The following is a 71,406-nucleotide window of genomic DNA, read 5'->3' as shown; positions in this document are numbered from 1 at the left end:
GGGAGATGAGAGGAAGAAGCAGACTCCCCGTTGAGCAGCGAGCCAGATGCGGGGCTCAGTTCTAGGACCCTGAGATCATGACCTGAGCCGAAGGCAGAAGCTTAACTGTCTGAGCCACCCAGGCACCTCTAAATAAAACTTTTTAAAAGTATTTTTTAAAACCCGATCATGATGGTAAATTTTGTTGTGTCTTTTTTATCATAATTTTTATTTATTTATTTACTTTTCTCAAAGATTTTAAGTAATCACTACACCCAATGTGGGGCTCAAACTCAACCCCTAGATCAAGAGTGGCATGCTCCACCAACTGAGCCAGCGAGATGCCGATGCCCCTGGTCATAATTTTAAAAAAAGGAGATTTCAAATATAAGATGCCTCAGGATAAGAAATCTCAGAAGAAAAAAAAAAAGAAATCTCAGAAGAGCTCCTTTATGACATTAGGAGATATTTATTTAGAAGATCAGCACAGGTTCTAGTGGCTACTGAGACTTGAAACTTCCTCATTACAGCTTTCACTGACATGATGCTACGTACAGGTAGAGCCATTAATTTTAAAAAAGAGAGGAGAGATTCTTGGAGGGGGTGGCTTGTGAAAATAAGGACTTCAGTAGGCAGGAGAGTGGTGGGAGGGAAGGAAGCCTGAAGCAAGGGAAAGTGCTTTGGCAAATGGGGTTGGGTGGAGAAAAAGGGTGTGTGTTTGCAAAAGGCAAGCCGAACTGGTGTGGCGGGGCAGGGGTGGAGGTGGGAAGGGTGGCCTGCAGGCGAACAGGTGGGAGAAAGGGGCTGATCTGTGGAGGGTTTATAAACCTCAGGAGAAACTGGGGGTGCGTGTGGTTGCACAAGGGCAGGTGGGGATCATGTTTTGCAGGGGAGAAATCAGTGAAGGCTCAGCTCTGGGGGGCACGTGTGTTGGAGGCGAAAGAGACAGGACAAAGCGAGTCTGAGGAAGGGAAAACGTGAGAGCACCAGCGAGCAGGGCTGAGCCCCAGCACGGGGGGCTTTCCCAGGGGGGCGATCGGATTCACCTACAGCCAGGCAGATCACGCGCGACCTTCCCTTGAACCCCACCAGGAAATCACCGCGAAATCTCTTATTCCCATAAATTAAAGACAACCACAGTAGCAAGACAGATCGACAGGTTAGGGGCAAACAGCAGTGGCCTCGCAGCTGTCCCAGCCAGCAGGGGTCTTTAACACCCATGGGCCCTGGGGCTGGGAGTGTTTGCGGTAAGATAACATCACACTGGTCTCCTAAATCAGCTCTGTGCCGTGGACCAACAGAAGGTCTCTGAGCGGGAGCCAGGGACCCCCACTTTCCTATTCATTTATTTGAGCAAATTAGCTCCACTTCTAGTGGGAATGACAGGGGAGCTGCTGGGGCTGGCAGAAGGAGAGGGGGGAAGAGAGAACTTTCCTCTCTGAAACAAACTTCTAGTAACTTTCTGTTACTGGAGCCTCCTCGGCCAACCACGATGGGACCCTTTTGCCAGGCACATCTCACCCTCCAACCTCTCCAGAAGATCTCTGGGCTCCAAGTTCCTACCTGATGACAAATAACTGGATTTTTGGGACCAATGATAACTGCAAGAAGTTATACTCCAGATTCAGGAATTCCTGAGTCAATGGATTTGAAATACTCAGTTCCACCGACCACTCCCCTTCCCCTGGTTGGTTCTGGAAATATCAGTCTAGTAACATTCACAGTTGCCATTTATTGAGCTCATATGCCAGGCACAGTGCTAATTTCATGGATCACTGCATTTAATCTTCACAGTGACTCTGTATGGAAGGTGCTTTTGTTATGATCCCATTTTGCAACTGGGAAAATGAAGGCTCCAGGAAATTGAGAAGTTTTCTTTTTTTTTTTTTTTTTAAGAAGTTTTCTAAAGTTACCCAGCCCACAGTCATGATGCCGACATGCCAACCTGTTGGCCTGCCCGTGAAGAACTATGAAAAACACCTTTCTGATCGATGGCTGGTTAACATTCAGAGACAGCTGAGCAAGGGCCCAGGTGAGAAATGGGACACACTCACGCTGGGTGCAAAATGCAAGTGGTGTCAAAACCCTCAGTCACCAAGAAAAGTAACATTTTAACACATTGCTTTAAAAAAATCAAAATTGATGCCAAAAATTCTGTGATGAACAAGATAGCAAAATGTTACATAGAGAATCTAAGCGTGACTCAACTGATGGAGTGGGTTGGGTTTTTTTTTTTTTCCCCCATGGGTTTGTTTCTTGTGAGCTGGACTCCAGATTCCTAGAGTTGGTTGTGGGCCTTCTCTATTTTTCTCTTTCTTCCAGCTCTTACCCAGCTCATCTTTCCTGCCTCCTCCCCCTCCAGTTAAATTACAAGGGAAGACTCAAGCATCTAGCTCGGACACAGAGATTCCCATGCTAGATGGGGAGTAGGTCTGGAATCCCAGAGAATGAATGAAACTCAGCTTGCCCTGCCCTGCCTGTCTGCTGCCATTACTGCTTCTTGAGGAGGCCCGGGACGGGGGTGGAGCCCAGGGCTGCTCCTGGATAAGAATCCCCCACACCCCCTACACCCCCACCCCCCCACCCCCACTGGTGGCTGACGCTATGAAGAGTTGCAGGACATTCAGTGCAGGGTGTTCCTGTGCTCTTGGGATGGCAGCTGCTTGGCACTGGGGCTCATTCCCTAATGCAGCACCACAGGCCATTGACCCAAAGGAAAGATGGCACATGTGGGTCTTGCTGGAACAGAATGATTTTGCCTAAGCCCAGCCCTTTGCCTGTGCCTTCTAGTGCCTTGGCTCCCAGTTCCCTGGGAAGTGGCTGGATGCTGCGGAAGGGGATTTGGGCAGAGGTGGAGGAGCAAGGGGGGCAGGCGCCACGGTGGGGAGAGATCTTCAATTAGGCGCAGAGCCAAGTCACTGAGAGCAAGGAGAAGCAGAAAGTGCCCCATCTCCCCACGTCTCCAGCCAAGGCTAGGAATACTTGAGGATTTCACCAGCTGGGGACTTAAAGGGTCCTCCTATCAGGCAGCCAAGAAGGCTGTGGCCATCCACTGTAAGCATCTTTAAGCATGGAGACCAAAAATTTCAAAATGAGGATTATGCTTGAAATCTGCTGAAAGGTGGGGGATTTGGGATCTGACGTCCAGGGTTTGAGCTCCATTCCAAGATTAACCAACTGTCCTGATTTGCTCCAGGGCTGAGGGGTTTCCTGGGACGCTGGACTTTCAGTGCTAAACTCAGAAAAGTCCTGGGCAAATCCCGATGAGCAGGACACTACCTCGACCTCAAAAGGTCCTCCTCAAAAGTCTCTGCCTCTCCTTTTCCATGCATATAGGACAGAGATACTGGTAAGACCTGCGGTATTTACTTTGCACACCGGTGGGACGTAAAAAAGCTAATGTGTGTTTCCTGCAGCACTGTGAACCTCCCAGATGGTAGTACATCCACTGCCACACAGGCATCCGCAGGCCTCACAGCCTGAGCCCCTTGGGAGAGAGGCCTCCATGTACATCTCACCGCCCTCCCCCCTCCACAGGGGGGGGGCCCTTGGCCAGTGCTTGACAAAAAGAAGATGCTCAGGAAATCTGTGCTACGTTGAAAAGCAAATCACAGAGTGTTCTCATTGGTTGCTTGGCACTCTCATTTCCTGCCTGCCTCTGGTTAGCCCTGTGAGAAAAGTCTTCTCTAGGTGCAGACAGACAGACAGGCTACTCTGGAGGTAGCTGTCAGGAGGACACATTGGGCCAAGGGGACAGCAGGAATGGACACTGCCTTGTTCTGGGCAAGGAGGGGACAAGGAATCAGACAGAAGGTGAATAGGTAGAGAGAAGAAGTCATGGGGAGATGAGGAAATGAGAAGTCACCACCACAGGGAGGAGATGGACATAGCTAGGATCTTTTCTTTTTTTTTTAAGATTTTATTTATTTATTTATTTATTTATTTATTTATTTATTTATTTATGAGAGACACATTGAGAGAGAGAGAGAGAGAATCAGAGACACAGGCAGAGAGAGAAGCAGGCTCCATGCAGGGAACCTGACATGGGACTCAATCCGGGGTCTCCAGGATCAGGCCCTAGGCTAAAGGCAGCGCTAAACCGCTGAGCCACCCGGGCTGCCCCATAGCTAGGATCTTAATGAGCAGGCCGGCTCCATCCTCTTGGGCTCCAACACGGAGTGGGGCTCCACCTGCTTTCTGAGGTGCAGTGCTAGTCCTTGGCTGCCAGCCTCCCTGACTTTGCCAAGGCTGGTGATCCCTCAGGAGGACCCCTTGGGGGATGCCTTCCCTGGGGGTCGCCCAGACTTTAGCACACTGAGCTGCCCTCTTGGCCCAGAAATGGGCACAGTGATACTCGTGGGCAATCTGCCCCAAATCTCCACACTCCATCTCTTCCTCACCCCTTGCCTCTCCCATCCCAGCCCTAGGCCTGCTTCTCAGCCTCTAGGCTCCTGGAGACAGAGGGTCCCAGCCTTGGTCCTAGTGCTCCAAGCTCCCATCTCAGCTCACTCTCCTGTGAGCAAACCCTTTGGCTCTGGGACCATTTGCAGCCTGCCAGGGCAGGGTGGGGAGAAGCATGACCCAGAGGCTGCCCAGATTCAGGAAAGCTCCTCTCTAGTCCGTGCCAGCCTGCACTGAGGCTCCATCACACATGTCCTCTCAATCTCTGTGGATCTTATTTCATTCACTTGCTGGCATAACCTGTCTGGGGTCCGGGAGTTCTGGGAGGCACAGATACAACCAGAGAATCCTAGAACTCTGAATAGAAGAAACCCCAAAGGTAGCTTCTGCCTTTGAGTAGATTAGATCATGTTTGCAATTCAGGGTTAGGGCAGCTAGGCTCAGAGAGTGCAAGCAACCTAACCAAGGAGCTCAGCTGCTCCTCAGCCACATACCTGAACTCTCCTTTTTCCGTCTGGATGACTTCTTCTCCATCTCACTGGCAGTGCTCCCGAGGACCTCGTAGTCCTCGCCCGGGCCTCCCGTGGTGTCCACCAGGCCTGGGCTGCTGGCCCCCATGCCCCTGGAGCCCCCAGCTGGGCCCGGGTTGAGCCTGCGCCGGGCCTCTGAGACAGGGAAGTTCCAGTCGGGGGGCTGTGGGAAAGCGGGGTGCTGCTCAGTGAAGATACGCTCCTCCCGGGGAAGGCTGTGTGGGGTGGCTGCCAGGCAGGAGGCCGAGAAGTCGGGGTATGCTGCTGTCGCTGTCGCCGGGAAGTCTGGTTTCTGGTGGAAGGAGAACGGTGTTGGCGGGTAATGGGGCAGCCCTGAGGCCCCACTGCCTTCAGAGTGGGGGTTTCGAAGGCAGCCCCAGCCTGGGGCTGGGGGGTGGGGGCTCCTCATGCAGCTGCTGGCCACAGGATCCATCTGCTGTCTGCCGCTGAGCCTCCGTCTTTTCAAAGTTTTGATTCTTACACTTTTTATATTCAAAATTTTAAAAATGAAAAAAAAAAGATAAATAAGAGGGGAAGATGTTCAGTAGAAAATTCACCCCAGGAACCAAAACAAAAACCAAAACTAAAGTCTCTCCTTGTAGTATGCACACATGTGGCCAGCTACACGTATGTGTGTGCGCACACCTATGTCAGACTTCACTCCTGGCTTCCTGCCCCCCCGACACACGAGCCTGCCTATTGGGGTCCCCTGTACATGTATTTGTCTCCGATGACACTAAACATTTTCACTGTCGTAGCCCAGATGCACCAGCTGATGAGTGCTTGCCCTGGAGCCCGCAGCAAATGCCTGCAGAGGGCTGGACTGGGGCTGTGAGACACACTTTTAAATCCTGTGGTGGGGAGAGAGTGACAAATTTCTGAAGTGAAACGTGAGAGAGGAGAGGGAGGGGTTAACCAGCACACACACGATCCCCTCCAACCAAAACCCGAGCAGGCAACTATTAATCATCAGAAACCTTATATGCACATCTAATGGGATTTGCAGATGGAGACTTTTAAAGAAACATTGTCTGTATTTCTTTTTTTAATTTTAAGGAGAGAGAGAGAGTGCAGCACACACACACGCACACCACTTCTTTAATGGGCCTCCTGTACACTATGAAGTTATTTTATTGCACTGTTAACAAAATTCCCCAAGTCTTGGATTTGGAAAAAGCCTTAAGTCAGATCCAGAATCCATCAAGTGCCAAATTCCAGGGAGTGAAGCGGGGAATAAGTGCAAGAGACAAGTTTGCTGATTGCATTTGATTTAAAGGCCCTTCTACTGCTGCTTGCAAAAAGGAAGGTGGATTAAAAGAAATCTTTTTTTGCAAGTCTCAGCGGCCCACTAGGGTCTGCAGCATAAAGAAAGATACACTCCAGAAAAAAATTATTTCTCTCTGCCCAAAGTGACATTCTCACTTTCTCAGTAACTTAAAAAAACAATCAGATTCTTCCTTCCGTTCTTTAACCCCGACTTACATGCCAATTAGCCACACTCTTCTCTAGGGGGCTTTCAGGTCATTTTTCTCCACGGCAAAGGGAAGGCTCTTAGAGAAAGCTCTTGAAGTTTCCCTAGGCCCTCTAACTTTTACCCACACCTGCTTCCCCTACCCCAGCCCCAGAGGCCACGGCTTCTGTGGAATCTGGGGCATGGAAACAGGAATCAGAGATTCTCATTCCTGGAGGAGTTCTCTTTGGCAAACTATTGTGTGGCCTTCCTGGCCGGTGCCTGTCACAAGAGGGCCAACTGCCATTTCAATCGGTCAATCCGTCCATCTACTTGATCCCCGTGCCCTGCTGGTCTCTCAGGAGGGTTAATATAATTTCTGGGAGGATGACATTCCAAGCACACAGGCCAGAGGTCCCCTCCCACTGAATATTTCCACGGCCCACAGCAGCAGGATCAGAGCCGACATGCGCATGGACATAACCGTGTGCTGGCTGGTTCCAAAGACGCCAGGAGGGCCCATGGGCCTCCGCCCGGCAGCCTGGAGGCCGCACACACTTCATGGAATTGGCAAAGAGTTTCTGGAATGGGCAGGGTATCGTAGGCCAGGAGAGGAGATGGGATCACTGCCACCAACCAGACTCATCTCTCTGCTTTGCCTGGGACTTAGCTATTGCACACACATTTCTCCTCCGAAATGACTTTCCTATTATGGGTAAATTAAGAATTACGTTCTATGTTTCACAAACGAAAAATGAGGCTTAGCTCAGAATGACACAGCTCCGAAAGGGCAGAACCAGGAGTTGCCCTCGGGCATCCCGTCTATGGCAGCTTGACACAGAGGAAGGAGCACGGATTGTGGGGTTCGACAGGTGCGAGTTCAGATCCTCGGCCTGCCACTTCCCAGCTGCGTGTCCTGAGACAAGTCACGGCATCTCTTTGAGCTTCTGTTGCCTCCTCTGGGACGATCGTCCTTGCTGACCTTCACCCAGTGACCTCAGCACCTCACACATATCCTCCCGAGGGATCCCCACAAAAGCACTGTGAGGCAGGTGCTTTTCTCATCAGCCCCACGTTTCAGAAGAGGACTCAGAAGCACAGACAGGCTGTGTGACCTACCCGGGGACACACAGCCGGGAGGTGGAGGTCCCAGGCTTCAAACCCCGGGCAGCCCAGCCCTGCTGCATCAGAACTCTCACCCCACAAACATCTGAGAATCTCAGTGAGTCATTTCTGGGAAGTGGAGCTCTGAGTAGGTAATAGATAAACACCTCCCCTCCTTGCCTATCTCAGTCTCCCTAACTGGAGGATTCCAAAAAGAAGCCTATGGAGGGAGGAGCGCTGAGGAAATTCTACAGCACAGCCTTCCTTGTGCGGTCCCTAGAGGGGCTCCAGGCTGTGGGGGCTCTCGAAGGACCCACAGGAGGCTGGGAGGAAGCCCTGGCCTGTCAGCTTCCCCAGGCAAACCTTCCCGGGGGCCTGGCCCCGGCGGCTGTAACCGGACTCCTGCTCCGGCCTCTGCAGCTGGCCCTGGGGAGGCCCAGCGCGGGGAGGCCCAGGGCGGTCCCTGGCCCCTGGAAGGGGCGGGCCGAGGGGTCAGGGGGGCAGCGGGAGGCGCGGCGGGGGTGCGGTGCGCTCCTCGGGCCGGCACCCCCTGCACCCCCTGCACCCCCCTGCACCCCGGCGCCCGCGCAGCTGCCCGCGTCTGTCAGCCGCCCTGCGGGGCGCGGCCGGGGGCCGCTGGCCTCTACATCTTCCTGACAGGCCCCTCTTCGGAGGCCAGGAAAAAACAACAGTCCCTCCCCTCGCGGCAGCCCATTTGTTAGATGAAGGCCGGGCACCGGCACCTTTAACCTCCTCAAAGTCAGCATTTCCCCCTCCCGGCCCCGCGGGCCCCCAGACAGAGATGGATGGAGGCGGCTGTTTGTGGAAGAAAGCCCCGTGGCTGCGCCGCCAAGGGGAGCAGGGCTTGCAGGAAGGGAGGGGACCCCGCTTCTGGTTGTTGTTGGGGTGGCAGGAGGAGGAAGAGGAAGAGCGTGCGTCAGGAGGATGGTCGGCGGGCCACACCTGAGCCATCCCAAGGAACTTTCGGAATTTCCCCCATTGTGCGCAGACAGGCAGGCGCGTCCTTGGCGCCACAGACCTGCTTCCGTGCGTGCTGCTTGGCCACCCCACCCACCTGGGCCTGGAGCTGCAGGGCCACCGAGGGGAGCTTGGGGCCTGGGGGCAGAAGACTGGGCACAAGGTGGGGGGTCTCAGGCAAGTCACATCCCTCTTCTGAGCCTCAGTTTCCTCACCGGCAAGAGGGAGATGACAGTTTCAGCCTCTTGTGGCTGTTGGGGGATAAATGAACTGATGCCTGTGACAAGACTTGGCTGACAGTCACGGGTGGTGCACGTGAGGATCATTATGCTTTGTCTTTCCTTACTTGGCTGGAACACTGGGCAGGTCACACCTCCTTGGAGGATGAAGATGGTCCAGCCTAGCCCCTCAATACCATTTTCTTTCTTCTTTCCTCCTCCTCCTCCTTCTCCCCTCCTCCTCCAACCCCCCCACTACTTCTTCGTCTTCGTCTTCTTCTTCTTCTCCTTTTAAAGATTTATTTTAGGGCAGCCCTAGTGGTGCAGTGGTTTAGCACCGCCTGCAGCCCGGGGGTGTGATCCTGGAGACCCTGGATGAGTCCCACATTGGGCTCCCTGCATGGAGCCTGCTTCTCCTTCTGCCTGTGTCTCTGCCTCTGTGTGTGTGTGTGTGTGTCTCTATGAATGAATAAATAAAATCTTTTAAAAAAATAAAAATAAATAAAGATTTATTTTATTTATTTTGAGAGAGAGAGAAAGAGAACAAGAGGAGGGGCAGAGGAAGAAGGAGAGAAAGCCTAGGCAGACTCCCCACTGAGTGTGGAGCCCAACAATGGGTTCAGTCCCAGGACCTTGAGAATATGACCTGAACCAGAACCAAGAGTCAGATGTTCAACTGACTGGGCCACCCAGGAGCCACTCAGTACCTTGTTCTATGACAACACAACAGAGGATCATGAACTTGGGCTTGGGATCCAGGAGAGTATGGGTTCAAATCCCAACTCAGCCATGAATAAACGGAATGGCTTTGAGCAACTCACTTTATCACTTGAGCCTCATCTGTAAAGTGGGAATAAACTTTTCCACTTCTTTCTCCATTAAGTTACTGAGAGAAATGTTTGAGGTGATCTAGGAAAGTTCTCGCCATATACTGGTTTACGGTGCTTAGTGTTAGTATCTGGATGATGATGATGATGATGGTGATGATGGTGATGATCCTGTGATTGATGTCTTAAAGACAACTGGAAAAGGCCTTGAGAAATATTTATTTGCCACCCTGGGGGACAAGATGAAGCCATTAGCATTTACTCACATAGTAGAATATGTGGATACCCAAGATGCCTATTCCTAAGCAAGACCTCAAGGGATGGGACAGGAAACTGACAAGTTTTGAATGTGGCAGAAATCATTCTGACTAAAGATGTTTGCTCCTGGGCCTGAGATATATCTGGAATGTATATGCCCTTTGCTTCTCAGAAGGTTTTTTGGTTTTTAAGATTTTATTTATTTTATTTGAGAGAGAGAGAGAACAGGAGTGGGGTGGAGGGGCAGAGGGAGGGAGAGAGAGAGAGAAAGAGAGAAAAAAAAAGTAATGCAGACTCCCCATTGAGTGCAGAGCCAACCTTGATATCATGACCTGAGCCAAAATCAAGAGTTGGATGCTTACTGACTGAGCCACCCAGGCACCCTCACTTCTCAGAAGATTTGAGGCAGCAGGGTTACTATCACCCTATGGGACTTTTGTGAGGTTCAAATAACAGGATGGTTGGGAGAGAAGTGAATAAACCAGAGTATAGTTCTCATGACTGTCACAGATGCCCCTGTGAAGCCTGCAAGGTGAGACCAAGACATTCCACCCTAGGGAACCAACAATGAGGTCTTTCCCTACATCCCAGAAAATGCTGAGTTTAATAGGCTAGGTACCTCAGATGACAGTTTTCTCTTGTGTGGATATCTTTTCAACTTTTGGTGCTGATCATCACTTGTCTGCTACCAAGATTATGGGCATATGACTGGAAAACACAATAGTACACACAGTGGCCTGCCTCTGGGCCCTCCTTTTGAAGGTGAGGTGACCTCAGTTTCCCTAGCTGAAAAGTGGAAGCTCACCGAATAGATGATGTACAGACGTACAGAAGGTACTCAGGAAACAGCATTTTCTGGGCTTCTGGGCTTCTGGGCCTGAAGGATTTAGGGGCCTGTTGACTCGCACAGGTGCAGGATGGTGCCCCTGGCAGAGAGGGGACGGCGGAACTTGTGTCACTTAGGAGTGGAGGCAGCTTTATCAAAATAACAAAAGATGAAATGCACAGAGTCTGTCATTCTCTCCAAGAACAGGAGTCAGAGGTGGCAGTCCAGGCTGGGATGGCCATTCTTCAGAGTTATCAGGGGCACACGCACTGTCACTCTTTCTACCTCATGCCCCAGAGGGCCTCCTCACCCACCTGGCAGTTCGTGCTCAACTGTCATGTTGGCATTTAAAGTGGTGGAAAGGAGGAAGGACAAATGAGAGTTCATCTCTCTGCCCCACTCAGGGAGGCTTTCTGGAAATCCTGGTCAACAGTTGCTCTTTAGCCTCATTGGCTGGCGCTTGTCACTTGGCTACCTATAGTTTCAAGGGAGGCTGGCTCCCCCAACCCTTGTCTCTCCTTCCCCGGCGGAGCCCCTCCTTCCTCAGAGAAAGGTGTGAAGGTGGAGCAGCTAAGATAAAATACAGGGTGCCCAGTGAAGTATGTTCCATGCAATGTTTGGGACATGCATACGCTAAAAATTATTTGTTGATTATCTAAAATTCAAATTTAACAGGGCGCCCCCTTTCCGCCCCACCCAAATCTGACAATCCCAATCTTTTTACATTTTATCTTTTTTTTTTTTTTTTTTTTAAGATTTTGTTTATTTATTCATGAGAGACACAGAGACAGAGGCAGAGGCACAGGCAGAGGGAGAAGCAGGCTCCATGCAGGGAGCCCGACGCGGGATCACACCCTGGGCCAAAGGCAGCGCCAAACCACTGCACCACCCGGGCTACCCTGGCAACCTCAATCTAAGGCAAAACTCATCTTTGGGCCGGAGAGGGCTCTGGCCTTACCTTCTAAGCCAAGATGTTTGCATTTTGACAGAAGGCTCTCTGGAAGGATTCCATCAGGGAGCGTGCCGGGGGAGGTGCTGCAGGCAGGCAGTAGGTCTCTGCCTTTGGCTGGGCCCCTCTGACTTCTGGAGGAGCCTAGGGTCCCCCAGGATGGTCTCCCTTGGAGGCCTTTCCGGTGAGACAAAGCAGAAAGGAGGAGGGAGGACATCCAGGTGGAGGGAGTGAGGACAAAGGTGAGTGCCCCTGGGCAGGAAGTGCTGAAAGAGAGAAGGAGGGAGGCCTCAGTGCTAGGCTGGGCGCCAGCCCTGGAGACTCCAGAGCCGCCCACTTCCCGGGGTGCACTTTTCCAGCCCTTGCCTATGAGGCAGCAGTGCCATTATTTTTTTGGTGGGGGGGACCAGCTAACCAGATAGGACAGCAAACTGGGGATTTATGTGGTGTGGGAAGAGCTCGGATTTCCCTCACTGTTTATCCAGCAGTATTTTTTAAAACAGAAATCAGCGCGCCGGTAACCACAGCTGTGAGTTACTGGCTCTGGCTGAGAGGGCTGAGGGGGGGGGGGCGGGGGGCTCCTTCATAGTGCTTTGCTCTGCATGGACCTGGAAGTTGCTGAAGGCATGTGCCTTTCCCCAGCCAGGGGCTAGGTGGGAAGGTGGCGTAGGGCAGGTCCCTGATGGCTCCCCCTGCCCTGGGATGAAGGCCAGCATCCCTGGGGCAGCTGGGATGGGTGAGGCCTAAAGCCTCACAGATCTGTACAGTTCTAGAGGTCACGAACCCACTTGGAGCCAGGCAGGCAGCCATAAGCTAGGGGGAAGGGGGAGGGGTGCAGTGAGAGATGGAGGGGTCTCAAGAGCTACTTGGTACTGTCCGTTTTGCCTTGCAAGAATGTAGGCCTATTTTTGCCATTTAAAAAAAAAAAAAAGCCGTGATTCTAGACTTTTACAAGTAATCTCTCAATTTTTAAATGTTGCTAATGAATTTAAAACCCTACTGGTCAATTAAGAAAGGCCTTTGGGCACAATTTAGTTCTCGAACTGCCAAATGTCTGGTCTTCTCCAAGTCTGCCTGCTTCCCATTTTACAGATGATAAAGCTGAGGTCCAGAGAGGCCTAGGGGCTCCCCCAAGGCTGTACTGCTTGCCCCGGGGGTAAACCACAGGGCCAGGAAACCTGCCCAGTGCTCTTCGCTCAAGCTAGCAGTCTTGCTGGCAGAGCCCACAGTCATCCCAGGCAGTTCTCAAGTGCTTCCTGACCATCTCTCATTTGTACAGACATGCCATTGACAAACACATCCATAACCGACTCGATTCTGGCAATGACCCCAAGGGAGTGAGTCCAGCATTAATTTTATTTTATTTTATTTTATTTTATTTTATTTTATTTTATTTTATTTTATTTTATTTTACAGGTGAGGAGGCCAAGGCCAGGGGGACTAGGGGGCCTGGCCGAGTGACAGTGTCAGGAAAGGCTGGAGCCAGAGCCTCCAATTCCAGATCTACAATTTTCCACCCCCACACTCTGTCATCCTTGTGGGATATGGCCCGAGATGGATAATAAACTCCTCCTACAAGGAACAGAAAATGGATGGGGTACTTGGGTAAACTGAATATTCTTCGTAACTTAAAGTTAATTGAAAATCCATAGGTTATCAATTTTCCAAGCAAGAGAATAGGAGGTATTTCAAAGAGCAATTATACGAGGCATGGTTTAATCTTTCTTTGATGATTCTGACGGAATGTAATGCCTCAGGGCATCGTTATGAACACCAATAATTACTGCGTAGGGCTGGGAGACAAGCTCTCATCCATCCCCCCTGGCTGTTTGGGGCGGAGAGCACTGTCTGCTCTGTGCTGCTCACTCTGTCTTTGTCTCTTTCAGGGCGGTGTGGTGGCAAGAGCCGTGTCCCAGCAGGGATCTTGCCAACCCTCCCCGTCTTCTCCTGTAAAATGGGGCTAATGCCAACTTCCTTCTGTACTTACCATACAAGCTTCTACCTAACAAAGGGCCTCCGATCTCCGGTATCAGAGCGGGAAGGAGCTTCCCATCCTAATGTGTACTAGCTTTATTTTACCTCCAAGGAGGCTGAGGCCCAGAGAGGTTATGGTCTCGCCCAAGGTCACTGCTTCAATCTGGGTTTTCAGCTTCCTAGACTTTCCTGAACACCATACCGAGGCCAAAGAGACCTATGAGAAGTGAAAGATTAGCATGGTGACAGATGCAAACAGGGACACCCAGGAGCTCTCTGGCCACAGAGAGCTGAAGGCCAGAGCGCCCCAGGCCTCAGGAGAGGGGCTGTTCAAGTCCAGAGAGGTGGTGAACCCACCATGAGGTTTATGGTTTCATGAATGTCGAAGCATTTTAAAATGTGGTAATTTCGAGTGTGCAGCCTCCCAGGGCCTCTCTCCTTTTAATTGAAGAAATAAACAATCCCCCCTAAGGCATGCTCGGCCACGGAGAAAGGCAGGTGCAGTGTTCAGGAGGGGAGCAGCGCAGCCTGGCAGGACTCTGTTGCGGAGAAGTAACATGTCCGAGGAGATGGAGAGCAAGTCGGCTTCGCCTGAGCCCCAGGACAGGCAGGTCGCAAGGGGTACGCGACACCTCGAAGCACGCGAACACATGCACACACCTCCTGCCTGGGCCCCGAGTCTCCCTATCTGAAGCCCAGATATTCGGACTGTATGTCACACAAAATCAAATGGCAGAAAGGCTCAGGGCACCAGTGCCCGCACGTGTGTCTGTGACAGAAGCTCTCAGGGATGCTGCTGCGAGTACTTACCCCTGTGGCAGCGCCCCTGTCATCTGGGGCAGGTGCACACACAGCACAGCCACAGATGCTCGATCAAGGTCCTCCCAACCACACACACACACACAGAGACATGCTAGGACGCACACCAGGACAGAAGTGTCCCCACATCCTTCTCCCTCTACACAAAGGGATGTTCACCATTACCAGGGGCCGTGGGGTACAGTTTTATGAGTCCAAATTCTGACAGTGGGACACAGAGATGAGCTCTGAAACTCTGAGGCATACAGGCTCTCTGGCCTCTCACACGTGCAAGCACACACACGCGTGCACACACTGATGCACGTCCTCAGCTTGGGTATTACATACTGCAACAGTATTTGTCCGCTTAACTCACTATCACAGCTCCCACATTTGGTGCCCAGTCAATGTCCCAGTTCTTGGACGTTCAAAGCTTCTCACTTCCCGGTCAAAGGGTCTTGCCTTATGGCCTCTGGAGGAGTTTTCCCCCACACTGAGAGGAAGAGGAAGAAAACCGGGTTCCAGAATTTAAGGCTGAAACATTTTAGCGCTAGAAACAAAATGATGGGCCCTGAGGCGCCATCTGGTGGTCCGAGGCAGAATGGCAGCACATTCTGCAATGAGCCGGGGCCCAAGCTTCAACCTCTTCCAGAGTGTGAGGACCTGCTCCTGACCCTAGGATGGTCAAGCCTCTGCGGCCCCTGTGGCCTCATACCTGCATGAAGACGTGGAGGGTGGGGAGAGAACTACCTGCAGGTTAGCGAACCCCTCTCCTCCAACACAGCCTCAGACTTCTGTCTGCCCCAGCTTCTATTTTCTGGATTTTAAATGGAAGACATGTGAAAGCCAGTGGGCTGGACTGACTGTCCTCACTACAGCCCTGCGACGTCCCCTGCCAGTGAGACCCAGTGGTACAGCTGCAAGGCAGATGCTATGAGAGTCTGCCTTCACCTTGTTCATGCCCACATAGAAGAAAGCTCCTACAGCAATACCTACCATAAAGATGCATCTCTAATATGGAAAAAGGAATTCCTGTCCTACCAAATTCAAGGACTAAGTTTGAGAATGAAACATGATAATGTATTTTTCTGGTTTAAAATACTGCAATGTGACCCAAGGAGCTTGGGTTTCTTAGGTAGACCATCAAAGAGTGGCCACATCTTCCCCCCGAATCTCGAGGAGATGACTGCCAGGGCAGACAGACCCTTGGACTGGAGGAAGTCCTGGTCTTCCCTGGGTACAGGGTTGGCTTGGCCAAGGAACCCCTGATCAATGCGGATGGTTTGAGATTCTCTGATTCATCATTCCTTGATTCCGCAGCCCCTCACTGGGAGCCTTCCTCACTGTAGGCAACAGGTGAATGAGCAGCAGTGTGGCTTGCGTGGAGTCTGGGGGGCAGGCGTGGCCCGGGCTGTAGGGAGCTCCTGGAGGGCTGTCGGGATGGGCGAGGCATGATCAGATCTCCATGTTGGAAAAATATCGTAGTATTCCAAGGATGGAATGTTAGCAAGTTGGAATTCCAAGGATTCCGTGTTAGCAAGTTGATAATGACTGTCATGCTGCCGAAAGCCAACATGTGCTGAGTTCCGTGTGTCAGGGTGTAGGTGTCTCAGGACCCAACCAGATTCAGAGTCTGAAAGGCTCCAGCCGCGGGTTTCCCCCAGGCAGTGCTGGCTTCGGAAGGTCCCAGAGGGGGTGGCTGGAGCAGGGATGGGAAGGAGGGGTAGGACTCAGGAGGCCCAGGGGAGGGAGGAAAGTCTGTGAGCTTTAAGTGGTGGGGCTGTGTGTTGGGAGACATGGGAAAGAACAAAGCCAGAAGGCTCACGGGGCAGCCTGAAGTCCAGGCAGAGGGGAACAGGAACAAAACCAGAAGGGAAGGTTCAGTGTCCCCGAGAGCCAGAGTGCAGAATGGAGAATTTGGATAAGGAGTCCAGAGGGCAGTGGAAGGGGCTGGGGTTTGTGGGGGGTGGGGGATGAGTGTTTGCACAAGGGTGCTGGGCTGCGCCAGCGGGGGCAGGGGAAGCAGGGCCTCCAGGTCAAGAAGGCCATTGGGGAATCACGGAGAGAAGTGGCCTGGGGTGGGCTGCTGCAGGTGGGGAGCAGAAGGCAGCGGGGGGACGCCAGGGACCCCAAGGACTCTGACAGAGGCTTGGAGCATGCGGTCTTTTCATGCTTTCTGGCAAAGTGGCTCCAGGTTCAACAGGTCTCTAGGATCTGGCACTGGAATGCTCTTGGGCGGGCAGAAAGCTCTTAGAATTATTCTCTAGGTTTTATATAACTTCAGGGGTTAGGGGGCACCTGTATTTGGACCAGAGAAGTCCAGCCTGCTCTGAACCTTCCAGTAACAGAACAGTCATTGAACTAGCAGAGCAGCCAAATCCCAGGCAGACAGAGGACAAAGTCAATTCCCATGCCGCCCTCCCTACTGCCCCCCCCCCCCCGCCCCAGCATGAGATGGAAGCAGCTGGTAGGTGCTCCTCGGGCCTCTAACGTATCTTGCTTTTCTTTTTTCACTATCTCCCTCCCCCCTTCTTTCTTTCTTGACTTGGAAATCAGCAAAGAAAGTTCAAAGCCTGGGGCGCCTGGGTGGCACAGTTGGTGAAACGTCCAATTCTTGATTTCAGCTCAGGTCATGATCTCAGGGTCGGGGGATCAGGCTTCACACTCGGCAAGCGGTGTCTGCTTGAGATTCTCTCTCCCTCTGGCCATCCCTTCTCTCTCTCTTTCAAATAAATAAATCCTAAAGAAGAAAAGAAAGTTCAAAGCCTATCTTTGCCTATCACGGGCTGTGTGACCAGGGTCAGGCTCTGCAACTGCCCCCTGACTCCCGGGAGCCCGCTGCCTGGGGCTGGAGGACACGCTGAAGGCTACCAGGCTGCACAACCCAAGAGGGCTGTTACCACTCTCCAGCTGGCTTTACCTCCCTTGTTTAAAAGCCATTTCTCCTGATAGAGACCTTCTTCCTGGTGCTTCTGTGCTCACCCTTGCCTCAGAGGGGTCAGGCTGCAGTGAAAGGTCAAGGTGAAAGGCTATAATAGGTGAGCTGCTCCTGCTTCCCTGGGGTGGAGGGGCAGATTCCCAGACAGCTCCCGGGGGCTCTGAGGCCCCTGGGCAGCCAAGGCAGAGGCTGTCGCCGGGTGTGGCAGGAAGTGTTTGAGGTGACCAGGGCATCTGCAACTACTTTCTTCCACCAGAGGAGGACATTGTGGCCACTGCTTCTGGGTCCCAGGCCACATTAAGTCCCTCTGGTTCCCCACCGCTGTCCATGTACTACAAGAGGCCTGGGTCATCTGTCCCTCCCCTGGAGAAGAGTTTGCACTTTGAGTCCCTCCTTGACTGGGGGAGGCTGGTGGAAGTCAATGCCTGGGGCTCCTCACTGACACATCCCAACCATTCATCCTGATTGTCCTCCAGTGGAGGCCACTTCTGAGGGACCTCACCTTCCTGCCCCATTATGTTCTTCTTTGAACAAAGCCCTGTTTCTAATAATTAGGTTTGATGGCTTAGGCAGTGGGGAGGACCCCGAACACCTGCCAATTCTTCCTTAGGGGAGGAAGAAGACAGCCAGAACAACGACTGGCAGGGTTGAAGGAGCTGGAAGGGAACCTCAGCTCTACTGACCACCAACCCCAACCCCCAACTTTCATGGACTCTGGTTTGATATTTCTTATTTACCAAAGAAGCTGCATATACTCGCATTTAATTTCTTCCCTCATACTGGGCACCTACGATGTCTCTTAGTTTTGGATCAGAGGCCACCAGTGTCTGCAGGGTGCCCAACCTTGGCCACTCAGTTACTCGGGGTGGACTTCTAGAGGGTGGATGTGTCCCTTCCCTTGGGTTTTCTGAAATGGCAGAGGACAATCCCTCCTCTCCTCTGCGCATACTGCCTGCAGGGACTCAGGATCCGGGATGCCCTAACCCTGTGATTTCAACAGAGGCACCCAGAAATCCTCATCCTTTCCATCACCGACTGGGACCAGAACCTGGGAGCCAGGCGCCGGGAAAGGCACCTCCCGTTTGCTGCAGCTGGCTTGATGCGCCCAGGGGCCGCGGGCGGCGCTGTCCAGGGCACTTCCAGTTTCTGGAGGCAGGAGAAACCCCCTGGCGGTGTTTGGCCCCCACGTGCCCAGAGACTGGCTCCAGGGTGGCCGCCGAGAGGGGAGCCCTAGGTCCCGCAGGTCCGGGCTCCAGGCAAAGCCGCCTTTAGGGCGAGTCGGCGGACTCCGGGCCCCTCGGCCGCGCACGGCCCCTGGCCGCCCTCTGTTGGCCGAGCTCAGAACTGCAGCCCCGCCGGACCTCGGTCTGCGGCAAACCCCGCAGAAATCAGCAAGCGTCACTGGTCGGTCGCGGAAGGAGGACCCACCTGGACCATTGCTCCTTTCTAGGGCATGACCTGGGGCAAGCTAACTGACCTCTCAGAGCCCTACCTGCGAAGTGGGAATAATAGTTTCACCTCTTTACACAGAACATATGGAAAGTGCCTAGCCCCCAATGGGTGATTTTTAATCACCTGTTAAGAATAATGTCCACCTTGTGTTGGTTGTAAGAGAGATGAGGCCCCAGAATAATTCTTAACAAGGTCAAAAAATAAACAAATGTTGATGTAAGGCAGCTGGTGTGTTACTAATACTTCCTGAGGCGGTGGGCCCTCTGGGGGCTGTTAGGAGCCATCCTCTGTTTTGTTATGGACACTGGTCTGTTCTTGTTTTTCTTCCTTTTATTTACTGCTTATTTGGAGACTTGAGGAGGGCACGATTCCAACGGGATAGGATACAAATGCATCTACCCTCCCAGGGAGGGTCTGAAGACCAGCCCTCCCTGATTTTAAGGAAGGGCAACAGTCTGCTGCTAATGATTTGGATTTGGCTTTTAATGGGCCATCAAGAAAAAGGAGTAAAGGAGCTTTTTTCTGTGGAGAGCCAAGAGGGTGTGGGGTGGGACCTCTGGGGAAAATGAGTAAATAAGGAGATGCTGGTGGGGTGCTGGACTGAGGGACAGATATGGGCAGGTGGCTCATGAGGCCCCTTCCTGAGTTAGGTATGGCTGGTGAGTGGACAGTGAGAAGGACCAGTGAGGACATTTTTGCCAGAGTCATCACCAGCCAGTATCCACGGCTGAGACTGTCCCATGCACTGCCAGTGCCCAGGGACCTGCCATTGAGTTGTCCAGTCTGCATCCATGTTGGGAGATTGGCTCTATTCTCACCCATTCCCTGGACCCCTAGAGCCCTAAAGCAAGCTGTGGGTGTGGGAAGGAGTCCCCACACTTGTACTTGGGACGAGGTCTCTGGGGAACACAGGGAATCCTCTAATTCAAGGGCTCAGCCCCAGGAAGGAAGGGTCATGCCTTCATCTGAACTGCTCCCACCCCAGGGAAGAGCTAGAGGGTGATGAGGAGGAGCAGCTGGGTGAGGCTGAGAGAGTGAGGAGGGAAGAGAGGGGAGAAAAGAGAAGGAAGGTGGAGAGAGAGGGGTGGAGGTATGTCAATCCTCAGAGAGTGTGGGGACACGTCCGGCAATTTTGCTGCTCCTCCACCATTAGCCTAGCTCTGCTGGAGTGGGCACATGGTTCAGAGTTGGGCCCCACCAGAGTGGCCTTCCTGCCCCTCCTCTGTGCTGCTCAGAGAACTTGCCCAGAGAGACTTCCCTCCAGAGAAGAAAATGGCTGGCTTGTGGGGAAAGACTCTGCAGAGGGAGGAAGCACAAGCCTGCTGCCCTGAGTATTAATATGATTTAGGAGATACACAGGTCACCGTCTCATGACCAAAAGCCATCCTGAAATGAAGGTTTGCAGCTATTTCTAGGCAGAACCATAAGATGAGATAAAATAGCTCAACTCCTGACCATTAAGTCATGCAGGCCATGGCCATCGTAAATCTCAGTCTCTGCGGCCCTCTCTGTCCTGTGTGGAAGCACAGCCCAGCCAGTGCCAGCTGCTTTGATGGGCCCTGATCCATCCTGGCAGGGCCTCGGAGGACTGGGCAGATTTCGGTACCAAGGAAGGCACTTGAAAGCCATCCTGCACATTGATTATTATTTTTTTGTGGGTGATCTAGAAATCTTCCTGACCTTTACCAGCTCAAATCCTCCACAACTCACATAAGACAAGCTGGCCCTTTAGCTGGATTAGAGCATGAGCCACAACAGCTCCCTGGCAAGGTTGTTTGTGAGGGTGAAATGAAATAATCATGGAGTGTATCCTGGTACAAAGCATGCCTTGTGTCCTCTCCTTTCTGTCTCTCTCTTTTTTAAGATTTTATTAATTTGACAGAGAGAGTGCACAAGTAGCAGAGTGGCAGGCAGAGGGAGAGGGAGAAGCAGGCTTCCCGCTGAGCAGAGAGCCCAATATGGGGAGCTGGACCTCTGGAATCATGACCTGAGCTGAAGGCAGAAGCTTACCCAACTAGTCACCCCGGCACCCCGCCTTGTGTCCTTTTCTTACAACCTTTCAAAGTGGCTCAAGTTCTGTTCCTTTTCCTGTATGTCTTTCCCCTATTGTCTCTCCGGCCAATTCCTACCCGTGCAAAAGGGCCTCCTCCCTGGGGGGGGTTGAGGAAGGGGTTTTCTGACTCACCCAAGTACAGCTGAGCTCCTGCTTCTTTCCATGATGGCATTTAGGACCCTTTGGTATGGTGGCTTTAAGATTTAGAGGCAAGATGACTCTGAAGAATGAAAATGGCTCTGAGGAACCATCTGAGGAGCTAGGAAAGGGAGATGGAGCTTGAGAAGGTAGTAGTTAGGGGGTGTTTTCACACTGAGAGATTTGGGATTAGGGGAGATGGGATGATTGGGTTGGGATTATAGTCCTTTTCCTGGTTAGCCCTTAGGGGAAGCTCTTGCCTGACACCTCCCAGACACTGGGTCTGCAATTTCATGGACGGCCACCAGGTGTCAGTCGTGTCCCCAAAGCAGCTGCCTTGAGAGAGGGAGTCCAGGAAACAGCAATCATTGCTTTTGAAAAAAAAAAAAAAATCAGTGCTGGTCCAATCCCGTGTTAATATGGCTAGACCTGCAGTTGTCGCTTCTACTGCCCTAACACACCTTGTGATGATATTCGCTGGCACCCTGCTGGGAGTAATAATAGTCCTATGTCATGGGGTTACTGGGAGGATTAAATGACTTAATACAACTTCAAGTGCTGAATCAGTGCCTGGCACATGGTGAGGGCTACATGAACATTAATTAGCTCTTACTGTTATTAGAAAAGGCCCCAACTACTCACTTATTGTTCACTTGCAGCAGATGCTAGGTTCAGAGTATTGTTCTTTTTAAGATTAGACATAAAGAGATGGGTGGAAAGTGCTACTTAAAATAGACCTCTCATCTAAGTAGACACGGCTGGTTCCATGGGTAGGGACCTGTGCAGGCATACAGGGCCCCACCGTAGAAGGGCCTCACACTTAGTTTAAAGCTCTGCTGTTGCCATCTTGATTTTTTTAAAAGATTCATTTATTTATTTGAGTGAGAGAGTGTGTGTACACAGCAGGGAGGGAGGAGTGGAGGGGCAGAGGGGAAGCAGATTCCCTGCTGAGCTCAGAGCCCCCAGGAGTATGCAGGGCGGGGCTTGATCTCACAACCCTGAGATCATGACCTGGAGCAGAAACCACACGAGTCTGTTGCTCAACCGACTGAGTCACCCAAGTACACCTTGGTATTTTTTATAATGAAAAAGGAACCCTGCGCTTTCATTTCGTACTTGGACCCGCAAATAATGTAGCAGTTCCTGTGAGCAGATTCCTCTGAATGTTGAAGGTCCCTTGCCTTCCTCCTCCTCTGCTCATGCCAGCTCCCTTTTGTCATCACAGGCAGGGCCCCCCCATGTGAGGAATTTGCCCCAGCCTCCTCCCCCACCAACATTTTAGTTAAAAAGTTCAAGCATATAGCAATGTCCAAAGAATTTTAGAGTCAACATCGTACACCTGCTACCTACATGGACCTACCATGAACGCTTCCTGTACTTGCTTCCTTGCATATCTATGGTGAGGCTTTTGCCACCTTACCTGCACTCACTCTGGGCTGTTCTCAGGTACTGGACTCACATCTCTTGCTGACAGCTCTCACATTTCTGGCCCTGCTCTCTGGCCCAAGAAAGGCCTCCCGGGCTCCAGGATCAGATGGTGGCCTGCAGGAAGGGGTGCTGTGGATGAGAAGAGAAGGCTGCTGGAGGTTCTGGAGAACCTGCTGGGGAAAGGCGGGGGCCAAGGTTCTACCAACCCTGTGGAATGGAGGTGCAGAACAGATTAGGCTAATTCTAGAATACCAAGGGAGGTGTCACTCTAGAGTTTGTGGACTGAGATTCCTGCTTGTGACAAGAGTTACAGTTAATTCCTTACATAGTTTCTTATGCCTCACACAGGGTTCCAAGCATTCCTCACAAATGTGGTCTGCTGGGCAGAACCGGGGGCCCTGTAGGGTGCTAGGGAGGAGATTCTTCCCCCCACTTTGCAGTCAGAGAGACTGAACTTCAGAGTTTCCTTCTATGACCTGCCCAAAGCCCTGGGGCTCAAAGAGGCAGACCTAGGAACCACGTGTAGGTCCTTGGACCCCCAAACCAGCCTTTCTTTTGATCCCATGGCAGGGAGGGCAACAGTATCACATTCCCCTGGGTAATTTGAGAAAAATCAAAGCAAACCAAACAAAAAACCCCCACAAAACCCCCTTTCTCTCTAGGGAGAAAGAGGGTATCTGCACTGTGATTTACTTCTGAGAGTGTGGTTGATCACATTTCAAAGGGTTAGAACTCATTTCTCGACATTTCTAGCATGGGCCCAGAGCTCAGAACCTTGTGGACTTCTTTCTCCCTGCTCCTCCCACATCCCCGCCCCCTCCCAGGGTGACACCTGTATTATTGCTAAGGGTTAAAAAGCCCCCGAATCAATAAAACCCATTAATGAGTGTTGGTACCTCGAAGGCTACAGATAAACCCCTTCTACTCAGTGAGTTCAATCCCATAAAACAGCTCTCCCCTTTCGATCCTGGCATTCATTTGATAGAAAATGTGGAGAAATTTTTAAAAGGTGACTTACTAATTGCCTGTAAAATAAAAGGCAGATGGAAGCTTTATTACAGTTGAAGGAAGTCGGGAATATTAAGGTAAAATGTCAAATAACAATTGATTTTCCTCAGACATAAAGGGGCGATTTATGGCTTCCTAGTTACTACAAATGAGAAATTATTTGAAGTTCTAAAAAGTATGAGAAGAAATAAAGATTAAATAGAAGATGAAATCATAGGGATTTCTCTGGGAGGTGACCTCAATGCCCCTGGGGGCTTGAATTCATGTGGCGGAGGGCCTAGGCAGCTGGGGCTTGGTGTGGCAGCTTCAAGATTTAGAGGCGAGGTGTCTCTAAGGGGTGTTTGCTTTGTTGGAGGAACTAGGAGGAGGAGATGGGATGAGAAATGGTCGAAGTTGGGGTGATTGCATTCAGGATGAGGGCAGATGGGATTATTAGAGCTGGAATATAGCTCTGTGCCCTTAGCTAGCAGGTATTGGGGATCTGGGAGAGGAAAGGGCCAGTTGGCTCCCCTGGGATCAGATCACGATGGCCACCTTCCAGTCAGGTGGGTGCCCAGCCTTGCTGAGCCCTGGACAGCACTGATGGCATGTTCCTCTCTATGAGGCCACAGCACTAGCCAAGGCCCTGTGGTGACTTCCTGGGCTGGGCTAACCTGGTGTCCACATCGAGAGCCAAAGAGGACTCACATCCTGGCTGTCAGACCCTGTATGAAGGCTTAGAGCCTGGGGTCCCCCAGAAGCTGACCTGAGACAAATATTTAAGGGCAAGCTGTTTATCTGAGAGGTGCTCACAGTAAACTCTGGGAGGAGAGCAGAAAGTGTGGCAGGGAAGGGAAGGCATCTTACAAAGGCCTGACATTAGGCAAGTTGTTCCCGTGGGTGATTAGGGCTTCATCATGGGGTGGGGGGGGGTAGAGGGGGAAGCTCAGGGAGCCAGTGTGGGAGCCACACCTCCAAGTTATCCCACCTGAAGGGTGAGGGAGCTGGGGGATTTATAGACCAACTCTTCTCTGTCACAGGGTGAGCCTACTGGGTGGGATGGGGACATTTGTTCTCTGGCCCTCAGGGAGTCAGACTTCTGGTCCTGTGAGCTCCAACAGGATGGAGTCCTGAGGATATGGGCAAGGCACCCACAGCCTCCGCCTCGGCCTCTGTGCTGAATGGGTTTGTGTTAATCTTCATAATTCCCATCACGTGCATATCAGAGCTCCTGCTTTATGGAAGAGACCAGGGCTTGGGTAGGTTCAATAACTTCCCCACACTAGGAGGGTTCAGCATAGCTAGAAGGGCTCCACAATTTTTGCCCTTTCTGCTCCATAATTTTAAAAAATATTTTATTTGTTTATTCATGAGAGATAGAGAAAGAGAGAGGCAGAGACATAGGCAGAGGGAGAAGCAGGCTCCATGCGGGGAGCCCAATGTGGGGCTCGATGCCAGGACCCTGAGATCATGACCTGAGCTGAAGGCAGATGCTTAACCGGCTGAGCCACCCAGGCGCCCCTCTGCTCCATAATTTCTGTGTAGTGAGACACACCCAGGGAGTGTGTTAAGCTGCACATCCCTCCCCCCACCTCCCTGAGACTCCACTCTGGCAAGGCATTTATGGGGTAAGGCATTAAGGAATATGTGCTTTAATGAGCTGCCAGCCAGGCTGGGCAGGCCACCAGCCAAACTTTGAGAAAGACTATACTGCAGCCACTGCTGGCTTCTTTGTCACAAATGGCCACATTCCCTCCTCCCTTCCATTTGGGTCGCTCCCCAGGTGCTCCCCCTGGGTGCTCTCTGACCACATGTCTGCTTCTGCGGGCCCAGGGATGGAGAGAGGAATCCAGACCCCCAAAGTTGAACTGAGAATGGTGCCCCACTCTCTGGCTCCCGAGGCCATGAGGGGTGGTGGAGATAGTGGCTGAGAAGGGGAGAGGGTGGGGTGGGGGGCCCGCCCTTGGACAAGGCTGCTATTTCTGTGGCTTCTCTGAGGTCAGAGAAGTCCTTGGGAAGAAGTGGGAGAGGTGAGGGTGAAGTGATAACCCCTGGGGGGAGTGGCTTCTTCTCCCAAGACTGTGGTGGGTCAGGCTGCAGAGAAGCTGCAAAGGACCAAGAAAATGGAAGAACCACCCCCATCCCATTGCAGCGCAGTTTGAAATGGGGGGGGCAGTCACAAACTAGGGGGCAGCAGGTGGGAGGAATGGTCTCATGCACACCCCCACAGCAGGTGCTGCCCTTGCCAGGGATGATGTGGGGTGACTTTTAGGGTAGGGAGGCCCCCCCCCCCAGTCCCCCCCCCTCCCAGGAATGCCTGCAAGGCACTCCGGGGTGAATTTTGTTGTGACAAAGCTTCACTCTAACACTGGTACTCTCCTCTCACTGCTGCAACAAATTACCTCAAGTCTGGTGGCTGAAAACAACACATACACTATCTTACGCTTTTGGGGTAAGCAGTCTGAAACTCCAGGTGTCAGCCGGGCTGCATTCCTTCTGGAGGCTCTAGGGAAGAATCTACTTCCTTGCCTCTTCCAGCAACTAGAGGCTCTCGGAGTCCTGGGCCCAGGGCTCCATATCATTCTGGCCTCTGTTCTGGTGTCACTTCTTCTTCAGACTCTCCTGCCTCCCTCTTTCCCCTCTAAGGACACTTTTGATTATAGTGGACCCATCCAGGATAATCACCTATCTTAAGGCCCACCATTAAAAAAAAAAAAAAACAGGCCCATAATTTAATCACACCTGGACTGTCTCTTTTCCCATGTGAGGTAACATACTCGCATTAGGGAATTTAGGGGATTCGGATGTGGTCATCTTTGGGGGGATGGGAATAAGAACCCAGGGCTCAGGGATCCCTGGATGGCTCAGTGGTTTAGTGCCCAAGGTGTGCTCCTGGAGACCCGAGTCTCGCATCGGGCTCCCTGCGGAGCCTGCTTCTTTCTCTGCCTGTGTCTCTGCCTCTCTCTCTCTCTGTCTCTCATGAATAAATAAATAAAATCTTAAAAAAAAAAAAAAAAGAACCCAGGGTTCTTGTCTCCCATTGGTTTCAATCCAGGTGAGCATGAGTAAGGACATCCACCTGTGCATCCACCTGTGCAACGACGGTGGGGCTCTTAAGTTTCTTATGGGGGAGCACACGGGGGAGAGCGTATCGTCATTCCAGTTCAGGGCCTGGCAAAATCTTACCGTGGCGCGTGCTGCAGGCTGTGCATGTGTATGTTTAATTCTCTACATTTGGATATGGTCCTAATCCAATAAATGCTTAAGAGATTTCTCTAGAATAGATTAATTTTTACAAGAAAAAAATATAATTGGTTGATGTTAAGGCTACTGCCCTGACAAATCTGCCTTGGCCATATATCTGAGAAAGTAAAAGACCCCATAGACTCACACATAAATATGCCATCCTCCCCACAGGCCCTGGTGAAGCACTCCGGGGAGGTTTCCCTCTGTGATTTATTCTTCATTAATAAGCTCTATGCTATATTAGGATCAGATTTATGACTCTGCCTTTCCAATATTTCTGACATTTCATCTGCAAAGAATTACAAATGGTATCTTGAAACTTTGCTGCTTCTCCTGGCTGGTGCCTGGGCACTGTCCGGCCAAGGGGAATCAGCGGGATGGAGAGGTCCTGAGGACCAAGGCCTGGAAGCATGTTTCCAGGGGAAAGGAACGCTCAGCTTGATTTCGAGGTGGCCTGAGGTTTTTGAACAGCTTGGGAGGTGAGCCGTTCAGGCTCAAAGACTGGGGACCACAGTCACGGTGGCAGCAGCGATAACAGTGACATTTCTCAGAGGCTTGCTGTGGTGCCAGGTACAGTGATTCACTCACTCACTCAGTCGCTCAGTCACTCACTTACTCACTCGGTAGTTCAACACATATTTATTGAGTACTTACTATGTGCCAAGTGCTGGGTGTGTCGCTTGCTGATTGGGATACAGCACAAAACCCAAAATGAAGCAAAGATGAAGATGCTGCTCAAGCGGGAAAACATGAGCACCACAAATGAGGAAAAGATGGGGTACATTTGCGGAGAGAGGGGCTTTGGCAAACAGGGCAGGGTGAAGGGAGCAGAGGCACAGCGTGGGCTGGGCTGTGATGTTAATCAGGGGAGCACTTGAACTCACCAGCTCAGGGCAGCCCAACTCTCCCCATTTCACAGATGAGGAAAGAGGCTCCGGGCAGATAAGAAGCTACATGATGACACATGACGCGAAGGGATGGTTTGCAAAATGCTGTCACAGCTCTCAGCATTCATTCTTCCCTGTGGCTGCACACCAGACTCACCTGGGGCCCTTAAAAACACTGTCACCTGGGATCCCTGGGTGGCTCAGCGGTTTGGCGCCTGCCTTTGGCCCAGGGTGTGATTCTGGGGTCCCGGGATCGAGTTCCGCGTCGGGCTCCCTGCATGGAGCCTGCTTCTCCCTCTGCCTGTGTCTCTGCCCCCTCTCTCTCTGTGTCTATCGTGAATGAATAAATAAATAAAATCTTAAAAAAAAATACTGTCACCTGGGCCCCCATCTCCCCGCCCCACCCCTGCTTAGGACTTGGGGTGTTTATAGCTCTCCACTCCCCTCCACCCCGCCCATTAGTTCTGTTGTGCTGCCAGGGCCGAGAGCCCCTGGCCTCAGGGCCGAGCTCAGGCAGTGAAGGCAGGGAGGGCTGCCTGTGAGTTCCAGTCCTGCCTCTGGCCCCCCACCCACCAGTTTCTCCCCTGTAGGGTGTGGGTAGGACTATCTGGTCCTGCGCTGTGAGAGCCTGGTTTGAGTGCAGCGCTTGGCAATGTCCACGGCTCCTCAGCGCCTTCCCCCCAGCCCCTCACTCCCAGTTGGGGGCCCCCTGACCCCAGAGGGGCTCTGATGAGGTCACTCCCACTTCGCAACTGTGAGGCCCCTTGCTCAGAAATGAGGAGCTCCCACGTGGCAGAGGGAGACACAGACCAGAGCCTTCCAATGCCACCAGAGCCAGCTGTCATTGGAGAAACAGAGCTTTCAAGCTCCTGCATCACATCTAGTCTACGACCCCCACACTGGAGCACCATGCAGCTGGCCACCACCCCCAGGATCTACCCGTGTGTTTAACACTTGAGTGCCCGTGGGGGCTGGGGGTGGATCCTAAGGGGGCACGAGATGGACTGACTTGGGGATTCACAGTTTGCCCAGGGAGACCCTGGCAACAAGACCAGGGAAGCAGACCCTGGGGTCACTCTGTAGTGCTGACAAGTGCCCCTAGAGGTCACAGTAGCCAGCCATGAGTTCAGCCAATGCCTTGGCAGGTGGGGTGGCAGGAGGTAGCGCGTTCTGTTCATGGGCTCACAGTAGGTTCTAGCACGGAGGGACGGGGCACCCACTCTCCACTCACTCCCTTATGTGACAGATGGGAAAATGGAAATAACTCAGAAAAAAATGAAGGAGCTGGGCAGAAAGGGCCAATGGCAGGTGTCTGTGTGAGGTGTCTGTGTGGGGCAGATAGGAGGCCCAGAGAACCTGTGACTGCCCTGCTGAGCAGTGAATATTCAACCAAGGCAGGGAGGCTTCCTGGAGGAGGTGGGGGGGGGGTGCTGTTAGAGGCTGAAGGAGTGAGACCTGATGTGGTGGGGGCGGGTTGGAGGGTGTTATGAAGGGGACCCACCAAGTCCTCTGCCTCCATTCCTCCCTGTGTTATCTTTTCTCTCCAGGGGGTGCTCTGCAGGGGAACAGCTTGAATATAAGCAGAGAGGATGAGCTGGAGAGAGAGGAGCCCAGCAGGGCAAAGGGAGAGGCCAGGAGGCGAAGATGCTTTCATGCTGTATGGATCTTGAAACCAGGCCTGTGCACTTGGACTTGATCACATGGGAGGGGAGCTAGAATAGCAGAAGGGCGGGATGAGAATCCAGCTAGGGTTTGGAGGAGGAGGCAAGAGGCTGCAGCTCACATGAGAAAACTGCCACAGATGTTCCTGTTAACTTGCTTTGTGGCCTGGGACACTCAAAACTGCCCCAAGCCTCAGACTCAGGCTTATTTGCTTCCGGGGGGATCATGGTGCTGATGCTTCAGGACAATTGGAAGGAATCAATTAGGCAAAGTGGGTGAAAAGTGATTTGAAAATCATAAACCTCAATGCGGGTTCTGTTGTTGCTACTGCCCGATGGGCTCACTGAAGCATGGGGAGGAGAGCTGGGGAGGCCCATGAGGAGGCCAGCAGGTGACAAATACATCCATCTTGGGCCAGTGGGGGCTGAGAGAAGGACAAATCCGAGGCAGATGTTGGGACCAGGAGCCAGGCCTTGTGTAGAAGATAAAGGTGGAAATCAGTGATCATCGGAGCTAGAGAAGGGGAGGGGTGCAGCTGTCATCTATTGCGTCCTGCCGGATGTTCCAGTAGTGCTGGGGGAAATGAGGCACAGAGAGATTAAGTGATTTGCCTGAGATCACCCAACCAGTAAGTAGCAGAGCCTAGATGTGAAGCCAGGCAGACTCATTCCAAAGTCCTTCTAAAGCCAGATTGCCCAGATGTGCCCAGCTGTAAGAATCTCCTGGAAGCTAATCACAAATGTATATTCCCAGGCCCCTCCTGCAGAGGTTCTGAATCAGTGGGTCCAGGAGCCTTCTGTTTCTATCTGCTGTGTTTGCTAGTAATACTTCATGGTTGCTCATGTTCAGATACAACGTGGGTAACAGCTTGTCTCTGGCAATAGCCACGCACTGCCAAGTCCAGGCAAGAATAATGGTAACACCAAGTAACCTTTAATGAGCACTTACAGGGTCAGTCTCTAGGCTTAGCGTGTTTTGTACACGATGCCATTTAACTCTTTGAGGAGGTGTGTTAGCCTCTTGTTAGAGAAGACTAAGGCCCAGAGAAGTTGTGTGACTTGCCCAAGGTCACACAACTTGGACAAACTGAGATTAAACCTGCTTGATCCTGGAATCAGAACTTTCCTTACCATTCTGCTCTACCCCATATCCCAGGTCGTATTTGGTCTAGTTGGGCACTGCTCCCCTAGAGAATGAGATTTTTCAGCTTTAGGAAGTCTGTGTCATGTAGAAATGCACCCAGAATTGCACATTGAAGAGGTTTTCAGATGTGTCCACATCAAATACTTTTCCTCAAAGTCACTGTCCCTCCACTCCAGTATGTACTGACAACCTGCCCCCAGGTCATGCTGGGGGGATGAAGGAGTCTGAGAGTCCCTACCTTCAGGAGCCTGAAGCCACTGAGCCTTTTGTGCTCACTAAAACAGAACTCTGAGCCTCTGCAGTACTGACATTTTGGATCAGATCATTCTTTGTCATATCCTGTGCATTGTAGGATGTTCAACAGCATCCCTGGCCTCTGCTCACTAGATGCCAGTAGCACCCCCATGTCTTGACAACCAAAAATGTCTTCAGATATTGTCAAGTGTCCTGGGGGCGGGGGGGTGGGGGACAAAATCGCAGCCAGTTGAGACTTCTGTATTCTCTGCTCATGGACTAAATTTCATTGCCATTGATCTAAAATGACAAATTCCATTTCCATATTAACATTTCTTTCTTTCTTTTTTTTTTTTTTTTGCTAGCTGCCTTTTATTTCTTAACATAGCATCAAATCAAACTGAAGTTACAGCTAAATTTCCTTTTGTAACTGATGCCTAAAGGATTTAGTTTTGTTGGCTGCCTAGAAAGTTCTGGTAGCTCCTACAGAAGTAAAACACCAGTCAATGGGGCCGCAACTGGGTTCTGACCAACACTCTGGCACCCCCTTAAAAAGCCATCTATATTTGGGATTCTTAGCTAGCCCCTGGCCTAAAAAACAGATTCCGCCCTTCCTGTCCTTGAGGTTCTGGGTCTCTCGGTCTGGGGTGAGGTCCTGGTGCCTGTGTGTCTTTGAAGCTCTACAAGTAATTTAGAGGACCATTCAGGTCCAGAGTATTTAATATAATATTTCCCCCATTTTTCATCGTCCTCCTGAGCCAGGCTAGAAATTAAGCCCGGAGTTCTGCTGGGGTGCAGTTCCGCAATTGACCACGAGATGTCGCTTTTCAGCCATAGTTCCCCGCCAGGTAGTGGGTGGACCAGCAGGGAGGCAGGTGCTTGGGCCTTCGCTATCGCTGATGGGCCCTGGCTGATGGGGCAAGTCCATGGCATCCTGGCTCCTTCTAGATGTACAGTGTCTCTACAGTTGTGAAGTGTCCCTACTCCCTGCTTGTCCTTGCTTCAAACCAAGCTTCTCAGCAGACATGAGCCAAAAGCTAGCAACTGGGCTATTACTGATTCCTATTGTGTGTGGAACCACCAAAGACAGAATTATAAGGGACCTGAGAACATCCAGTACAGTGGGCTGCAAACTTTTAAAAGCATAGTATGGTCCTGGACAAGTTATGTACTCTCTGCCTCAATTTCATCTGTCAAATGGGATAAGACTGTATCTTGTGTGGACAGTTAGGAGGACAAAGAGAACAAATGCGTGGAAATGGAAGCTTTTGTTGTTTTTATAGTTTCACATATGAGTAATCTGAGTAATCTGGATCCTGGGATCCATCTCAGAATTCCTCATTCTTAGTCTACTCCCATTTTCAATTTTCTGATTCTTCCTTTAAGGAACACCAAAACCTCAGAAGATGGAGTAAATAACAGTAAAAGATGGCTTTTGAGGCAGTGAGTTCCACTCGAAGTCGGGAAAAGCCCTGATCCTGGCTTGGGGACAGAGTGGTGAGTTCCACTTTCTCTGGCCTGTGGGTGAGGATGAGTCTGAATCCCTGGGGCCATGAGGAGAACAGTGGCTGAGTCTCCAGGAGTGCAAAGGGGCTCCAGTGAGAACATTGGAAAGGCATAGCGATGTGACAGGTGTCAGCGCTCAGCGTGATTGGAAAGCCACAGTACCCTTCCCCAGCTCCTAAGAGAGGTGGTCCTTCATAGGGGACCAAGACTTGGCACCAAACTGGGATCCCAAGGACCTAGGCTGAAATCTGGTTCTATCGTAATTTGCTGGTGGGCCTTTGTCAAATTCCTTCCTCATCTGCAAACTTGGAGAGTTGGATAAAATTATTGGGGAGTTTCCTTCTGGCTCTCACCATCCTTCAAAGGTCACCACAAGCTCTTCAATGTAGCTAGCACAGCCCCAGAAAGGGTTAAGCAGCGGGCAGCTCCTTCCCAGAGGTGGTAACCCCTTCTCCTTCTTCAGACAGGAAGGTCAGGGGTGAGGGCCAATACAGGACCTGGCCGCTGGTGGTGGAAATGATAATATTTATTTCCTAGACTGCATTTGTTCCGTCTCCCCGCAGCCTGGCCTGCAGTGCCTTCGTAGAGCTGTTGGCGTGGGGAGGGAGAACCGCTCAGCCCCCCTCTGAAATGGATACACCGGTCACACCCCCTCAAGGCTGGTCTCATTTGCCTTCTTCATTTTTAGACACATTCCAAACTTTTCAGCAAATTACAGTGTTTGCCAACTGGCCGTCTGGGGCCCAAGAGAGACACTATTTATAGCAGAGCTGGGACGCTGCCATCCCAGAGCAGCCTGTAAGAAATTGGTCCAGGGTGGCCAGGAGTGGCGTCCTGTGCCCTGGGGGAGAGGCTGCAGCCCGTGGAGCAGGGGTAGCAAAGCTATGCAGCCCACCAGCACCCCCACACCCAGGCCCTGGGGTCTGCCCTCCATGCCCTGCACCTTGGGGGGCCCCTTGGAGATTCCCAAGAGCCAAGGAGAGATAGTGGTGCTGCTCTGGCCACTGAGCAGAATCAAAGTGAAGGCTCACCAGAGATTAGCTGTTGATTGTGCTGACTGCTGCCCCATTTCACTTCGTGTATTCCTTGTTTCACTCACTCCGTCGGGGTGAGTGCTGGCCCTGTCACTACCTGGGAGCTCAAGTCACCTGAGCCTGGGTTTTCCCTGTCCTGTGGAGGGTGGACCTGAGCTTCAAGCTTCCATCTGAGATGCCACAGGGTGTCTAACACACAGTAGGTGCATAACAAATGTGTTTGTATTGCTGCCCTGCTCGGTGCTGGGCACTAGAGGGCACAGAAGAGAAATATGAATACATGTGGTCCTTGTCCCCTAGAGGCTCAGTGCCTAGACCAGATGTGAGCCATCAGAGTAGGGCCTCGTACAGGAGGGCAGCACACCCTCCCATTTGTGTTGAGCTTTACAGTTTACAAAGGGTTCTTGTCATGCCTGCTCTTCCCTACGAAGTGTGGCAGTGCCCATTCTCCTGGGGGAAGCAGGGCCACTCAGTGAGGCCAAGAGACTCGCTTGGGGTCACACAGTTCATAAGTGAAGAAGGAGCTGGGGCCTCCTGGGGCCTTTTCAGGGTTCTGTTCTTCATTCTAACCTGCTTTCTTGGACTTCCCAGACTCTGGGTCTCCTCTCCATGGGACCCCCCTTCCCCCCGCCCACTTTGCATGAAGAACTCAATTCTCTTGCTCTTCTCTCTTCTCCATCCCTGGAAAACGCTTTCCATTCCAGAAAAAAGCTTTGATTTGATCATAGCCCATACCCAAATTACTGAGGGGTCCCTAGAGCCGGCCACATCTCCCACTGGAGAAACCAAGGCTGCCTTGCCCTCCTCTGCTAGGAAGGGGTATAGAAGGCCAGCACCTGAAGACGCTGGTTATTATTTTTTTTAATAAAGTCATAAGTATTCTTAGATTATGCAGGTTTTTCCCTTTCTTTTCTGTATTTTCCATATTTCCACAATAAGCACGAATTACTGCTACAATTTAAAAAAAAAGTAAACCATCATTTTAAAGAGTAAAAAAGAGGGATCCCTGGGTGGCGCAGCGGTTTGGCGCCTGCCTTTGGCCCAGGGCGCAATCCTGGAGACCTGGGATCGAATCCCGCGTCGGGCTCCCGGTGCATGGAGCCTGCTTCTTCCTCTGCCTGTGTCTCTGCCTCTCTCTCTCTCTGTGTGTGACTATCATAAATAAAGAAAAATAAAAAAAAATAAAGAATAAAAAAGACAAGATATGCTTAAGTGCCAAATGGCCAAGTGGCAGGAGAAACATTGGTCACTGAGGCCCTGAGTGGCCCTGCCTTGAGGGAGAGGCAGGAGGGGGAAGAGCAGGGTGGGGGATGGAGGCTCTGGAGAGGGCTCTAGAGACAGTAGACTCCATGAGGACAGGGGCCACAGGGTCTGCTGGGTGCCCCTCTGTCCCTCAGCACCCTGGACAGTTCCTGCACACAGTAGGTAGGCCCTCAGTAAAGCTCTATTAATTACAAGGTAAGGTGAAGACCTAGGGGCAAAGTGCCTAAGAGGGTTCCTTCATCCCAAGGAGAAAAGCAGCCACCCAAGGCAGGGGCTGAGGAGTGACATTTCGAAGTCAGCGTTTTAGGAAAATGGAGCCAGTGGCCCAGCCAGTGCTGACCTGTGAACTTGAATGCACCCTGGGAGAAGGGTCTACGAAACTCCTAGGTTTTAGATAGTCCTCGGAGAGCCCCTCACCTGCTGATGGGCTCAGTTCAAGCCAAGTGCAGTGTGAGAGGACCACAGGCCACCTCAGGGACATGTCTAAGCAGGGAGCTAGTGACAGAGTGCCCAGGGTCCCAGGGACAAGATGCAGGTGGAGAGCTGGTTGTTGTCCCCACCTCAAGAGCTCTGCTGGGGCTGGCTGGGAGGAGCGGGAAGCTCTGGGAATTGGGGAATTTCCAGTTTGGGGTAGGGGGAAGCAGAGAAGGCAGCAGGGACTGTTGGAGAGGCGACCAGGGCAGCCCTGAGACAAGGTAAAAGGGTCATCTGAGACAAGGTGAGGAGAACCTCAAGGAAGAGCAGGAGAATGAGGGCTGGAAAGAGGTTTCTGGACTGGCTGGAGTGTGGCTTACACTGATCCTGTCTGTACAGATCCCAAACCAGGGGGTGCTCAGCCAGTGACCCCCCACTCCCATTTTGTCTTTTCACATATTCTCAGGCTTTCATTAGACAGCTAGAAACAAATTATACTAGATGATGTTGATAAAATTCCATGTCCTTCCCATAGGATGTGCCCCCAGCTCCTTCCCTGAGCCATCTCCTGTCATCCCCACCCTGCCCCTGATGCCTCCTTCTGCTCCAGCCACACAGGCTTGCTCCTATACAACTCATTCCTGCCTCAGGACCTCTGCACTTGCTGTTACTGCTGCCTGAAACGTTCTGCTCTAGGTAACCACATGATTCATTCCCCAACTTCCTCCAGCTCTCTGCTTCCTCACCCAACAGCCTTCCTTGGCTGCCCAGCTACACACTGCCATTGTCTTCCCGCTCTCCAGCTTTCTTTGCATGCCCGTCCCTGTCACTACCTGACATCACATTTACTAGGTGGCTTACTTTTTGTCTTTGTCCGTCTCAGTCAGCTGTTGCTGAAATAACGCTGTGTAACAAACCTCCCCAAGACTCAGGGGCTTAAACAAGAACATTTATTCATCTTATTTACGAGTCTATTAGTCAGCTGGGGTAGCACAGCTCCAGACCTGGGTGCAGGTCTGCTCTTCATTCTCCTTGGGCCAGGGTATATTCTTCTCACCAAGAATGTCAGGAACTTAAAAGTCACAGCTTTTAAAAATTAATTAATTAATAAAAAGATTTTGTTTATTTATTCATGAGAGAGAGAGAGAAAGAAAGAAAGAGGTAGAGACACAGTCAGAGGGAGAAGCAGGCTCCCTGTGGGGAACTTGATGTGAGACTCAATCCCAGGACACTGGGACCACAACCTGAGACAAAGGCAGATGCTCAACCACTGAGCCACCCAGGTGCCCCTAAAATTAATTTATTTGAGAAAGAGAGAGAGCATGTGCACGTATTGGGGGGGGGGGTGAAGAGGGAGAGAATCTTAAAGCAGACTCCCTGCTGAGCACGGAGCAATGTCGGCTCTGTCCCACCACCCATGAGGTGATGACATGAGCTGAAACCAGGAGTCAGACACTCAACCCAACTGAGCCACCCAGGTGCCCCAAAGCCTTAGCACATTTAAGGGTGCTCAAAGCATGTTGCCAACATCCTACTGGCCAAAGAAGCATCATAGACAAGTCTAATACCAGGGGAATGGGAAGTATACTCCCCCCCCACAGCAAGTGTGCAAACGTGTGGGTGGGGACAGGTAGGGCAGGTAGGGGAGTGACTATTTTTGTAACAATAATCCAAACTATCACATTCCCAGTAGAACATAAACACCATGGGGCGGGGGGCTGCGGCTGTATCCAGCTTTATCCTCACTTCTCCTCTCATAGCAAGGGTGCAATAAATACTTGCTAAGTGAGTGTACAAATCAACCACTTAGCATTCAGATGACAAGTCTGTCCCTCTCTTCTCAGCTTCTGTGCCTGCAAGGTTGACTGTCTCTCCATCTCCCTAACCCAGCTTCCTGCCCCTGCCCATCCAGCCTAAGGATTTGCTGCTGTAGGAAGGCATGAGAGCCTCCTGTCTGCACTGAGTTCCTAGTGGCTTGGATAACCAGTGTGCTCACCTGGACTTCCATCCCTCAGGACCCTCTGGAAGAAGCTTCCAGGGCTTCTCAAGCTCAGCCAGCTCTTACATCCAGACCCTCACATTATCCCAAGCTTGCATTTGTTGTCTGACCCGAACACAGCTTCATCTCTCCTACCTGACTTCAGAGTTCTGGCCAGCATGGTGAGGTGTGTAGGGGGGCAATTTCCCTGGGGATCCTGATTATTGAAGAGTTTATCAGGCAAGATTGAAAAAAAGAAAAGTTGCTTAGATCATCATTGGGATTCAAAAGTGGACTGCATATTAGACCATAGTATTGTGTTCATATTCCATTTCCTAATGTTGATCACTCTCCTATAGGGATATAGAATAATATTTTTGAAATACTTAGGGAGGAAAGTCATGATCTTTGCAATTTACTCCGATGGTTCAGCAAAACAAAAGACTAAGAAAAATAATGTGTATATTATTACAGTAGATATACATACGTATAGAGAGAAAGAACTTAAAGCAGATGTGGCAAAATGTTAATAATGAGTGGAACTAGGTGATAGGTACGTATCTAGGTAGACACAGAGAGTTGATAATATTCTCGCAACTTTTCTGTAGGGCTGAAAATTTTCCAAATAGGTTTAAAAATAAAACCAAAAGTTGACAGGTAAGGCCTTTTAAGCACCGTCCAAGGGAGCTGGGCCCCCTCCTTTTCTATCCTCTTGTTTTCTCTCAAGCATCCCTGCCCCCACTCAAGGGCCCAGGGTTTTGTTTACTAAACAATGAGCTCTCACCCCCTGATTTCATCAATTATAAATGTGCTCGCTACTCACCACAGGGCAATTTGTGACGGACTGTGGTTTGTGGTGAGAGTAGCACCATCCAAGTTCACCGCAGCTGTGAGTAGAGACGAGGGTTAGGGCCAGACACAGGGCTGTGGGGGCGGCAGGGGCACCCAGGCAGCCCTGCCACCTTCCTGTTTGTCAGCCAAGCTGGGCTGTGGAGGGCAGCGGGCAAGGGGGTCACTGCTGAGGCAGGCTACTGCTGCCAAGCCAGCCTGGTCAGATCTTGTGCAGCCAGAGCTAGAGGTTCCTCCAGGACCTGAAGTGTCCCAACTCCTGGGAACTGAAACAAACACTCTGGCTAGCCCTTCTTTAAGTGCCTTATCTACATAAATTCATTAAACAACAACAACAACAACAAACAAACTAGATCTAGGAATAGCTCTTGTTATTGTACCCATTTTGCAGACAAGAAACTGAGGCATAGAGAAGTAACTTCCCCAAAGTCACTGGTAACGGAACCAGATTCTACTCTAAATTTTGCAATGTAATGCTATGTAATTACACTAATAGATACCATATATGTTTATCTGACATCTAAGGATTAATATATTTAATTGACATTTAAGGGTTAAAAGTAATCAGCAACAATTTCGCTGCTCCCTGATTCATCTCCTTGAACACCACGTGGATAATGTCTTTTCTTGGTGTAAAAGCATACATTAGCTCCTGCTGCCAGCTTATGGAGAAGAAATCCCTAATCTGTATGCAGTCCTCTTTCCTACCTAATTTCCCATGTCTCCTCCCCCTTTCTTTCTGTAACAGCCCTTTTCCGGCCTGCAATACACCTAGTTCAGGAGCCACCCCACCTTGCCTCGCTTCAGATCCATCATGTGACCCAGGCCTGCCCAGTCAGGTCGCAGACACCTCCTTTCATGATTGGATTAGGGAGAGACACGTGACCCACCCGAGCCAGTGAGGATCTATTCTGGGACTTCTCTCTGGACTCTGGGGAAAAGAAAATCTCTCCTAACCTTGGGGTGGCTGAGAGGGAATGCGAGTCAGGAGCTGTTGCCAATCATCATGCTGGTCCCCTCAACTTCCAAGCTATCTCTCCTAATAATTCCAAATCTTTTGTTTTTCCCCACATTCTTCCTCCCACCAGTAATACCACAGCACTCCAGGGTTTATGTGGTTTCTCAAATTTTTGGAGTTAAAAAGCTGCCTTTTGCCTTGTGGCTTCCCTGGCCGCAGTGAGGGTCTGAGTCCTGGCCGCTCTTTGCTGATCGCAGGGGAGCCTTTAGCCTGCCTGCCCTTCCTTCCTGGTTAGTCCTCAGAGTGCACACTCCCTGCCTCGCTCTTCTCCCACACAGGCGACAAAAGAGAGTCAGATCGTGGCCCTAGATGCAGAGAGACTGGTGGTGAAGCAGAGCACGCTCCAAAGTCAGAGCTAGAAGACTTTGGTTAGAATCTAAACTTTGCCATTTACTAACCAAGGGTCATCAGGCTCAGTAGTTAATCTCCCCCCAACCCCGGCTCAGTTTCCTCATCAGTAAAATGGGTACTACTGAAGGCTACATGACATGCGGTCTTGAGAAGCGTTCTCTAGTCTGTAGAGCACCATGCTTCCTGACTGGTGTCTAAACAGAGACAGAAGTGAGTTTCTCCTCGTTGAGCTTCTGGCCGTTGTGAGGTGGGTGTTGGAGTGCAGGTCTTTGAGCATCCAGATGTGGCTGGTTCTATATCTGTGGGGTTCCCAGCCAGCATCAGGGACATGGGAAGACCGCCGTCAATTTGCAGAATGAGTAAGTAAATGAGGATTGTGCCAGAATACAAACGTAGATATTGTCGTGTTTTAGTTATTGTTGCTCAAAGGGGTCATTCTTGCCACAGTCATATTGCACAGAATCCAGAAACTCTGGGGTCTGAACGGAGACGGTGTTTGTGATATAAAGTGACTTTGGGACTCTCTTCTACCTAAGAGTGAGCAGAAAAGTCATAAGCCTCATGGGAGTTGTCTTTCAGAAATGGGAGGTCACTCTTACCAAAGAAAATGTAAAGGAAGGTGGGAGACAAAAATAAAGTTGCATTTTGATGATACCAACTGTGCTTGCTCAGTGTACCAGTTACACCTGCCATCACAGAAGTCCTGAGTTAGGGAACCCAGGATCTAAAATTATATCCAATAGGCCTCTGGGGGCATGGGAACTGGGGGGGGGGTCCATTGGTTAAAAGTGCGAATTAAATCCCAAGAGCCTTCTCAGCCTGTCCGCCCCCATTTCTAAAGACTCTGTCCTTGAATCTGGCTGTTAGAAGTCTGAGACCTTCCTCCCCACCCCCTCCTCCAGCCCCAAACGTGGGAAGGGGAGCCCCTGAGCAGCAAGCCAAGTCCTGTTGGACCTGGACCCAGATTCCCATCTGAGGGGTGGTCTGGGCAGTGGCCAGCCAAAAAGTGGTAATTACTTCTCGAGGTGTGGGGAGCTCAGGTGGCCCCCAGGTCCTCACCTCCATGTGGGCAGTGAATGGCCCTGGAAGAGATGGTGTCAGCAGGCGCCTGCCCACCCCTTGCTGGGTTCCCAGGCCCCTGGAGCCCTCTCATAATAGGAGCCATTTGCCCCATAACCAGTGGGTGACCAAGTTTTTAATCTTAGAGGCCCCTTGGATCTCAGCTGGGAAGTGGGATTTGTCAAATGGGGAAGGGAGGGCCTGTCTGGGAACGCCAGAGGGCCTCTCAGCAGATGGGGGTCGTCCTGGGGCAATGCGTCTCTGTTCCAGACCACCCCCCTCCCCATCTTATCCCTCTTATCCCTTATCCATCCTCCCCTAACCCCAGAAGATGGTTCTGCTCCTCCAGGGTTTTTCCAACGTGCCCAGGGGCTAAATGTAAATGAATGCCTGATTTTGAAATTGAGATGGCTTATTTGATACTAACTCAGGGCGGGGGGAGGGCATCAAATTGGGGTGCCTCTTTGCTTGACCCTCTTTCTCCCTCCTTTGAGACTTCCTCTCTGGCTTGCTGCGTATCAGCGACTGCCCTGCAAAAGACTCTCTACCCGGTCGCTGAAGAAGCTGCCTCCTGACTGTCAGGAAGGGTGAGAACACTGGACCCAAACCTGCCTACTCTCTGCCATAACTTGTGTGACCTTCTATCTGGGCCTGTTTCAGTACAGGGATGGACTTAGAACTTCTTGAGTGCTCAGTAGGTACCACGTTCTTTTTAAAAGATTTTAGTTATTTGAGAGAGAGAGAGAGAGAGAGAGAGAGAAAATGTACCCGCATGCGCAAGCAAACAGAGGGAGGGGCAGAGGGAGAAGGAGAGAGAATCCCAAGCAGGATCTACAGTGCACTGGGTGTGGAGCCTGACACGGGGCTTGAGCTCATGGCCCTGAGATCATGACCTGAGCTGAAATCAAGAGTTGGATACTTAACCGACTTAGCCACCCAGGCCCCCCTAGGTAACATGTTTTCGTTTTTGTTTTTGTTTTAAAGATTTTATTTATTTATTCATGAGAGACACACAGAGAGAGAGGCAGAGACATAGAGGGAGAAGCAGGCTCCATGCAGGAAGCCCGATGTGCCACTCGATCCCCGGATCCAGCATCACGCCCTGAGCCAAAGGTGGACGCTCAACCCCTGAGCCACCCAGTTGTCCTGCTGGGTAACATGTTTTTGATGTGCATGATCCATGACCCTTGCCAATGGCCCTGTGACACAAGTCTTCTTGCCTTCAGGTTACAGGGAAAAAACACCGCCTGGGAGAAGGAAACCGGTTGTCTCAGGCCTCACAGCAAGTTGGTCCAAGGCCAGGATCTGAAGCCAGGTCTCTCTTACTCCACTGCCTGAGCAATTTCTCCCTCACTGAGGCCTGCAGGTGAGCCTTTTAGACTACAGGTAGAGATCTGAGATTTCGGCTTCCAGGCTCTCATGCCTTCTCCATGTCATTTGCTGCCTGACCACTGAGCATCTTTCCACCGAGATTTTCCTCCCGTCTCCTCTTGTCTCGAATTCTTTTCCCTCCATTTTACTGAAAAATAATTGATGTCCACCACTGTATAAGTTAAAGTGTGATGGTTTGGTTTACATACATTGTAAAATGATTACCTCAGGAGATCCAGCTAACATCCGTCTTCTTGTTGAGATACAATAAAAAGAACAAAGGAAAAATCAATGTTCTCTTTGTGATGAGAATTCCTAGGATCTACTTTCTTAACACTATATATCCGACAGCAGGTCTTGGCTGTAATCATCATGTGGTATGCTCCATCGCTGGTACTTCTTTATCTTACATTTTGATGTTAGTCTGTATATTTTGACCATGTTCCTCCATTTCCCTCTCCTGTACCCCTCCACCTCTGGTGAAGGGATCAAGTCTGATCTCTTTCTATGAGGGTTTCTTTTCTTTTTCAGATTCCACACATAAATGATATCAGACAGTATTTGCCTTTCTCTGCCTGTCTTATTTCACCTAGCCCAGTGCCCTCAAGTCTGTCCATGTAGCCCAATGGTAGGATTTCTTCATTTTTGGTGGCTAAGTAACATTCTGTTGTATATATACACCACATCTTCTCTATCCATTCATCCATCGATGGACACTTTGGTTGTTTCCATGCATGTCTTGGCTATTGTAAATAATGCTGCTCTGGACATGGGAGAGCAGGTATCTTTTCGAGTTGGTGGTTTCGTTACTTTTGGATATAGTCTCAGAAGTGGGGTTGCTGGATCATGGGGTAGTTCTACTTTTAATTTTTTAAGGAACCTCCATACTGTTTTCCATAGTGGCTGCACCAGCTTACATTCCCACCAACAGTGCACAGAGATTCCCTTCTCTCTGCATCCCCGCCAGCATTCATCATCTCTTGTCTTTCTGATGATGACCATTTAATGGGCATGCGGTGATATGCTGTTGTGGTTTTAATTTGCATTCCCCAAAGACTAATGATGTTGAGCATCTTTTCTCTGACTTTTTGTATATCTCCTTGGAGAAATTTCTAGTCAGTTTCTTTACCCATTTTTATTTTTATTTTTTTAAAAGATTTTATTTATTTATTGATGAGAGACACAGAAAGAGAGGCAGAGATACAGGCAGAGGGAGAAGCAGGCTCCATGCAGGGAGCTCGACATGGGACTCGATCCCTGGTCTCCAGGATCACACACACCTCAGGCTGCAGGCGGTGCTAAGCCGCTGAGCCACTGGGGCCACCCTCTTTACCCATTTTTAATTGGATTACTTGGTGGTGGTGGTTGTTTTTTTTCTTCTGCTATAGAGTTGTATGAGTTCTCTCTATATTTTCGATATTAACCTCTTATCAGATATGTGGTTTGCAAATATTTTTCCCATTTTGTAGTCACCCTAACTTTTATGGCATGGATGAGCTGCTCAAGTTTCCTTTTTTTTTTTTGTAAATTCAGCCTCCTAAGATGGATAATCTCAGACCTCACTTCCTCAGGGATGTCTTCCCTGACCATACCACGTGAACCAGAGCCCATCACCCTCACAGGGGCCAGATTATTTTACATCTTCATTTGTCTACCATCAGCTGCTTCCTCACTCGAATGGAAGCTCCACAACCCCACAGGGGGTTTTATCTGGTACTTCTGCTATTTTGTTCCTAGCACCTAAAACCAGGCCCAGCAGATGCAGTGCTCAGTATGTATCTGTGGTCAGGTGTTTGTTCAGAGTGCTACATGAACAAGTGATTTGATTCACGAAATGACACAGCTACCATTTTTGGAGTGTTTCCCGTGTGCCAGGCACTGTGTCAAACTTCACAGTTAACCCATGGCCCCAACGGAGGTCAATTATTTTTTTTTAAAGATTTTATTTATTCATTCATGAGAGACACACACACACACAGAGAGAGAGAGAGAGAGAGAGAGGCAGAGACACAGGCAGAGGACAAAGCAGGCTCCATGTATGGAGCCCGACTGGAACTTGATTCCGGGTCTCCAGGATCAGGTCCTGGGCTGAAGGCAGGCACCAAACCGCTGAGCCACCCAGGGATCCCGGAAGTCAATTATTATACCCATTCTGCAGCTAGGGAAATGGAGTCCCAGGGAGGTTGAATCACTTGCCACACATCCTATGGTCTGGTTTGAGCCTCTGCAGGTCTGATTCTAACGCTCATTGGGATGCTTTGTCAACTCAGGAGCGCCCTAACACTCAAGTGGTTTATGTCAACAGAGCTTCTTCTGGCCTTGCTAAGAGCCAGGCCTCAGACATCAGTGAAGCCCCATGCATATCTGGCCCTATCCTTAGCCTCTTGCTCTTGCCAAGGGGTGAAGCACTGAGGCTCTAGAGAAGCCCAAAGTCCAGAGCCCTGGGTCCTTTCCCTCTCGTGGGCAGTGGTCCAAAATTGAAAACAAACACTTTAAAATAAAAGCCATATTAAAAAACAAACCCAACTTTCTGCCTTAAAATATGGTGAGCCAGGGGGGCAATTAGCAATTATGCAGTATTTTATTATGAGAAGATGGAATTCTAATTGGACTGATTTGAATTCCACACACCTCCACAGATTGTTTTGGGAATTAAGGTATCAGTTGTATCGGTAATTATGGTTTACCATTCAATTACTCCCCCCACAGAAAACTGGTAAATTGTCTGTGACGGTGCTTAAATTTAGCCCAGACCCATGTCCTATGAAGACTGCGCGCGAATCAACACGAGCCGCCCGGAAACCACTGGGTGCCCTGTGCCAGGCGGTAATTAGGGGTTGAGGTTTCCAAAATTTTACCTGAGACAGCAGGGACAAGCCCCTGGGCTGCAGGATGCTCACGTGGAGGACTTGGACACCGCCCCCCCTCTCGGAACGATGTTCTTGGATCTTGCCCTGCTTTGCTGAGCTGTGGGAAGCATTCTGGAAGGCGGTGTGCCTTCAGCTGATAGGCAACACTGGGTGATATCAGCATAGCAGGAGCCCTCAGGCCTCGAGGGCCAGTGTACAGCTTGAGGACATTGCAAGTGAGCTCATCTGGGAACCCCTCTGGGATCTTTCTGTGTGGGACATACAGGATATCAGGAGTCAGGAGGGAAGGCTGGTTGTCATGACCCGGAAGGTTTTTGGATAGGGGTTGTCCATTGCTCATGGGATGTTTTGATGTGACAAAGGCCTCTCTCTCTTACCTGCATCCCATGGTTTCTGCTGTTTCTTCCACCCAAAATGCTATCTCCCCATCAAGGTTTTATAGCCCTCCACATTCTTGGAAGCTGGATCTGAATTCCATGTTATCAAATAAATTTTCCAGATTCCTTGACCAAGACCAACCTCTTCTTCCCCAGACCCTGATGGGGTTTGCTCTCGTGGTCCTGGCCAGACTCTGCATGGCTGGGAGCTCGTTTTCACACATGCCACCCAGGCAGCAACTCTGAGAGGTCTCCACTCCACCCACCCCAACAGCCCACTGCATGTGTTAGATCCAGAGGACCATCACAGGGTCTGGGTTAAGTGGAATAAAACTGCTTCTCCCCCTACCAAATCACTTTTTCTTTCTTTCTTTCTTTCTTTCTTTCTTTCTTTCTTTCTTTCTTTCTTTTTTAATATTCACCACATGCCAGATACCTTATAAAACCATATTCTTTATTCCTCCCAATCCCAATGAGGGGTTATTCTCTGTTTTATAAATAAGAAAACTGAGAGCCCAGAGAAGTTAGATAACTTGCCCACAGCCATATGACTTACTAAGCAGGGCAGCTGAGATTCAAACCTGGGCCGCTTCACCATAGCCCAAACATGAAACCACTATGACAGGTGCCCTCTGCATCTGTTCCTCTGTCTGGTGGTGCCTTGAAAGGACCCAGCCAAAGCACAAGGCTGTATTTTCTATTTCAAGAACTCCCCCTACTCACAAAAGATTCTATAGGCGGTTTCTGTCCTCTCAATACAAAACCAGAAAGTGGTAATAAGAGGGGTGCCTGGGTGGCTCAGTCAGCTAAGTATCTGCCTTTGGCTCAGATCATGATGCTGGCATCCTGGGATCGAGCCCCACATCAGGTTCCCTGCTCAGCGGGGAGTCTATTTCTACCCCTCCCCCTACTCATGCTCTCTCTCTTTCTCTCAAATAAACAAATAAAATCTTTTTTAAAAAGTGATAATAGAGAAACTGGCTTTTTAACCTCAAGGTACAAAGGTGCTAGTTTTGCCATGGCCTCCTTGACATGACCTTGTTGGGCAAAGAAGACGGACCACACCATGTGAACTGTGACGATCACTCTCCATGGGGGGCGGAAGGAGATGGGGAATCCGAAAAAGGAGTATAGTCTTTGAGAAAGATAAGGATCATAGGCAGGGCATGGATTGATCCCCCTGGCACCATCAGTGGTTGATAGACATGGGTTTTGGCTCAGGTCCTGGCTCCACCAATTTAGTAGATGTGTGACCTTGAACGAGTCACTTGACTTTTCTGATCCTCAGTGTCTTACAGGGGTTTTGTGGGGGCTATTGTGAAGATCAAGGGAGATAATGAACATAAAGGGCCCCATATAAGACTTGACATTTATTAAGTGTTCAAGATATATTAGCTGTTTTTATCATAGGATTCAAGGCCCCCTATCTCTGGCACAGACCACTGCCAGAGCCTCCGGCCCGCCTTCACTTCCTACATTCCGACCACACCAAGCAGCCACGATGGCCTGAGCAGCCTCTGATTCTGTCATCCCTCCACACCTTTACACATGCTGTGCCTTCCACCTGGAATGCCTTTCCCTTTTTTCCTACCTGCTTGAATCCATCTGCTTGTCCCTAAGACCCAGCTAGGCAGTAGCTTCGGTATGAAGTTGTCCTAACTCCTTGGCAGGCCTGCTGCTCCCTTGACGCTTAACCCCTTTGATTCAGCTCTGACCCCTGTGAGGATTAAATGGGGTGACATCTGAGAAAGCCCGTGGATAGTGCCTGGCATGGAGTGGGTGCCCAAAAATGACAAACAGAGCGAAGGTTGCTTTCTTATCCACATACTTCCTGGCTGGGACGTTTGGATTCCAGCACCAGGGTGACATCTGACACACTATCAGTAACGATTAGACATTTGTCATTTGGGGGTGCAGGGCTACTCAGCATCCCACTTTGGGGTATGGAATAGGCCTGGAGTAAGCCTGGATGGAAGGGGTCCTACCACACAGGTCAGGAAGGCCACATCCTCTACCTCTGTCTGGGGTTGGACATGTAACCCAGGCTTGGCCAATAGGCTGCTCCCCTAACTTACCCAGAATCCACACTTGGCAGTGATCTCACAGCAGAGGCAGTGGTGGCCAACAGGGGTGGTGCCTGGGCAGCCTCCTAACCCAACTTCCTGGGTTATGACACCGGCTGGTTTCCTGTCCCTCGGCCTCACATGCCCATTCCATCCCGGTGCGCAGGCTTCCTGTGGACCCTTTGTGCTCACTAATATCCTTCCAGTTAACTCCTTTGCTGCTTCCCAGCCAGCATCACTTCCTGTCACTTTCCACCAAGACTCTTGATCTGTGCAGAAGGAGTTGGATGAACAGCTGAAATTGACCGACGTGCGCTTCTGAGCTGGGCTGGACACCAGCGTGTTCAGTTGATGTGTAAGATACAGGCAGTGCCGCCAGAGGGTCCGGGGAGCTGGACCTTGTACGAGCCCCTGAACAAGACAATGAAGTGACACTGGGCTAAAAAGGGCCTTGCAGTCACCTAGAGAAGATGATGCTGAGCGCTAATCGGTTGGGGCCGTTGTAAAGTACAAAATAGATTAGGCTGTGAGAATTGGAGTCACCGGGACAATATTCCAGATTAGGGACTGGGGCTGAAGGGTTGAAAAGAGCTGAGTGGGGTGGTGGGAAAGGATTACCTGCTAATAGGCAGTGATTGTGGGAAAACAGCCCAAAGCAGGGGAGGATCAGCCTAAGAATGAGAACAGCCAGATCCCCCAGTTTATGCCCTCTCCACCCAGCGGAGTCAGGGTAGAACCATTACCAGTCTAGGTAGTTCCCCTGGGTGTGGGCTTCCTTCTGTCCTCTCCGCCAGGGCAGCCAAGGGGTCATGAACTTGACGCCAGGGGATGGGGAATCAGGTGCAGCGGGATCCCGGGCCCGGCTGGCCTCAGGGGTGGAGGGGTGATTTTGAGTGTGCTACCCTCCAGTGATAGGGTGGTGGCTTTCCAGCAGTCCCTTGGAGGCTCTGGAGGCAAGAGCAGGGGGTCAGAAGAAAGCACTGTGGCGCCTGGGGTTGGCCTCTCCTTGGCAGGTACCAGTTTATCCCAGGAGTTTTCAGCCTCCCTGTCCAGTCCTCTCCCTCCCCTGCCAGATGTTCAGACCTGACATGCCCAAGGCTCCACCTTGCTGTCCTCCCACCCCAGAGTCCCTCCTGGCAGGACCACCTTCTCTCCTCTTCTCTGTGGTGTAGCCATGGGAGGATGATTTGGGAGCCTAAGTGAGACTCTGCCAAGGGCTTCTGGATCCCAGAGACACCACTGATGTGGCTGATCCATCCAGAACTTCATCTTGTCAGCCAAGTTGGGAGCCACACCCCCTGAGTGGCTTGTCCTAGGAACATGTGAGTTTCTACAAAAGAGCAGAAACCAAATTTGCCTTTCCTTTGCTCAACTGTCTCCTACCATTGTCCCCTCTCTGTGGGAGACACGGCATCACACCAGATAGTTGGAGTGTGGACAGCAGATTGTCTTCAGTTTCACCTGGTCTTTGTAAATAGAGAAGATGCCACCGCAGCCCTACCTGGCGAGGACTTGGATGTGCTGAGAAGTACACAGTTTCTCTCAGAGCAAACTCCAGGCACCCCTCCTTAGCCCGTCACTGCGGGCTCAGCTCTGCTACAAAGATGACAAGAAGCCAAAGACACAAATCTCTCCTGTTTCATGATAAGCTGGTTCAGCAAATCCTGCTAAAGGGAACTCTGGGAGCTGGACAGGGAAACGAGGGTTTGGGTGTGACAGGTCTGAACATCTGACAAAGGGAACAAAAAGGGCAGGAGAGAGAGCCCAAAATCCAAAGCTTGCCCTTCCAGAAAGTACCAAAACTGGGGGGAGGGCTCTACCAGCACCCACCTCTCTGAGTCACCCTTCACCTACCCCCACCTGGAGCGGCCCCCAGGGACCTACTCTGCTGATCCCCTCGGTCATACCCTTTGTGTGTGGATAGGGAAGTGCAGTGTACACATTTGGTTAGCTCCTCCTTTAAAACTGTAAATTATCAGACACAACCCTTTTGGAAAGCAATTTAGCAATAATACCAAGCGACATAAAAATGTTCATAGCCTTTGGCCCAGTAATCTTCCTCCTGGGAATTAATCCGAAGGAAATAATTCATCAGGAAGAGAGAACCATTCTATATCTACAAAGACATTTACTGCCATGTTATTTATGATCCGGAGAAACTGAAGACACCTTCTCCAGCCAACACAGGGGGATGGTCCTGTAAGTGATGGCACATCCGATCAATCTAATACTGTGCCCCGAGTGGAAATGGTAAAGTGGAAAAATCTCTAACAACCAAAACCAGTATTTAGAAGTTAAAGGCATGTAAAAAAAAAAAAAAAAGGGGGGCACAGGATTGTATATATGCCATGATCATTACAAGGCGGACAGGACTGTCCCTGTGGAGGGGTGAAGATGGGCCAGGAGCTTGAAAAACTGAAATCGCTGTTGTGCGGCACGCAGGGCAGGGGAATGTGGGTGTCACCGTGCTGCAAACGTCCTCCTCCGTGGCTGCAGAGTCCTACTGGGAAATCATTTGGGTGAAATCATACTTTGCCACGGCGGGGTGTGGCTTTCGTCCTCGCCTGGTGGGAGGGGGCCCCAGCAGCCCATCTCCCACCAGGCCTGGGTTCAAGGTGCCACCGCGCCCCCTCCGACGTCCCCATGGCCGCGGCTCCCACTTCGCTGGGAGCTCTGTCGGTGGCGCTTTTCCACGATCATAATTCAAATGAGCTGTTGAAGCGGGTCCATGAAAAAATAGCCGCCGGGCCGCACGCGGGCCTGCGGGGGCGAGGGGAGCGCCGGGGCGGCTGCAGGCGCTCTCCGCGGCGGCCCGGCCCTGAGCTCATTTCCTGGGGCGCGCGCGCCGGGCTATTTCAGCCTGGCGCTGTGCAAACAGGACAATTTACTGCGGCCAAAAGGCGCCCAAATTACAATCGTATCACACACAAATATCCGCCACGCCAGGCCTCCGGAGGCCGGGGAGGGGCGCCCCTCCCAGCGCGGGGGGCCGCGCGGGGTCAGGCGGGTCCGCGGGGCTCAGCCCGGGCTGGAGCGCCCGTCCTGCTGCGACCCTGCCGGCCTGGGCCCGCGAGCAGCGCCCGCTCCCCGCTAGCAGGAAGGGCCCCCCCCCCCGGGGGAACTGGTCTTCTCTGAGCTGCAGTGCAGAACACCTCACCTTTCACAAGGGGGGGGGGCGTTCTCCTTGACTTAGGGCTTCACCTAAGTCACCTTGACTTAGGGCTGCTTCTCTGCAGCAGGGATGAAAACCATCCCTCCATGCAGCCACTGCAACGGCTCAAAATCCTATCTCCTTGCTCAGAAAGCCCCGTGCCTTTCCATCACCTTAGAGAGAAGTCCTGAAGTCCTGAATCCTGAGCCTGACAGTCCAAGCACCCGTGTCCTGGCCCCGTTCAGTGTCTCAGGGTTAGCCTGTTAGAGAACACACCAGACCTTTCCCCAATTCCGTGGCTTGGCATTTGTTTTTTCACTTTACCTAAATCTTTCCCGTTTTTCTCTTCCTGTGAGCTCTTACACGTTCTTCAAGAGCCAGCTCACATGTCACCTCCCCCATGAAGCTTTCCTTGTCCTCCCAGCACTGTGCAGAGTATATGGTACTTCTCCTGTCCTTTAATTATTTGCTCCCAGCCTGTGACACACTGTCTCCTTGTTCACAAATATTCTCTCCTCCTCTCTGAAGGAGAATTCTAGTTCCCTGATCCAGCGGCCTCACTCAGGCTTGGCCATGTGACTTGTGCTAGCTAGTCAGTGAAGTGGGACGTGTGAGTCAGTGGGGAGTGGAAGCTTCTAAGGCCAAGTGTGGTTCACCGTGCTCTCTTTTCCCTCTGTGCGGAGGGACGGCAATGCCCCAGCCGGGGGCCTTGCTGCCGGGCACTGGAGCAGAGGAAGTCTGGGGTGCGACAGGAGCTGACACATGACACCCACAAAGCGTGAGAGAGAAATGAACTTGACCATGGTGGTTGACGTCCCTGAGACCCTGGAATCAGCTGTTATTGCGGCACCAACCAGCTGATCTGGACTTCTACAACCTCTGCCTCTCTTTCCAGGCTTTCCCGTCACAAAATCAAGAATCTCCTCTGACTCAGACTACATGACTGCCCCCCGCCAGCCCAGGTTCTTGGAATGGCTGATAATGGTAATGGCTAAGACTGGCTGAGCGTCGATTGCGTGCTTGCCCTGTGCTGTGCCCCTGCCAGGTGTCAGCCCCTTATCCTCCTCTCAACAGCACACCGTAGAGTGGATGCTCTCACACCGAACTTGCAAAAGAGGAAGGGGCTCCGAGGAATGTTAGGGGCTTGCCTGGGATCGTTGAGTCACAAGAGGGGGGGCTGTGTTTTGAGCTCAAATCCGTCTGATGCCAGAGATCTCGGACTTTCTGCCATTCAAACGGGTGTGTTCTCACTCCAGCCGCACTTCCTGCGGAGGACCTGTGGAGGTGGGGGAGCGTTGGCGGGGCTCTAACTATTGTTGACACCTGCTTCCTCCCCTGGGCTCTGAGCTGCTTGACCCTGAGGGAGATCTTCATCATCTCTGATTTCCTATTCATCCGGTCACCCCACGGAGATTTCTCGAGTGCTCCTCTTTATCCACCTTCTCTGTTGCTCCAGCCACAGACCATTCATTCACAGTTTGGCTGTTTCTGATGCCCCTAGTGGGTATTGCTGCTCCTCTGAAGCCTGGGGTCTCAGCATAGATGCAGGTCGACACGACAGGGCCTGATGCTCCTTTACATCTGTCCAACGCCACCTCTCCAGGCTCCAGGGCAAGTCCTGAGCTAACTTTGGTCTTTCCTAAATCCCAGACTTTCCTTTCGTTGCCTCTTTCCTCCTCGTGGAGCCCCCTTCAGGCATTTGATTATCTCCTACATCTTTTTACCTTCTCGCCATGGCCTCGAGGGTTTAGGAAAGACTCCTTTATCAGTCATTTACACCTTAGTGAGAATTAATTTAGACCTGTGTGTCTCCTCCCCTAAAGCAGTTACATGTTCAGTCCCCTGTATGATTTACAGAAGGAACATTGGCCTTTTGTTCTTAAAGAAATTTCAGGCTCTAGCTTGGCTGGGGAGGGGGAGGTGATAGGACCCCGAAATTGTTCTGCAGAATGAGGCAGCAGTCCCTCTCTCCAGAGGCTCTGCTGGCCACACCATCTGTGTTGCTCCTTCACAGGTGGTCTTGGCAGGGGCAAGTCTGGGTTCTTGCCAGCTCCTTACAACAGAACAAGAAATTGAGTTTTTTTTTTTTTCCACAAACATTCCGTTTTCTGCTCAGAGGAAACCCTTGAATCAGCATGGCTCAAGACTCAAATGTTCTTCAAAAAGACAAGATCACAAGTGTTGATGAGGATGTGGAGAGAAAGGAATCCCTGTGCACTGTTGATGAGAATGTAATTTGGTGCAGCCACTATGGGAAACAATATGAAGGTTCCTCAAAAAAATTAAAAACAGAGCTACCCTATGACCCAGTAATCCCACTTCTGGATTTATAGCCAATGGAAATGAAATCACTATCTTGAAGAGATATCTTCGTTCCCATGTTTACTGAAAAATTATTCACAATCACCAAGGCATGGAAACCACTTGTATCCATCAACAGATAAAGAAAATGTGAGGGACACCTAGGTGGCTCAGCGGTTGAGGGTCTGCCTTTGGCTTAGAGTGTGATCCTGGAGTCCCAGGATCGAGTCCCATATTGGGCTTTCTGCATGGAGCCTGCTTCTCCCTCTGCTTATGTCTCTGCTTCTCTCTCTGTGTGTCTCTCATGAATAAATAAACAAAATCTTTTTAAAAAAAGAAAATGTGAAATATTATTCAATAACCAGAAGAAAGAAACCCTGCCATCTGTAAAGGTGAATGGATCTCGAAGGCACTAGGCTAAGTGAGATAAAGTCATTCAGAGAAAGATTGATACTGGATGATATCACTTATGTGTGGAATCTAAATAAGCTGAACTCCTAGAAACAGGGAGTAGAATGGTGGTTACCAGGGCCTGGGGAAATGGGGAAATGTGGATCAAAGGGTACAGACTTCCATTTATGAGATAAGTTCTAGGGGGCATCTAAGGTACAGCATGACTAGAGTTAACAACACTGTATTGTATACTTGGAAGTGACTGAAAGAGTAGGTCTTTTTTCTTTTTTTAAGATTTTTTTAAAAATTTATTCATGAGAGACACAGAGACAGAGGCAGAGGGAGAAGCAGGCTCCCTGCCCTGCAGGGGAGCCTGATGTAGGACTTGATCCTAGGACCCTGGGATCACAACCTGAGCTGAAGGCAAACACTTAACTCACTGAGCCACCCAGGTGCCCCTAAAAGAGTAGGTCTTAACATCACACAAAAAGGTAGTTATGTGAAGTAATGGAGGTGTTAGCTAACTTGATCGTGGTATCGTTTCATAATATATACATGTATCACAACATCATGTTGGACACCTTAAGCTTACACAGTATTATTTGTCAATTATATCTCAACAAAGCTGGAAAAAAGATTGGCTGTATATCTTTAAAGGGAGATTTTGGGGTGCCTGACTGGCTCAGTCGGTAGAGCATATGACTTTTTTTTTTTTGAGCATATGACTCTTGATCTCAGGGTCATGAGTTCAAGTCTCTCATTGGGTCTAGAGCCTTCTTTAAAAAAATTAAAAAGGGCATCTGGGTGGCATAGTTGGTTTAGCATCTGACTCTTGGTTTCAGCTCAGGTCGTGACCTCAGGGTTGTGAGATCGAGCCCCATGTCAGGCTCTGTGCTCACATAGAGTCTGCTTGAGATTCTCTCTCCTTCTCCCTCTGCCCCTCCTGCTTGTGCTCTCTCTCTCTCTCTAAAGCAAATTTTAAAAAAACCTTTAAAAATAAATAAATAAATAAATAAATAAATAAATAAATAAATAAATATAAAAAAGAGAGATTGTAAGTGCCCCAGAGAACATCCAAGAGAGGGAACTAGGAGTTCAAGTTTATTTCAATACCCCAAAGCTAAAATTTCTTACCTCTTCCTAACTTTAATGGCCTGAGAATTTGGCAGCATCTAGGGGATTTCTCTCCTCTGAAGTCAACTTGGCCACAAAGTCATCCATTCAACCGTCACTGATTAAGTACTATGTGCCAGGGAGAGGGAAAGCAGGAATGAGTAGGGTCTGTCCTCAAGGGGCTCAAAGTCCATGGGAAGGAAGGACCTGGAAACAAATTAGAGCGCAATAGTATGTGAGTGACATAATAGAGCCATGTGCGTGGCTAGTTGAGAAAATACAAAGCAGGGAACCACCATCACTTCTTCTTCTTTTTTTTTTTTTACGTTTTTATTTATTCATGAGAGGCACAGAGAGAGAGAGAGGCAGAGACACAGGCAGAGGGAGAAGTAGGCTCGATGTAAGGAGCCTGATGTGGGACTTGATCCCGGGACTCCAGGATCACCTCCTGGGCCAAAGGCAGATGCTCAACCACTGAGCCACCCAGGGATCCCAGAACCCTCACTTCTTATGGAAAGCCCAGGAAAGTATTCAGATGAAGTTTGAATTGAGCTGAGCCTTGAAAGTGGAAAAGGACTTTCTCACAGAGAGAAGATGGAACAGTGTCCCGAATATACAAGGAGTCAAAACGTCAAGGGCTTACCAAGCTCAGATAGGTAATATAAATGGATGGGCAAGCAGGAATAAGGCAGCAGGGATTTCTGGAGGTGGTGAACTGGAAGGCCCACATTCTGCCTACAGGTCCTCTCTGCTGGGCAGACAGCCTGGTCTGGATCACCTCCCATTTGCCCCATCTGCCCTGTGCCTTTGTGCAGTGTACAACCCGCACAACCCCACATGGCTGCCCTGACCATCTAAAGATGGCCATCAGCTGCATATTGCCCTGCTGAAGAAGAGAGCTTGGTTTTGCTACATCTTGCTTTGTCAAGAAAAGCCAGAAACCCAGATTTTCATGTAGCGTTTTCCAATTTGTCGAACACTGTCGAGACCAAACAAAATCTAACCTTAGACTGGATCTACCCTAGAGTTCTGGTTTGCAGCTCCAATGGGAACCAATCCCCAGGACACATTTCACCCTTTCTCTTTCCCACGTGCATCACACAACACAGCCTTTTGCTGGGATTTGACAGGGAAAAACACAATGGTTTGATGGTCCCCCTACAAGCTGCTGCAAAGCCCTGACAGAAAAACCAGATTGGCCACTGAACAGGAGGAAACAACGTGGGGCTGCCCAACAGCGGCCACCCCACGAGATTAATGGGTAAAACTTTAATTTATCTAGGCACCTTGCTTTCAGAGAGCCGCCCCTGCCCTCTTGGCTGCCCCTACCCCAAACCCCTCCTGTTTTGCTAATGATAAATGACAAGTAGTGGACATGATTAATTAAACCGCCCCCAGTAGCCAGTGGTAAAACCCATGGCCACAAGCAGAGGAGACATTCAAAGCATTCTCACTGCCCCTGCCCAGGGCACAGGCCCCAGGCTCCTTCCTGCTCTGGCTAGAACAGGCCCCAGTGGCCACGACCTCGCACAAAGGGCCTTCCTAGGAACTGTCTGGGCTCAGCTCTGTCAAATGGAAATCACCAATACGGGCCACACAGTAATTAAACTCCTGGCATTCTTTTGACAAAAAATGTTCCTCTTGGGACATTCCCACAGGCTGCTGAAGGACTGTCGGGGCCCTATAAGCTCCCAGCTGATTACCAAGGGATTTTTGAAGTTAGCCTTGACTGTGGATCAAAAGGGGATGGGAGTTCACGGGGTGCTGGTGGGGATGGGAAGTGCCTTGTAACAGAATTTATCATTTGATCATTTAGCTTGAAGCATCAACCCTTGCTTCTCCAAGATCAAGATGGGCAGAGACAAAAACAGATGTTTGAGGCCCTTTTGTTTATACTTATACTGTTTGTTCACTGATGTAGCCTGAGCACCTACAACAGAGCCTGGCATAGAGTAGCTGTTCAATAAATATTTGTTGACTGAGCAGCTGGAGATGAGCAGATGCCACTTCTTAAAAGCAGCAAGAAGGAGCAGTTCCTGATTAAGTCCCTAGAACCAGTGGCTTCTAATTGTTTGTTGCTGCAAGACTGTAAATGGAGTAAGGACAAGGCCAGTATCTTATTCAACTGACTGTCCCCAGAACCAGGGCCTGCACGCAGTGCTTTCGACAGTATCTCTTGACTGCACAACTGGGGGGCAAAGCACATTCCCAGGCTGGTCCAGCAAAGCCCCAATGGGGCCTGACCTGGCTGTCCTTTGGCAGTGTCTTGAGCTGCAGCAGCATTGGCTTCTGTGGTAGCGACAAGGTCAAAAAGGCCAGGAGTCAGAACAACAGCAGACATCACAGCTGGAAAGGCCTGAGGTCCCAGCCTGCCCCTGACTGGACAGCAAAAAGAAATGATTTAGCTACAATTTAGAGACTACTAAAAGATGCAACTTCGTTTTCCTCTATCTTTATTTGAGACCCTCACTCTGCCTGGTAGCGGCAAACAACTTCATCATTGTCAGCTGAACTCCATAATTCCAAATTTAAATTGTCTTTCCAGGGTTTTGTCGTGTCCCCCGCCCCCCCCAGCTCAGCGCCTTAGTTCCAGGGGCTTCTGTGGCATAGCAGAGATGGGGATAGGGAGTGCTGAGCCAAGGTCATTGGCATCTGTCTTCACCCGTCTCTTGGGCATGGTCACTCTACCTCGTTGGTGTCTGCTGCTACACCCGTGTCCTTCTTCCTGTGATCCTCAGTGTCCTCAGTTCCTGTGTATCCTCCTGACCCTGCACAAGAGGCCCTCCAGAACCACTCATCCTTGCCCAGCACCTGCCATGGCCTCCTTGAAAGTGTGGGGAAGACAGCTAACTGCTCGTTACCCACCTTGAGAGATTTGGATTCAGTCAATCTAGAGTGAAGCCCAGGCACGTAAATTTTTGAGTTCCTTCTGGGGCTCTGGCATACAGGGTTCACACCCTAGCATTTGGGTACCACAGCCTTAGAGCATCCTGTCCGGTGTCCTCAGCAGACAGAAGAGGACACTGAAGCCTCGGACTGTGGACATTGCCCTTACTGCTGTCAGCAGCCTCAGCCCTTGGCCCTTGGCAGGCAGATGGGAGGGTCCATATAGGCGCTCAGCCTCTGCCGCTGACCCTCATGACCAGCTGTTTCAGATTCCAGGGGAAATTCTGACTTCCTCTTCTCATTGAAGAGGGGAGCACAAAGTCATGGGCAGGGGAATCAGATTGGATGCTTAGACTACCAGCTCTACTACCCACTAGCAGTGGGACCCAGCAGCTTTGGTCAATAATTGGCAGATCATTAAAAAAAAATTAATATATATATTTAAAGATTTTATTTATTTATTCATGAGAGACACACACAGAGAGGCAGAGACTTAGGCAGAGGGAGAAGCAGGCTCCCTGTGAGGAGCCTGATGCGGGACTCAATCCCAGGACCCTGGGATCACGCTTGAGCAGAAGGCAGACGCTCAACCACTGACCCACTCAGGCATCCCTAAAAATATATTTTTTACATTTTATACTTTTAATAAAGTCTTTAGCATACTGAAAGAGGAGGGAAAGCTAGGATACTAAAAGATGCAAACAGACAATTAGGCAAATCAGTCATTAGATAAATTGGCTGCAGCTAATGGTTTGGTTCCCATGTCATTTGATGAGTTTCTTGTCATTCCAAACCCCAGTTTCCCCACCTGTAAAATGAAGCTGATTAAACCTATTTCACAGTGTCGTTGTAGGGACGTGGTAAGGTGGTGTGAGTTACGTGCCGGGTAAACATTCAATAAATTCGACTTCCCTCTCTTCCTGAGCATTCGGACCACACAGAGGCCTCCCCTGCTCTTGGCTTTGGCTTTAAGGAGCTTGTGGTCACCGAGAGGATTTCACACTGGAGGTACATGCATTCCAAATTGATACCTAACTGTATATTTTTTGGTGTAAACTATATGTCGGCTCTAACTTTAGCCTGGGGGAGCTTTGTTATTTGTTTCCCTTTCATGAAAGCTATAATAGAGGAAGTGAAAACCTTGCCTTGTACATTCCAATTCCTAAATACACAATTTACAATTTTCGGGGATATTATTTAAGTTTATTTTGATTCTGGAGTCTCACCATCCCCGTGGGTAGCTTATTTAGGTTCCGGGTGGACTCTAGAAGGGCCTGGAATGTCTCAAAGGGAGGGAAGGACGATCTTCATGTTCATTCAATAGCAGAACCTAGGGGCTTTGCAGGATCTTGGAAGCTTCCCCAACACCAGCTGAGGGGTCTCAGTGTGGGGGCTGGATTTCTCATGGCCTGGAGCTTTGGTAGTTAGCTTCTTTCTGGCTTTTCCATTCACTGCTCAAACTGAGGCCAACAAGGGACATGCAGGACCATGGTCTGGCCAGGGGTTCCAGTTTCTTCTCTTCTTTGTGGAGGTGATTATGGGCTTCTCTGTTTGTATCTGTGCCCCATGTGTGAAAGACCTGTGAAATTTGTCGGGTTCTCAGAGGGCTCAGGGGACACCTGAGGAATAAATGCCACCAGCCGTGTTGGTCAATGTCTACCTGTATCCCACCCAAGCTTTGTCCTTGAGACCAGGCCTCTGGCACTCAATGGTAGGACCCCAAGGAAGGCCCCGGCTTTGCTGAACATCCTCCCAGGGGGACTTTCATTCCTGGCCCTGCGAGGAGTGCTGCCCTTGTGGTGGAGGATGGAATGGGCCAGCATCATGGGATCTCCCTCCCTGTTCTGGCTACAGATAATAAATTCCTATCTGGAGTTCCACACGAGTATGCTCAAACTTCAGTGTACAAAAGAATCAGTGTGTGCATGTGTTTGAGAGAGAGAGAAAGTGAGCATGAGAGAGAGAGAGAGAGCATAAGCAGGGGGAGGGGTAAAGGAGAAACAGATTTTCCACTGAGCAGGGAACCCAATGCAGGACTTGATCCCAGGACCGTGAGATCATGACCGGAGCCGAAGCCAGATGCTTAACCAACTGAGCCACCCAGGCACCCTCAAGTGTGTTTTTCAAAGCACCCCCAAGGGATTCTGATGCGGGCAGTCGCTTGGAGAAACTCTGGTAACTACAATTGCTATAAAGCTGTTCCAAGTTGCTGGATGTCTTTGAACTGTCCCAAGTCCAAAAAAAAAGGTGCCTTTAAGAAAGCTGATTGTAAAGCAGAAGACCCACTTCCAAGGAGAGCAGAATTTGTGCACATTATTATTTATTAACGTTATTAACAGGAGCAGCAGCAAATGCTAGGGTAGCACCATTGTGTTACAGACCACAGGCCCACAGGAGGCGCTCTTCACATTTTCATTTTCCAGATGAGGAAACAGGCACAAAGAGAGGTTGAGTGTTGTACACAGGCTCCACAGCTACTCTAGGGCGTCAACGTAAGAGATTGAGGGAGATATAACCCAAGTACATGTAGAAAATGGCAAGAAGCTCTCTTGTGGACCTTGATCGTTTCAGGTTAGGGGCTGGTCATCTGAAAGGCTTGGGACTCTGAACCATGTGATATCAGCCTGACCTCTGGGGAGGGAAGGGGGCTGCAGATTGAGTCCAGTCATGCAGCTGATGGTCTAATCATTAATGCCTACATAATGAACCTCCCATAAAACTCTGGGGATTAGAAAAAAGTTTGGTTGAGTTTCCTGATTGATGAATACATTGATGTGCCAAGAGAATGATACCTCCTGATTCCATGGGGAGAGGACATGGAAGTCCTGTGTGCAGGGCCCTCCTAGACCTCACCTTATGGATATCTTCATTTGTCTTGTCCTGATTTGCATCCTTTATAAAATAAAGCTGTAATTGTAAATAAAGAGCTTTCCTGAGTTCTGTGAGTCACTCTAGCAAATTATCCAATATGAGGGGGTCATGGGAAACTCCAAATGTATAGCCAGTTGGTCAGAAGTTCAGGTGACCTGGAGACCCCAAAACTTGCAACTGCTCTCTGAAGTGAGAGCAGTCTTCTTGGGGCCCTTAACCTGCAGAGTCTAACATTAATCCTGGGTGGTGTTGTATTGCACTGCGGTATCGTTATGCTAGATTCATGAAAGCATGATTCAAGAGCTGGACTTTATTTGCTTGGTGGCTGGGAGTCATAGGTTTATGAGAAGATGATTTTCAGGATTAGTAACTGGGATTCTGGAAGAATAATCCAGCAGAGATTGAGGCTGGCCAGAGTTCTCCCTGAGTCCTAGGCACCCTTGGTCATGTAGTCACAACGAGGATGTGCAAATGTTGGTTACCAACAATGCTTCCTTTCAAAAAATAAAGAGCAGCTACAAAGCAGCCAGCTTATATTGGTAGGGTTGGAATCACTCCAGGTAGGCCAGCCAAGAAGCTGTAGAAAATTCTCACTTGTAGGAGCAGAAGAGCAGTTGGTTCCTCTTGGTTCTTGTTCTGCAGACATCAAAGCTCATTAAGAGTCCAAGATGCAGACCCAGCCCAAGCCTTCTCTTTCAAACACAAGGGATGTAGCCACAGAACTCAGGGTACAGCTTCCCCTTTGGTATTTGGGAAACCTGGAGCCCCTTTTGTTTAAGTTTCCTGTGCTCTCCAGCCTGCTTCTTTCCAGCGACAGCTAAACACTGGGAAATTGTATTTCGGTATTTCTTGAATATCCTCTGCAAGCTGGCCGTTGCACTGCATGCTCCCCCTCTCTGGATCTGATTCAGCCTTCACTGAAACCCTACCAGAGGAGATGACTTAATCTCTGGGCCTAGTGAGTGGAGCCACGAAATTCAGATGAATTTTGCAAGACACAAACCTAAATCTATTTTGTGGCTGCTGATACACATTCCAACTTCACCACATCCGCGGTCATTCCAACCACAAACACAAAAGGTGCTATAAATTCATTTCCATGCGGTATTTCATTGTTTCTGGCATCACTCATTTCTTGATAACTCAGCTGGTCCAAATAGCCCATCCAGGTCTGTCATTGATCCCAAGAGCCCCATCGTGGTGTCTTTGATTTACTGATGGTGTTAGGCCTTAATGGCTTACAGCTGTTTCTTTCCACGAACTGTTTTTTTCTTATCGAGTTTGATGAGAAAAAATTTTGAGAGAGATACTAGACAAAAAGTTTAATTGCACTCACAGAAGCAGCAGCCTTTTTGCATTTTTTATTTAATCTTTGTGTTATAATGGTCATCAGAGAAACTAAAAAAAATATGTGCATACAAAGAAGAAAACAAAGCACCCATAATTTCATGGCCTAGAGATAATTGATGTAACATTTTTGGGATATTTTCCATGTCTTTTTTTCCATGCACACAGACACACACCCTAGAACCTACCTGGGATTACCTCTCCATGATTTTTGCCCTTGGTCCCAGCAAGCAGCAGAGGAATCATGTGGAAGCTCGTTGAAAACGCAGAATCTCAAAAAAATTTTTAAAAAAATAAAAAAAAGAAAAGAAAATGCAGAATCTCAGGACTTGCCCCAATCCTACTGCATCAGAATCTGCATTTTAACAAAGGAATTCTGGGTACAGGAAACGTTTACCCCATGCTGTTTGCACTCATTAAAAAAATTATTCTATAATATGATTTTTAATTGCATAACATTCCATCATGCATATTCGCTTGCCTCTTCTCCTCTTGTCTTCCCTATTATAGGGAACACTCCAGGGAACATCCTTGAATCCCCTTTGCTTCCTATCTCTGATGATGTCACTGGGGCAATTCTTAGAAGTGAAGTTACAGAGGCAAAGGCTATGATACTATAGAATGTTTTTCATACTTCTGGACTGCTCAACAAGATTGCAAATCCGAGAAACCACGGAGAAGCCACACCGATGCAAACACACGAGGCTTGATTTACAAGCTCGAGCTGGCGTCCAGGTATACCCGACACAGAGGAGCAGGGACTTGGACCCCGAGCTCATTCACTCATCAGGAAATGCATCTTTATGGATTTGGAAAGAACTGAGAGACATTATTACCAATAGACCTATTATTATGTGAAGGATTCTTCCCTGAGATTCTTCCCCTGTTTCAACTGACACTGAAACACTGAACTCTTTGGACGACAAATGTCAAGGAAATAAATGTTATGCTTTGCTAATTTAAAAAAAAAAAACTTCTTGAACTTCACTTTCTTGAAGTTCCTCGAAGCTAAGGGTCAAGCCTGTGATCTGCACTCTGCTGGTGAGATGCTCCAGTAAGAGTGATTCGGAGGGGAGCCAGAGAAGGGGGAGGCACCTGGTAAAGTCTGCTCTGTCGGGAGCTGGAAGGGGCAAGTGAGGGCCAACACCTTTCAGGAGTCCAGGCTTCTGGGTCCTAGACCCAGTTTGCAGTGTGATCTGATGTCTGCAGTGGGCTCTTGCCTGGAGCCTTGCCCCCAGGCAGCTTGGTCTCTGGCCTCCTGGGGGGTGGGGGGAGACTGCTCCCTCAAATCCTTAAACTGGCTAAGAACCTGGCTGAGGGGTGCCTGTATGGCTCAGTGGTTTACAGTCTGCCTTTGGCCCAGGTCATAATCCCAGGGTCCTGGGATTGAGTCCCACATCAAGCTCCCTGTGGGGAGCCTGCTTCTCCCTCTGCCTATGTCTCTGCCTCTCTCTGTGTGTCTCTCATGAATAAATAAATACATAAATAAAATCTTAAAAAAAAAAAAACTTGGCTGACCCACATTTTTAAGACTTTTTATTTTTATTTTTTATTTTTTTATTCATAGACACACAGAGAGAAAGGCAGAGACACAGGAGAAGGAGAAGCAGGCTCCATGCAGGGAGCCCAATGTGGGACTTGATCCCTGATCCCGGGTCTCCAGGATCACACCCCAGGCTGCAGGAGGCGCCAAACCGCTGCGCCACTGGGGCTGCCCCATATTTTTAAGACTTTTGATACAAGTGGCTGAAAATTTTGTATACATTCTTTTTTTTCCCCTTTTACTTATTGAAATTTAATAAAACACTGATACAAAGGGCAAACTTAACTCAAAAGTATAAGACCATAGGAACCGCTTTTCCTGCTTTCTGCCATCACCTTCCAGGCTAAGCTTGAGACAGTGGCCTTTTGGCCTAGCACAGCTTTCGCCATGGCCCTCAGCGATGCTGGACGTGCAGAAGCAGATTAAGCATACGATGGCTTTTATTGAACAAGAAGCCAACGAGAAAGCAAAGGAAATAGATGTGAAGGCAGAGGAAGAGTTCAACATTGAGAAAGGTTGTCTTGTGCAAACCCAAAGACTGAAGATTATGGGATACTGTGAGAAGAAAGAAAAGCAGATTGAGCAGCAAAAGAAAATTCAGATGTCTAATTTGATGAATCAAGCAAGGTTCAAAGTCCTCAGAGCAAGAGATGACCTTATTACAGACCTAATAAATGAAGCAAAACAGAGACTCAGCAAAGTGGTAAAAGATACAACCAGGTACCAAGTGCTGCTGGATGGACTGGTCCTCCAGGGTTTGTACCAGTTGTTGGAGCCCCGAATGATTGTTCGTTGCAGGAAACAGGATTTCCCTCTGGTGAAGGCTGCAGTGAAAAGCGATTCCTATGTACAAAATTGTCACCAAAAAAGATGTTGATGTCCAAATTGATCAGGAATGCTACCTGCCTGAGGAAATAGCTGGTGGAGTGGAGATTTATAATGGGGATCATAAAATAAAGGTTTCCAATACTCTAGAAAGCCACCTGGACCTCATAGCCCAGCAGATGATGCTAGAAGTACGGGGAGCCTTATTTGGTGCAAATGCCAACAGGAAGTTTTTGGACTAAACCTTTGGGAGAGGTAGAGTTCATCCACTGCTCTCCTGCTGTGGCGTGGAAGTTTCTGATATTTGAAGAAACAAGATACCTGTGTGGCTTCCTCTTGCCTGTTCTCATAATCTGTATTTGTCAGTGGATACTCTGTGTAGCTAATGGCCTTATCCTAATTGTTAACAATAGAGAGAAAGTTCCACTTCATATAATCAGGAAGGCTCCTTCTTAGCTTATCTAAAAGTAGCACAACTTTTGTCAGCTTCTGTAGTGTGAAGGTGAGGGTATCAGATGGTGGTCACAGGAGCTTCACCAAGTCTCCACTCTTCCTCCAGTCCTCTGCTTCCAGTTCTTGAGCCTAGAGGTGATGTGTACGGTGTTCTCTGACATGAAGTCTTTGCTCTTAGGCTTAAAGTGCATGGGGGCGTGCATTCCTCCCAGCAGTAGTCGCTTCACCACTAACCTGTTTGGGCCTAGAAGTGTTCCTCATCTGTAAATGTGATTTTTTTAAAGATTTTATTTATTTACTCATGAGAGACACACACAGAGAGAGGCAGAGACACAGGCAGAGGGAGAAGCAGGCTCTGTGCAGGGAGCCCGACATGGGACTCGATCCCGGGTCTCCAGGATCACGACCTGGGCTGAAGTCGGCGCTAAACTGCTGAGCCACCCAGGCTACCCTGTAAATGTGTTTTAAAACCTAAGCCATGAATATGTCTTATTTATTAAAACAAAAGGTTTATGTGGAAAAAAAAAAGACCTTAGGAACCTTTCCATACACTTACACAGAAGCACAACACCCATCTTAGTGTATAAGCAGCCCAGTTACTAATTTTACAATTATCACATCCAATAGGTTGGGTTATTATATTAGAGAACCCATTATCCATATTGGTAATAGACACTCAATTATCTCCAGTGTATATATAATGCAGATTCTACATCAAGTCAAAACAATTCTCTGAGACCCAGTTCCAGATTATGTCAGATGTTGTGGATTCTGTATTTTAAAATTTATTTTATTAAGATATAACTCATACACAGGGCGCCCAGGTGGCTCAGTCAGTTGGGTGTCAGACTCTTGATTTCTGCTCCAGTCATGATCTCAAGCCCTGCATCCAGCTCTGCTGGGCGTGGAGCCTACTTAGTTAAGTTTCTCTCCTCCCCAGCTCTCTGCTCAGCACCTGAGTAGCTCAGTTGGTTAGGTTAAGAGGCCAACTCTTATTTTGGTTCAGGTCATGACCTTGCGGTTGTCAGATTGAGCCCTGTGAGGGGCTCCTGCTCAGTGCAGTGTCTGCTTCTCTGCCTTCCCCTCTGCCCCTCCTCCCCCAAAAGATATAACTCCTATACCACAAAATTCACCATTTTAACGTATACAGTTCAGTAGTTTTTAGAGTATTCCCTGTCCCACATTCCCTGGCAAAACTGATCTCCTTTCTGTCTCTCTGGATTTACCTATTGTGAACATTTCACATAAACAGAATCATACCAATACATGGCCTTTTGAGTCTGGCTTCTTTCACTTAGCATCATGTTTTCATGGTTTGTCCATTTGTAGGATTATATCAATACTTCATTTCATTTTATGACTGAATAATATTCCATTGTATGGGTTTACCATATTTTGTACATCCATTTATCAATAAACGGACACTGGGCTGTTTCTACTTTTTGATTATTAATAAGGCCACTATAAACACTTGTGTACAGGGTTTTTTTTAATATTTTATTTATTCATGAGAGACACACAGAGAGACAGAGGCAGAGACACAGGCAGAGGGAGAAGCAGGCTCCATGCAGGGAGCCCAATGTGGGACTCGATCCCGGGTTTCCAGGATCACGCCCTGGGTTGAAGGCGGCACTAAACCACTGAGCCACCCAGGCTGCCCAGTGTACAGGTTTTGTATGAACATATCTTTTCAGTTCTTGGGTGTACACCAAGGGGTAGAATTGCTAGGTCCTATAGTAACTCCATGTCTAACTGTATGAGGAGCTGTCAAACTGCTTCCACAGTGGCTGTACCATTTGACACTCCCACCGGCCATGTATGAGGGTTCTAATTTCTCCACATCCTTGACAATACTTATTATTTTCCTTTTTAAAAATTTTGACTTATGGCCATCCCAGTATGTGTAAAATGGTATCTAATTGTGGTTTTGGTTTGTGCTTCCCTAATATTTCGTGATTTTGAGCATCTTTTCATGTGCTTAGTGGCCATTTGTCTATATTCTTTGGAAAAATATCTGTTCAAACTCTTTGCTCATTTTAAAACTGGGTTATTTGTCTTTTCATTATTGAATATTCAAAGTTTATTATGTATTCTTGATGCTAATCCTATAAAATATGAGTTGCAAATATTTTCCTTGTGGTTTGTCTCTTCACTTTCTTGATAGTATTTCTTTGATTCACAGAAGTTTTTAATTTTGATGAAGTACAATTTACCTATTTTTTCTTTTTTGTGTATGTGTTTTGGTGTCATCTCTAAGAGATCATTGCCTAATCTAAGGTCGTTGAAATATACAACTATGCTTTCTTCCTTCTAAGAATTTTATCCTTTTAACTCTTTTTTTAAAAAGATTTTATTTATTTGAGAGAGCATAAACGACGGGGAGGGGCAGAGGGACAGGCAGACTCCCCATTGAGCACAGGCCAATAAGGCCCAATGTGCGGGTCAATCCCAGGACCCTAAAATCAGAATGTGAGCCAAAGTCAGATGTTTAACCAACTGAGTCACCCAGGTGTCCCTATACTTTTAATTCTTACATTTAGGTCTTCCATCCATTTTCTAGTTAATTTTTGTATATGGTATGAGGTAGGGCTCCAAATTCATTCTTTTGCATGTGGCTATCTAACTGTCCCAGCATCATTTGTTGCAGACTATTCTTTTCCCATGAAATGGTCTTGGCACTCTTCTCAAAAAGAATGAAATACTTAGGAATAAACTTAACCAAGGAGGTGAAAAATCTGTACATTGAAAACTACAAAGCATTGCTGAAAGAAATTAAAGAAGACACTAATAAAAAAGACATCTTGTATTCATAGATTACAAGACTTAAAATCATTAAGATGTTAACACTACCCAAAGCAAATCTACAGATTCAGTGCAACCCTTATCAAAATTCCAATGCTTTTTTCTTTTGCCAGTAGAGAACAATCCATCTTAAAATTCATATGGATCTCCCAAATGAGTATGAATAGCCAAAATAATTTTGAGAAAGAAGAACAAAGTTGGAGGTTTCACACTTTCTGATTTCCAAACTTACTACAGAGCTACAGTAATCCAACAATGTGATACTGGCATAAGTCAGACATACAGACCAATGGAATAGAATAGGGGACCCAGAAATAAACTCTTATTTATATGATCAAATGATTTTTGATGAGGGAGCAGGACCATTCAATGAGGAAAGAATAATCTTGTCGACAAATGCTGTTGGGAAAATTGGATATCCATATGCAAAAAAATGGAGTTTGACCCTTACATGAAACCATATACAAAGATTAACTCAAAATGGATTAAAGACTTAAACTATAGTTTAGTAAGAACTAACTCTATAAAACTCTTAGAAGAAAACACAGAGGAAAAGCTTCATGACTGGATTTAGCAATGAATTTTTTGGATATGACACCAAAACACCCACGACAAGAAAAAAAAAATAGGTAAATTGGACTATACCACACTTAAAACTTATGTGAATCAAAGGACACAATCAGCAAAGTTAAAAGGACAATATGCAGATAGGTAAACAAAATAAATGGACAAACAAAATGAATGACCGATGAATGAGTAAATAAAACCTAGTTACAATGGAATATTATTCAGCCTTAAAAAGAGAAATTCTCACATATTCTACGATGTGCATGAATCTTGAGGACATTACATTAAGTGAAACAAGCCAGTCACAAAGGACTGTGTGATTCTGCTCATATGAGGTCCCTAGAGTAGTTGAATTCATAGAAACATAAAGTAGAATCATGGAGCCAGGGGGATGGGGATATGAGAAGTTATTGTTTAATCGATATAGAGTTCCAGTTTTGTAGATGAGAAGAATTCTGGAGATGGACAATGAGTATGGCTGTGCAGCAAAATGTGAATATACTTGATACTTTTGAACTATACATTTAAAAATGGTGAAGATGATGAATTTTATGACGTGTTTTACTACAATTAAAACATTTAAAAAATCAGTTGACCATACATGTATGGGTTTGTAGAAGTTTTTTAAAAATACAATTTAAGGGGACATCTGGGTGGCTCAATGGTTGAGCATCTGCCTTTGGCTCAGGGTGTGATCTTGGGATCCTGGGATGGAGTCCTGCATTGGGTTCCCCACAGGGAGCCTGTTTCTCCCTCTGCCTAAGTCTCCGCCTCTCTCTCTCTGTGTCTCTCATGAATAAATAAATAAATAAATAAATAAATAAATAAATAAATAAATAAATCTTTAATAAAAGATATTTTAAAGACATCTTTTAAATGCACAGAGTACATATTATTTGTTCAAATAAGTGGTCATACCCTGCCAACCTGACCTAGGATGTGGCAACCTCCAAAATTTTAGCAGCTTGCCTCAATCCTAGCTGTTCTTTGAGCAATTATGTCTCTCCCATTCCATGCAGTCCTGATGCTACTGGGAGTTGTGGAGTGCTGGCACCCTTCCACGGCTGCCCCAGCTAGAGCAATTGGGCTTGTCCCCCAGGCATCTGGATCTGGAGGGAGAGTCATCAGTGGGGAAGAGCAGTGATTCCTGCCACAAGAATAACACTGCAATGTCAAAGCCTTGTTGGATTTCTGAAAACCACATCCCATCTGCCCTGGCTCTAAGACCTGCAGACAGCCTTTGTGATATTCACTTATCGATTCAGTTCAGCAACATCTACTAATGACCCTTAAATCCTGTGCAAATGTATTTGAAGTGGCCCCGAGGGTTAAACATCTGGCAATTCTCTCCAGCAACAGCATTGCTGTCCCACAGCCTGTGAAAATCCACAGGGATCTTCTGCTCTGCTCGCTATTAAATATTTAGGTATTGCATATTAATGTATACCAGAAACGGCAACCTCTTTCAGCCTGCTTGTAAAGTGGTACCTATCTTCTGGAAAGCTGTCAGGCAATATAAGTCAGAAGCCACAGAAATATCCCCCTCCTGGGAAAATAGATAATCTTAAATACAGAAAAACCCGTTTGGGCAAAGATGTTCAATGTCCACATTGGCATGACCACCTGCCTTGCATCCCCCCAGCCTCTGAGTGGGGGTCATGTGACATGGTCATCTTCTTTCTGGTTAGGGTGGATCTTCAATGTGCCACTCTAATGATTTATGATGTAAAAGACTCCCTCTCTAATAGGGATGAGGACAGAGAGGGGAAAGAGAGTAACAGGGCCAGAGAATCCCATCCACTATATTTACAATTATAAAAATATTACAAACCATCCAGTGTTTCAAATGCCCTCCTGCACAGCCAAGGGTATAACCAAGGTAGGATCCCAAGGGCTTGGGCTGGGTGGGTAAGGTACTCTAAGCAACAAGGCATCAGATCTGAGAATGGCAAGCCAAGGCCAAGGGCCAATACTAGTTTTTTTTTTTTTTTCTTCTGTTAGGTATCTTGGCGAGGGGTGGGGAGAATTGTCTGGAGGGCCATGGGTCTATGTCTAATATTCTCAGTGGGTCTCACATTTAGCCTTCTACTATTCTTTTCTTTTTAAAGATTTTATCCATGAGAGATACACACAGAGAGAGGCAGAGACATAGGCAGAGGGAGAGGCAGGCTCCCTGAGAGGAGCCCGATGTGGGACTCCATCTGGGAACTCTAGGATCAGGACCTCAGCCAAAGGCAGATGCTCAATCACTGAGCCACCCAGGCGCCCCTTCTACTATTATTTTCAAATGCAATTGCATGCTTAGTGCTAGACAGCGAGTCTGACAAGACCCAAAGAAGACATTTGTCACTTGGCCTTGATCTTGTTAGTATCCCTGGACAGTTAGTACCCCTGGACAATCAGTACCACCTGTGTGCTGCCTTATGAATTTTTCTTTTCTTGTGAGTTTCATAATCTTGTTTTACCATATTATTATCTAATAAGAACATCCAGCTGTTCAATGTAAATATTAAAATAGCTGGTGATTTTTAATAACCCTCTTGTGGCATATCTTCATTTCATGACATACACTAAGAGTCTCAAAAATGGTAGGGAAATCAGGCTTTTTTAGTCTTTGAGAGGGCATCCTCTCAGCTGTCAGATCTGAGGGTGTGAGTGTGATGCACAAACTGGGAGACAAAGCAGAGTCTGCGGCTGTGGGGCCTCAGGAAGAGGTCAGGAAGGAAGGAACAAGATTGAGAGCACCAGGACTTGGGGCTTGAACAGGGCTGGGTGCATTGAGTGGGGCCTAGCCCTAACCTGGCTCCAGGATAGGACACAGTGGGCTAACAGAGAGGGGCGGGGGTCAGAAGACCACAGCCTACCCTTAAGGAAACCATGGACCATCATCTCAAGGGCCCAGGCAGCTTTTACGAATAATGGTTATGAAGCCCCTGCAACAACATGGAAAATGCTTTTGTTAGTATGCAGAAGACATCACTTTGTGGACCTACAACACACACACACACACACACACACACACACATGCACATACACACAGAAAACAAGACTAGAAGGAGTTACTCCTAAGTGCAAGCAGGGCTTGTGTTGACTGGGAGGGGTGGAATTGTGGCTGGGTTTATTTGTTCAGTATTTTAAAATAAAATAATGGTGTAAATTAAGGATAACTGAGTCACTATCTCATCCAGTAGCCCTCAGACCCCTTGGGAGAAGCCCAGGGTGTGCCAAATTCCCACAACATGGCCGACAAGGTCTAGGAGGGCTGAGGGTCTTTCTCTCCCTCTCTTGGGGCCCTGAGCCACATCCCTTGGGGGACCAGGCAGGAATTAGGGGCAGATCTTAAAGCTGGCAAGGCCCGGCTGTATGGAAGCCAACATGCTCTGGCTCCTGTCCCAGTTCTAACTCCTTCACTGTCAATCTAAAGCAGCTTTGAGGCTAGTCACCCCCACTGCTCACATGCCCACTCCCCCAGCCAATCAGTCCCAAGGTGCCTCCTGGACAGTGTCTTTCTCACTGATGTGCTGGGAAAAGAATCTACTCCCTGTTCTAGCTCCTTGGGAGACCTGCATGGGAGGTCCTCGGGGCATGGGCTGCTGTGGCGCCCCCCCTCACATGGCCCCCCACCCACCATCCACTCAGCTCTTCCCAGCTGGTTCCTTCTCAGGACTTTTCAGCATTCCTGGGAAGGCAAGGAGACTTTCTTGGGGCCAAGGCATTGCTGAGCCTCTGTGTCCAGGCCAGGCCCCTGGCAGGGCTCCATGCCTAACCTCCAAACTTAGCCTCTGCCTTTTCCCTGGCGGTCCACCTTTAACCCTTTAAGGAACGTGGGAACATTTAAATCCCTTCAGGGCTTTCAGTGAAAACAAATTATGGTCTGTAGGGACTTATAAATATTTTGACAGTAATTATTGTTTTAAAAAACTATGTAAAACTCATTAACTTTTCTGTTAGAAGAAACAGAAGTTTCTTCTATTAAAGAATTAAGTTGGATGAAAGAATCCAACTTAAACTATAAAAAAACAGATTTGGCCCAGAGTCAACCTGGTATGGTGGACTGTCTGCATCAAAATCACTTCATGGTGTTTGGTTAAAAAATGCAGATTCCTGGGCTCAGCTCCAGAGCCACTGAATCAGAATCTCAGGGAGGTGAAGACTGGGAACCAAGCTCCCCTAGTCATTCTGGAGGACAGCAAACCGGTGGTTGAGTGACTTTTGTGCCAAGGGAGCTGGGTGCTGGCAGCACACACCTCCTGGTCCTCAAGAGACTCTGAAATGTGGGGGTGCAGTGGGCAATGGGGAGCTGCAAAATGGGTTTGTACCAAGTCCTCCGGGAGCACAGGAGAGAGCAGGACTCAGAGAAAGGAAATGGGGGAACAGGTCTCAGGGACCACATCTCAAGGTGGAAGTAGAGTTGACCAGCTAAAGAAGGGAGCAAGAGGGTTCCAGATCCAGGGCACAGCATGAGGGGGTACACAGTGGGGAGGTGTAAAGAGCTCAGGGCCAGGGCCAGAGCGGGGGGTGGAGGTCAGGGGAGGGGAGCA

At 49.3% G+C, this 71,406-nt stretch overlaps 1 protein-coding gene and 1 pseudogene across 2 annotated transcripts in view; one reads left to right on the top strand and one right to left on the bottom strand.

Annotated features, from left to right (window-relative positions):
• MEOX1 (mesenchyme homeobox 1) overlaps positions 1-5,758 on the bottom strand; it is a 20,421-nt gene extending 14,663 nt beyond the window's left edge. For both annotated transcript variants that reach the window (XM_041726486.1, XM_041726488.1), the window contains exon 1: positions 4,875-5,758. In XM_041726486.1, the coding sequence (XP_041582420.1) occupies positions 4,875-5,343 (469 nt within the window). In that variant the 5' untranslated portion in view covers positions 5,344-5,758. The remainder of the gene's footprint in view (positions 1-4,874) is intronic.
• Positions 5,759-62,605: 56,847 nt separating this feature from the next.
• Positions 62,606-63,328, top strand: LOC121472521 (annotated as a pseudogene).
• Positions 63,329-71,406: the final 8,078 nt, after the last annotated feature.

This window comes from Vulpes lagopus, chromosome 12 (genome assembly GCF_018345385.1).
Source record: "Vulpes lagopus strain Blue_001 chromosome 12, ASM1834538v1, whole genome shotgun sequence".
NCBI lineage: Eukaryota > Metazoa > Chordata > Mammalia > Carnivora > Canidae > Vulpes > Vulpes lagopus.
The sequence above is the reverse complement of the archived record's forward strand: the minus strand, read 5'-3'. Positions and strand labels throughout refer to the sequence as shown.